Below are 72,089 nucleotides of genomic sequence, written 5' to 3' on the forward strand. Positions count from 1 at the left end.
TGTTACTCCTCCTGGAGTGAGGTTTACCAGCTAATTCGAGTTAAGGGGTTACTTCGAACTCCCGTTTCACTGCTGCGTGTAGACGCGGGCAGTTATTTTGGGCTAGTCAGTTTCCAAAATGGCGACTTCCCAGGAACTGCTATTGAAGCGTAGGATATTTAAATCCCATGCTTCATTTGCAATTTCGGTCGCTCTCATTAGCCTCCCTAATTCGAACTAGGGGGCTAGTGTAGACATACCCTATGATGCCTAAAACAGGGACATAGCCACCAAGTATTTCTGTGCAGTTTGGCCAAAGCAACTTACCTAAATTCACCCAAGAATTCTGTGACAGCCACTTAAACCCAGATTTCCTGAGTCTAATCCCAGTGCTTTAACAACCATCAACGCTGGTCTTTATGGGAATTTTTCTTGAATAAAAGCTGAGTCAGGACCTTAGTATTTTTCCCTATGTAATTAACAGGGCTGACATTTCACCACTGAATCAGGCTATCTGTGAACCATTCATGTTACTAACACAAGATGGACACCCACAAGGCTCTCTGCACAGGCCAGCCTGAAAACAATCTCTGCTCTGAATAGCCCTTTATTCACTTCTTGAAATGTTCCTTCATTGCTTCTTTGTTGGTTTCTGATGTTTTGTGCTGATATGTAACTACTACTAATAAAAAAAATAGTGTTATTCAAGGGCAAAAAGTTGTGTCGGTCACATTAAGACCTAAGCAGTTAGCACTGAGAACTAATACTTCTTTGTCCTTGATGATTACATGCCAAGAGAATGAAGGACTTTGGATGACATATTCGTGGTATTTTTTCCAGCATTGTTCTGCCCAACAGGAATCTGAGGGAAGAATTTGCAAAGGCTCCATTCAACTTTCAAAACTTGTTTTGAATAAATAAGCTTTGAAATCAATCCTGAATACTGTGGGTTGTGAGCCTTGTCTTGCATTTCATACTGAGCTAGTTTAGCAATGTGGGGATTAAACTAAAACAGATTTAGGAAAAATGCAGCATTTGTTCTAACTTCCTAGTCTCTTAATTATCTTGAAATACATTTTAGGATTATTTAATATTCCTGCCTATTCAGCAAGGATCTCTGTTTCTGGGTCTAAGAGCACATTATTGCATTAGAGATGAGGCTTCAGTCTTTCTTTTTATAATTGTTTCAATCAGTTTTCCTTGGCCCCCAAAGCCTGCAAACATGTAGGCATCTGCTTAACTTTGTACAGGAGTAGTTGAATAGTGAGATTATGTTCATACTTGAAGTTAAGCATATACATTAGTGTTTTAAGGATCGAGACCAGCAATTGTAAAATAAAGGAAATAGCTTCTTACATGTTTGCTAGAAAAAGATTTAAGGAAACAAAGCAGCTCTCCCCCAATGGCTTCATTTCCTTCTCTCGGGTGAGAACTGAAGATGAGAGGAGGACATTCAAGGGTTAGGAAAAAACAGTGTCTTTTCATGTGACCTTTCAACAATACTTGGGATTATAACACTCAGGAATATTGCTGCCCAAAAATTAAAAGGGTGGGCCAGATTCTGACCTCCATAATATGAGTGTAAATCTAGTTGAACTGCACTCTGCCTTCTCCAGATTTCCCATGGTGTAAATAGGTCAGGATCGCACACAGAGTGCTTCCTGGTTTCAAGATTAAACTAGATGGGTTTATGAAGGGGATGGTTTGATGAGATAACATGATCTTGGCAACTAATTGTCCATTCATTATCAGTGGGAATAGGTCAATGGAGGGATGATAGGAGTTACTATAGAGAACTTTCTGGGTGTCTGGCTGATGAGTCTTGCCCACATGCTCAGGGTTTAGCTGATCACCATATTTGGGGTCGGGAAGGAATTTTCCTCCAGGGTAGATTGGTAGAGGCCCTGGAGGTTTTTCGCCTTCCTCTGTAGCATGGGGTCCAGATCACAGCTAGAGGATTCTCTGCATCTTGGGGTCTTCAAAGTATTTGAAGGCTTCAATATCTGAGATATAAGTGAGAGGATTATTCTGGGAGGGGTGGGTGAGATTCTGTGGCCTGCACTGTGCAGGGGATCAGACTAGATGATCATAATGGTCCCTTCTGACCTTAAAGTCTATGAGTCTATGATTGAGAGAAAGTGCAACTAGTCTTGGCTTACCCAGATTCGTCCTATGTGTGCTCTGAGCTCTAGAGCTCCCAACATGCTGTAGCTAGACTGCTCTCATTGCAGGAAGCCCATCCATATCCCTCCCATCCTCCTTTCCTGGCCATCTAGCCATTCACATCATGTTCAGCTTAAAATTACATTATTTGCTTTCCAAACACTCCCAGCCTCACCACTTCTTGGACCTTAAGCCTTTTCTTTCCTTGCCCACTCAGGCTCCTCCTCCAGTCTTGGGCCTCGACAAATTGCTATTCAAAATGGCAGGAGATAGCACTGCCACTTGTGTTAACCTCTGCCATTGGACTTCTGTCTTTTCTCTTACTCCCCATTCTTAGGGAAACATTTCCTCTCTGCAAATGTCACTTTAAACTCTTTTTTTCATTTTAATTCACAGAACAACATTGTGTGATACGGTGTCTGAGGAAGAATGCTCTGTGTAAATAAACTGTATTGTCTCTCCGGTTTTTGGTATGCATGTTTGTCCATGGCTTTTCCTGCTACTCCTCGGTCACATTTCATACTATATCATTAGGGGCTATGCGATTCCAGCAGGGACTCCAATTTAATGCCAACCTCACCTTGGACTAAGGAAATTTCATCTCAAGTTCCCTTACAGATGTTTTTAGGTAATAACTGGAGCTGGGAAGAAATCCAGATGCAGTCAAATTATCTGTCATTGTTCCATTTCTGCCTACATGATGTGCTAAAACAAATAGGCAAAGAGGAAGAGAGCAAGACAGGATATAAAATTTAGAAATTCTTGGTTTAAAAGGTACGTAAACATACTATTTTAATTTTAATTTTTGTTCAGGACTCATAAAAATGTCACTCTTATTATCTCAGATTCCAATTTTCTCCAAAACAGTTCCCTGGTGTGTGCTTCGTAGTACTGTCCCATTCTCATACTCTGTTTTCCCCCTGCTCTGTCTAGTGAAAAATGGAAAGGGCCCTTGTTTGTGTATGTGGCTCCTGTTTGTGCTTCAGCAACTTTGCATTTGCAGGGCATTTGGTTTTTTGTTTTTGTTTTTTGTATCTAGACCAGATACAAGCAACAATATACGTCTTTTAACCCCATTTCCATGCGCAAATTAAAGCCAAAATGAGGTTGCTTTGTAGATTTGGTAACAAATTTTCAGCTGTGGCATCTGATTTTGTGAGCCCTGCTTACATGCCAGATTGCACAGAAGTATGTGCATTTTGTCTCAAGCAAAAGTAAGGCTCCGTACTCTAATCGGTTGTATGTAAAGTGTGCATAAAATATAAGAATCTGGTTTGAAAACTTGATGCAAAATCTCGCAGAAGAAAAAACTTATGTTAAGACAGGGCATCAAAACCTGTAAAAATGGGATGCAAAACAAAGTGTTGTGTGTGGAGACCTCAGTGTTCATAACAACTAGTGTGCAGAGCTGGTCAAAAATGGTAATTCGTTTTCATGGGAAATGTTGAATTTTTAAAAAAATTTCTGCAAATATTTTTCAGTTTTTTGGCTAACATGAGTGAAAGAAACGAATTCAATACCAGAACATTTTCCTGATTTGAAAAATATGTTGTTTTCAAATATGAAAATAAATTTAAAAAACTGATTTTTCCAGAAAAGTTTGCTTCATTAAAAAGTTTTTTAAAATGAAAATACAAATTTTTAACTAAAATTACAATTTTAGTTTGCTCAAAAATGTCATTTTTTTTCATTGAGAAAATGTCAGCTCTACTAGTTAGTCATCCAAGCCTACGGGAAGAGGAATTAAAGACAAAGTGGTAAAATGTAAAGGCCAAATTTTACAGTTTTACATTTAACAGGAACAACAGTGGCATGGTCTCCTCCACAGGCATCCAGTACTCCTCCTTTTGTGAAGAATAAAGGAAGCTGATGTGAGCGTTTGCTTCCTTCAGCCTCTTGCCATGTGGCTCAGAGTAAGGTAAGCTGATTCCAGCTACGTATTTTACGTTGTGTATCTTATTTTGCATACTTCCTGGTCTGGTCTAGACCAGGCCTTAGTCTTTAAGGTGCTACAGGACAACTCATTTTTCCAGATGTAGGCTTACACTGTTACCCCTCTGAGACTTGTGAATGTTTCTGAGAGTGAGAACTCTTTAAAACAGGACGATAAAGAAGAAGAAATACTCTCCCCCAAATCCTTACAGGGTCCAATCTAATGATACACCAAGTATCTTGCAGCACCACTTCAGAGGAGCATACCCAGACTACAATTTTATGTTCAGGTCTCTCAATCACTTTAATTCTGACAGACAAGGCAGCCTTAGGCTTGCACATACAGGTAGTAATAATAATAAATAATTGCCCCCAAATGTTCAGAGCGAACATTGTCAAAAGGTTGTTTGGTCATCTCTGCATTGTGAGTCTATCGAGAATATTCAGACTTGCACTGAAGACTGAGCCCAGCAGGCATACAGAGGAGTAAACTAGCCAGCCTGGGCTTGGAGCAGCTGTTGGTTGCCCAGAGGGAACAAGCCTTTGCCACAATTCTATTTAACAGGCCCATAATCTAATGTGTGTTTTTGTATTTTTGGTGGGTTTGTGTGTGTGTGGCGCATTTGAAGTTTGTTTTTAGAGAGACCGAATTACATGAAGTAATTTATTTATGAAGCCCACAAGACTTCCTAGGGACCGAAGCAGCAGGATGATAATGATTAATGAAGGCAGACAGCATGTGGCAACGCATCCCAGCCTCGCTCAGCACAGACGCTGCTCGCTTATGAGGAGTATTCATCAGACTGCCTGAGGGGAGGGGGAGAAGAGGGCAACAAGAAGGATATGCTAAAACATTACATGCTGCATTTGTAAATCATGTCATAGAAGGGAGGTGTGTGCTGTGTGGTGATTTTCTCATGGAGCAAGAGTGACCCATGAAGAAAGTGCAGCTTTCTTTTAGCCAATGCCCTGGCTTCCCTGACGGTGGAAAAATGTCTGTCTTGCAGACAGAGAACAGCACTATTTTCTTAAAGATGCATGAAGCAATGGGCTTAAATTGCAGCAGGGGAGGTTTAAGTTGGACATTAGGAAAATCTTCCCAACTGTCAGGGTGGTTAAGCACTGGGATAAATTGCCTAGGGAGGTTGTGGAATCTCCATCATTGGAGATATTTAAGAGCAGGTTAGACAGACACCTGTCAGGGATGGACTAGATGGTGCTTGGTCCTGCTGTGAGTGCAGAGGACTGGACTTGATGACCTCTTGAAGTCCCTTCCCATTCTAATATTCTCTGATTCTATGTAATTCACCTGTCAGTGTCAGGTCAGTTCTTGGCTCCCGACAAAGGGGAGAGGCGAGGAGGGGCTTGTGTTAGGAAGTGGCCTGAGTTCCTCTATACTGATGACTGTGTGGCTCCAGGAGACACAAATTTTGTCATAGAATCTGCTCCCCCAAGCTGAACTTCTGGCTACAGGCTGGCCCCCATATTTTCATTTGCAAATAGCATTTGCTAACAATGAGAAGACTCTGAACATCCCTTTTAACTGGACTAGAGTGCTTCTTGTGGGGTAACATGGCAGTTCAGAAACATAGCAGTCGCTATGCTACTTATTGTGTGTAATAGAAGTAATGCCACACACAGTAGAAGGGTTGACATCTCCAAAGTGGGTAGGTGCAGAATAAACCCTCTGATTAGGAGGAGTCTACACTGGCCATAACACAATTGGTGTACAAAAGAACCCTCTTTTACCAATGGCCTATCTTACCGCATTGGAGGTTTACACCCCGTCAAATCCAGTAAAGGGGCATGATGGTATAAAGGGGCTATATAAGCCCCAAGTTTGCTTGGTGGAGCATAGACCTGGTTTAGGCACTCAGGAAGTTAAGGACCCCTTTGCAAGGGGTAGAGGATGTGATCAGGGAGGGACTGGGAGCGAGAGGGCCATGCAGAGATTCAGGGCAGTGTTGCCACAGTGGAACCTACAGGTCCCGGCCCCTTTGTGCTAGGTGCTGTACAAACAAATAACACAGAGATGGCCCCTGCTGCAAAGATCTCCCACTCCAAATACAAGGTGAGAAACAACAAGTGACTATAACAACGACATTGGACTCACAAGGTAGCAATGAGATGGCTGTGATAAGCAGTGGTCTTAGCACACACTATGGCCATGTTTTTGTAGGCATCTTGGTGAGCTTTAAGGAGGGGTTGGAAGGAAAACAATGTGGTGGCTTTGCAGATTTTTATGAGTGTCTAAACCCCATGAAACCAAAACCTTTCCAATCTGATTTTGCAAACCAGGACCACTCCCAGGTTTTTTCCTCCTTCAGATTTCTGCTCTCAAGATCCTATTTCTTACGCTGTCAGGAAGGTAGAAGTTAACTGTTAGACCATTGTGCACTTCTAAATGTGTCAATTCTGCTGTATTCAACAGAGTACATTTTGAGTGTAGCATCTGACTAAGATGGAGTACAATTAAAACGAAGGGGGAGGGGGGGAAGAATGGCACAGTGCTTAGTACTGTGCCTGTTAATTGCTCCAGTACTTTCATTTATTGTGACAGCTTTCCATGATGCATTATCACTCTGGTGGTTTTTATCCCCCTTTAACTGCTTTTGCTTAGTTTAATTTCTCCCTGTTGCTGCAGAGCGGTGCACTGAGCACTCAGCACAATATGGGAGTTATAAGACTGGTCCCATCTGAACCTAAGTTCACTACAGCGGAAGTGCCTATTTGATCTTTGTTTTATTGCTTCAGTTCCTTGAAATTGTCATGAACCGACAAAGCTGGTGCCTGTGAAAGCCTCTGTGGGCACGGCCATTGCTAATGTTCTGCTCTCCATCCCCTCTTCTCCCTCTGCTAATAAAGCCCTACAGACAGTTTGTTACTGATGGATTGCCTTGTAACATCACAGCAGGCGAGAGGGCTGGACTGGGTGTCATGGGGGACATAGAGATGAAAGACAAATGGGGAAGCAAGGCTTTTTATAATAGACATGCTGCCTATAGAAAATAAAAGGATTCCGTACTCTTTAGCCAACAGGGTTTATTGAACCTCTGTAATGAATCATGGCTTTGAGCCGGCAGGTAACTGGAGGTGGACTTCAGGGACATACCTATCTATGCTCTAGAAAAGACTAATAAGGCTTTGTCTATACCAACCCGCACCATCGATCTAATCTATGTGACTTCAGCTACACAAATAACATAGCTGAAGTTGATGTACTTATTGCGTCATCTTGTGTGTGGTAAGGTCAGTGGGGGCTGCTCTCTCAGTGATGCTGGCTACTCCCCTCATCCTGCTGGAGTGCCAGCATTGACCGGATGGTGCCCAGAGATCGATTTATCGTGTCTAAACAGACATGATAAATCGATGGTCGGTGGATCGATTGCTGGCATAGTGGAGACAAGCCCTAAGATAGATAGGTAAGGAATGCAAGGCTGTTTTGTTTTATTGCCAGGTATGGACGAGGTATGGACTCAAGTGAGGATGTGCAATACACATATTTTTCAACACTGAAGAGATACAAAATTCAAATCTCTTGTCCCATACCCTGTAGAAGGCAGGAATGGGCCCTAGGCACAGAATGGTGATCCTCAGCATGCTAATGAGGTTCTTAAGTTAATCATTGCTTAGCATGCATTGTGACCTCTTCTGTGCTTGGTCAACAAGGAACTCAGTCTGCTTAATATCCTGTCCTAGGGGGCCTACTGCTAGATTTTTAAAAGTGTCTTGAGCACCTAAAGATGCAGATAGGTGCTTAGTGGCGATATTATAAAGTGCCTTGAAATCAATAGGAATTAGCTGCCTAGATGTCCTAGGCACCTATCTGCATTTTAGGCAGCTAGCTACCTTTTAAAAATCTTAAACCATAGCAGCCCATCCTTTTTGACCAGGAAATTGTGGGTTCTGTTTCTGTTGACAACTGAGATGAGAGATGTGGTGCTTAACCTTCTAAGAGTGCTCTCTTGTGGCCAAGAACTGCCAAAAAAGGAAACATTTTGATAAAATCCCTCTCTCATATTCCTCCTTCCCAATTTTTGATTTTCAGTTTACTAAGAAAAACTGAGGAAAGCAGATGGTTTCTATGACAAATGTTGCTTAGTGTAAAACCCAATTTCCCACCAAATGCCCAATTTTCCACCAATTTTGTTACTTCTGTATTTTTTCCTGTTTGCTTTTTCTTTGTCTCATTTTTTTCCATCATTCCAACCCTTCCTACCTTTCCTCTCGCTTCCCCTTTCTCCCACTGCCCCACTAAAATCAATTACAAAACGTCCACTGCCTTCATTAAGTCCAGAATTTCACTCTGCATATCCCATAGGAAAAGTGGGGAGCTCCAAGAGCCCCCTGCACCTGACAGCAGGATCTTCTAGGGAGACCCTACCACAAGAGATTGCTCCCAGACCATTGCTTTGGCTTGTCTGTACTGACTTCTGCATCTAAAATGCACTCCACATTAATGATTCACTGGGCAAAGCCTTCCTCTCATGTTAATGTCTGAATCAGACAATTATTCCTCCACAGATCACAAATTTAAAATCAGAGAAGCAGACACTCCATCAATGGTTAAATGACTTGACTTGATAGTAGGCTATTCTTTCCAGATTAAAACGATCTGAGAGAAATCAGTGGGTTTAAAGGGAGACAAAGGCTAAATTCTATGCCAAGAACTGGACGTGTCTCTCACACAAATAGGCTACTCTATTAACTAGTTAATAGTTACTCTTAATACTTGGTTGATTGACAGGTCATGAACTTCCAACAGTAAAAAAGCAGAGTGAATGAAACAAAGGAGGATTTTAGAAATGGAAAGCTAGGGCATTTTTCCAGGTTTTTTTTTTAACTTAGACCTATATATCGCTTTGTTTGTGGTTCAGTCTCTTAGGCTTGCCAGATTTCTGAATGAGAACCTTTTGTCCACATCCAGTAAATATCTGGATAATTCAGTAATATGTAAAAGGGACAGAAACAAAAAACACCAACACAATTAGATATTCACTGTGTCCCTCCACTGGAAATGGATGAAGATATGGGATAACACAGAACTATGACAGGACTATTTAAACAGAGATCTCTAGTGTCAAGTAACAAAGGGTATGTCTACACTACAGTGCTAATTCGAACTAACTTAGTTCGAATTAGTTAATTCGAACTAAGCTAATTCAAACTAGTGCATCCAGACTAAAAAACTAGTTCGAATTAGCGTTTTGCTAATTCAAACTAGCATGTCCACATTAAGTGGACCCTGAACCGGGGTTAAGGATGGCCGGAAGCAGTGCCGTCAGGGCATCAGATGAGGACTTAGAGCGTGGAGCTGCTGTCTCAGGCTAGCCGAGGGCTGTGCTTAAAGGGACCCGACCTCCACCCCGGACAGACAGTTCTCAGGGGTGTCCCGCTTGCAAAGCAGTCCTGTCTTGGAGTGCCCTGAATGCCCACACTGGGCACATCACAGCACTCGGCCATCAGATCGGCTGCACTTGCCGCAGGCTGCCATCTGGGGAGAGGGGGCAATTAGGGGGCTGCAGGAGAGCTTCCACCCACAGAAGCCCGCAGAGCCAGCCCAGTCCTCCCCATCGAGGGCTTGTACCCCATTCCTCCCTCACCTCCTTCCTCTTACCCTTCTCTAGCCCCCCTTCCTGATGTACAAAATAAAGAAAACATGTGGTCAAAAATAGAATCTCTCTTTATTGAACAAAACTCGGGGAGACTGGGAAAAGGAGGTGAGAGAGGGGAAGAGAGAGGGTGGGAGAGGGGAGGGCAACTAAAATGATCAGAGGTTTGGAACAGGTCCTATATGAAGAGAGGCTAAAGAGACTGGGACTTTTCAGTTTAGAAAAGAGGAGACATAGGGGGGATAGGATAGAGGTCTCTAAAAGCATGAGTGGGGTAGAGAGGGTGCATAAAGAAAAGTTCTTCATTAGTTCCCATAATAGAAGGACTAGAGGACACAAAAGGAAAGGAATGGGTAGCAGGCTTCAAACTAGTAACAGAAAGTTGTTCTTCACAAAGCAAATAGTCAACCTGTGGAATTCCTTGCTGCAGGAGGCTGTGAAGGCTAGAACTAGAATAGAGTTTAAAGAGAAGTGAGATAAAGTGATGGAGGTTGGGTCCATGGAGTGGTATCAGCCAGGGTGTAGGAGTGGTGTCGCTGCCCAAAGTTTGTGGAAGGCTGGAGAGGGATGGCACGAGACAAATGGCTTGGTCACTGTCTTCGGTCCATCCCCTCCAGGGTCCCTAGGGTCGGCCATTCTCAGCAGACAGGCTACTGGGCTAGATGGACCTTTGGTCTGACCCAGTACGGCCATTGTAAGCTCATGGCTCAGGGTCGGGGGTCTCAGTGGACCACCTTGATTTTCATGCACACCTGCTCCTGGGTGGCCAGGCTGGCAGCTCTCCTGCCCTGGACGGCCACTTTCCTGTGCCTAGTGCGGAGGTCGTGGACGAGGTCCACGATGTCCGCACTAGACAGGGCAGGTGCCCGCCTGTTGCGGTCCCGGGCAAGCTCCCGGGAGCCACCAGCCTGGTCCCGGGAAGAGGGGGAGGGCTGGGGGGCATCGGGTGGCTGGCTCGAGCCGTGCCAGGTGCAGGGTCTGCTAGCTGGGTTCTGGCAGGCTTGCACCTGGCATGGGCACTGTAGCCAGCCCGTGCCCCTTTAAGGGCTCCGGGTCCGGGAGGGGGGGCAGACGAGTTTCCCTGGTGTTGGCCTGAGTGGCCACCAGGGAAAGCTGGGGAGGGCTAGCCTCCCACTAGTTTGAATTAAGGGCCTACACACCCCTTAATTCGAACTAGTAAGTTTGAACTAGGCTTAGTCCTCGTACAATGAGGTTTACCTAGTTCGAACTAAGCGCTCCGCTAGTTCGAATTAAGTTCAAACTAGCGGAGCGCTAGTGTAGCGCCTATGAAAGTTAATTCGAACTAATATCCGTTAGTTCGAATTAACTTTGTAGTGTAGACATACCCAAAGGGATTTTAGTATAATAGTGAAAATTGTTCCATTTCTGTTGTATCTGTTCGATATATATCTATACTGGAAGATTTACTCAATGGTGCTCAGGACTTTAACTCAAATATGTTTTGCTTTTCTTAATTTCAATTATTGCTCTGGGGTGGGGCTCGAGATGAGGGGTACACAGCCAGGTGAGGGGTGCATGTCTCCCAGCTGAGGGACAGATACCCAGACAGACACACAGACAAACTCTCTGAAATAGATAGCTGTTCCTTTCTTCACCCCTGTTCCCTGCTGGCCCAAAGGTTATAGCTGTCCCGGTCCCCATCTCTGGCCCTTGGCTATCCCCCTCTGGCCATTCTACTGCATAACTGTCCTTCCTACAAGCCCCCTCCCTTTCTGTTTTATGAAAAACAATCAAATTCCAGGCACATCCCATTGTCCTGGAAACCCTGATCTTGCTTAAGTTATGATCAGAGGAAGCTGCATGCCAAATTTAGTGGTCCTAGATCTAACTTTTTAGGAGGAGCTCTTGAACAAACAGATTCACAGATGACGGACAGAAAGACAAATGCACATTTCTAAAATATATAGTAAAATCTATAGCTATAGTACTTTAGGAGCCATATTTTCCAAAGACTCATCTCCCCTTTAGAAAGCTAAATGAAGGGCCAGAATTTCAAAGATTTCAACACACTAGGTGTTGAGTTCCCTTGATACACTGCCCATCAGTGTCACAAAGGGAGCTGCTTCCACTGGAGCTCTTTTGGAAATCTGATCCTTCCTTAGGTACCAAAAAGGGAGCTGAGCTCTCTTGAAAACCTCGTTCTAACAGTATATTAGAAAAGGACCAGTATTTTAGATCCAGATTCTTCAGAAATCACAATGTTGGGGTCTGTTGGATTTAGGTTTGGATTCAGGCCCACCTCTATGGTGTTACTAAATTATAAGGCATGTTTAGGCAAATTAAATGTCTGGAATGCAGTGACTTGCATTTTTTGATAGCTCCTTTGGTCTCTGTGTTTACTCATTTTTACTAAACAACAACCTAGGCTTTACAAAAGGTAACCATTTGGTTTTTACTGATTTTTTCCCCCTTTCCACTTGAACTTTGGCCATGGCTTGATAACTGAGGCAGATCCTAGGGGAACCCTCTGGGTTCCTCTTGATCCAACTTAGAAGGAGTTGGCTAGGAAAACCCCAGCATCCATCTAATCTATGTGACTTAAGCTGAAGCGTAGCTGAAGTCGACATACTTACTGTGGTGTCTTGTGTGTAATAAGGTTGGAGGGGCCTGCTCTCCCATTGACTCTGGCAGTTCTTCTCATCCTAGTGGAGTATCAGCATTGACGGGCGAGGGCTTGGAAAGCAATTTATTGCATCTAAGCAGATGCGATAAATCGATGGCCGATGGATCGATTGCTGCAGCATTGATCCTCGACGTGATGGAGACAAGAAGTCAATGGCAAAACTCCCACTGATTTCAACAGAGTCAGGATTTCGCCCCAACTATGGTGAGACTCACAGCAAGATTTGATAAAATGTATTAGCATTTTCTGAATTATGTACTATGCATTAACAAAGAAATAAAACTGCATCTACGGAGAATTAATACATTTAAAATCAGAGCTGCTGGTATGTCAGAAAGCATTTGTATCTGGTATCGGTCTGTTCCTCAGTCCAATAAAGTTCCAGCAGCTTGTAAGAAGAGGGACAAATTATTTCTATGATTCTTGCTATTATAATCACTTTTTTAAAAGTATTATAAATTGGTGCATTCTTTTAATGAGTTATGATGCAGGCCGTTCCTTGCTGGAATACAGGTCTCTTAATAGCAGTGGAAAGATTTATGGATGGGCTATCCTAGAGAACATAATAGAGTTAGATGTCCAAGTCCCACTAAAGCCTAAGGGTATGTCTACACTACCCCGCTAGTTCGAACTAGCGGGGTAATGTAGGCATACCGCACTTGCAAATGAAGCCCGGGATTTGAATTTCCCGGGCTTCATTTGCATAAGCGGGGCTCCGCCATTTTTAAAACCCCGCTCGTTCGAACCCTGTGCCGCGTGGCTACACGGGGCACAAACTAGGTAGTTCGAACTAGGCTTCCTAGTTCGAACTACCGTTACTCCTCATTCCACGAGGAGTAACGGTAGTTCGAACTAGGAAGCCTAGTTCGAACTACCTAGTTCGTGCCCCATGTAGCCGCGCGGCACAGGGTTCGAATGAGTGGGGTTTTAAAAATGGCGGAGCTCCGCTTATGGAAATGAAGCCCGGGAAATTCAAATCCCGGGCTTCATTTGCAAGTGTGGTATGCCTACATTACCCTCCTAGTTCGAACTAGGAGGGTAGTGTAGACATACCCTAAGAGTTGAGAACTCTCTGGAATACTTTTATGAAAATCTTATTGTTTCATTTTTAAAATGGTAATTTGAGAGACTTCTAATGAGCCTGCACTCGATTTGTTGCTAAGCTTAGCGTTTTGCTAATTCGAACTAGCATGTCCACATTGAGTGGACCCTGAACCGAAGTTAAGGCTGGCCGGAAGCAGTGCCGGCAGGGCATCAGGTTAGGACTAGCGGTTTGTATGTGTAGTGCCTATTAAAGTTAATTCGAACTAACGGCTGTTAGTTCAAATTAACTTTGTAGTGTAGACATACCCTAAGTGACTTAGGCACTTTTGCAAATGTTATCCTTAGACTGTCTTTCAAAATCCCCTCCAAAAATGTGTTCAAGGTTGACAGAGAATGTGTTCTAAGGCAAGGAAGAGTTTTGGTCCTGACTGTAGGATTTTGTAGAACTACAGATAATCTCATATAGAATTTAATGAACTTTGGAACAATTTAAAACCATAACTGTGCGGAATTCTAACAGGTGCAGTTAAAGTTTAAGCACTTTACAGATGGCTATTAAACCACTCAGCCAAAGCCACAAACCCCCCAAAACAGCTATAAATACAGAAACTCATTCCAGTACTTTGTCTCTTGGCACTGAGAAAAGATTTCCAAATTCTTCTTATTATGTTGCCGCAGTCTGTTGTTTTTTAATTTCTTTGCAGAGTCCTTCTGAGCAGGTCTGGATTTTTCTAGCATGAGGACATGGGGCTTGGAGCTCAGTTCAGTTTATCTTTGTAAGCCCACACCCTGAGCACAAATTAATGTTGAAGATCACTCCCCTGTTTCATCCTGCCAAACGTTCACATTAGAGATTTGGGGTGTAGATGTTCTTTTGTCCTGTTCAACAGACCACTGACTGTGATAATATCCTCAGGGTTATGGAGTATAAGGCAGCACAGGAACTGTATGCTCTAGTTCACCTGCATGGCTGCGTCTAGACTGGCATGATTTTGCGGAAATACTTTTAACTGAAAAGTTTTTCCGTTAAAAGTATTTCTGCAAAAGCGCATCTAGATTGGCATGGATGCTTTTGTGCAAAAAGTGCTTTTGTGCAAAAGCATCTGTGGCCAATCTAGATGCAATTTTGCGCAAGAAAGCCCCAATCACCATTTTAGCCATTGGGACTTTTTTGCGCAAAACAGTTCTTCCCTGTCTACACTGGCCCTCTTGCGCAAGTATTCTTGCACAAGAGGGCTTTTTCCCGAGCGGGAGTGTGAAAGTATTTGCGCAAGAAGCACTGATTTTGTACATTACAAAGTCAGTGCTCTTGCTCAAATTCAAGTGGCCAGTGTAGACAGCTGGCAAGTTTTTGTGCAAAAGCAGATGCTTTTGCGCAAAATCTTGCCAGTCTAGACGCACCCCATATGTCTTTAATTACTGATTCTCACGAATCTTTTCTTTTCATACCTGTTAAGTTTATATATGGCAAATTCTTCTGGTACAAATGAGTTGAGAAGATCCTGTAGGAAATAAATTAACAGGATTGACTGGTCCAATGATGGGTTTTTTTAATTGTCTGGTTTCTAATGTGACCTGCCAGCTTTGCCTGTGCCAAACATCTTATAGGGTCAAGGCCTCTTTCAGCTTCTGTTAGTTGATGCTTGTCCCTGTAAAGCCTTTTTATCAGCAGCACTAGAGTTCATTCTGCTCCTTAGCAAACCAGGCATGTCCAGTGGTTGAATGTTCATGTTGCATGCCTTGTGCAACCATGTTCCTTAGCATATTATTACACATTGGGAACTTGTAGCCTCATGGTTTATTTAAAGGCATCCTTTATATTTTAAAATAAACAATGATATGAATGCATGCTGCATAACAAACTAGCCAGGATGAATTCTTTACCAGGCAATTTGGTAAAAATTAACCACCCAGCTGGTTAATGTTTAGGAACTTAAAATCTGTGGGTGGATTTTTTTCTCCCCTCAGATGCTCTCATAGATGCGATTTTATTCAGTGAGAATGGCAAACAAGCATCTGAGGGCAGAAATGATCCCTTCTGTAGAAGGCAGAAGTAAATGAAGGACTTAGGCCACATCTTCACTATGGGGAGGATAGACTCTGCTGCTGTTGGTCTTCCGGAGTTTGATTTAGCAGATCTAGTAAAGGACACTAAATTGAACTCAGATGGTGTCCCTGTCAGTGCTGGTACTCCTGCTCCTCTGAGGAGCAAGGGAGTGAGGAATAAGGGAGCGTTTGCTCCTGTCGACCTCCCGCTATGGAGACTGCGCGGAAACTTGAATTAAGGTACATCAACTCCAGATACATAATTAACATAGCTAGAGTTGAGTATCTTAATTTAACCTTCTCCTTTAGTGTAGACCTGACCTAAAACAGAACAAAGTATGCATTGCCAGGCATGTCTCAGGCCAAATTAATCTCTGGAGTAATTTACACCAAGGATTACTTTGATACCAGTAAGATAGTCTGAGGTGTGCAGGATACATTTTTGGCTATTGAAGACAATGGAGGAGCCAAAGTATGTTTTAAAAACTATACAAGACAGTTGTGGATGCTAACAATGCATTAGCTCAAAGGGGAAAATCACCCAATTTTTTAAAATTGAAAAACACTTATTCAGAGAATGAGATTATTTTAAATAAACTGCATGTTATCCAGTTGTTGCCCGATGGATTGAGGCTAAGAGTTTGCAAGGTGATTAATGTTCTGGGTACCTTAATTTTGAGGTGTGCTGGATGGGACAACTTGAGGGGGATTGACCTTTCAAAGATAACATGGTCAGTAATTTCTGAAGATCAAACTCCAAGCACAGAAAAATTAAAGCAGCCAGAATTACTAGTTGCTTTTGAAAATCTTAGACTCATTAAATTGCAGGTGAATTGTTATTTTTTCTTTTTGGAGCAAAGTGGCTATTGCCAAAGATGTTTATGAAGATCAGTTAGGAACTCCATTTTCCTGGAAGTTGCCCTGAGACATAATTATATGTGGTTTGTTTCCATCTCTTTTCAATAATGGCGAGGTTCCATTAATGAACTATGTCTTTGCTATGCCGACTTAGCTGGATAGTCAGAAAACTGGCTAACAACATATGATAGGCACATTCAGCACCAGTTCTCCTTGTCTTTATACCTTTGGTTTTTGAATCACAGAGCAAATTATTTAAAGAGTTTTGTCTGAGGAGGTTAAGCCTTTGCCTCCCATGGAATTGGGCAACTGTCTCCCAGAATCATTTTTAAAAACCCCTAAATTGTTTTTAGAGGACAAATCCAAGCAGTCAAGCACACACAAATAATATAAGCAGGGCCTTCTAGTGATGAATGGCTGGGCTGTTAATTAGGGAAATACTCTATGACTGGAGAGAGCAGGGCTCAATTCCTTGCTTTACCAGTTACTTCCTCTAGGACCTTAGACAAGTTAGTTGGCCTCGCTATACCTCAGTGCCTTATCTGTAAAATGGGGATTTAGCACTGCCCTGCCTCACAGAGGCATTGTGAGGATAAATATATTTAAGGTGCTGTGATAACAGGGACCATAGAAGTACCTAACAGAGACATTATGATAATACTCCTGGTCCCCATGAAACTTTCCTTGCTCTGAGCTGGGTTATAGATCAGTTGCAGCTAGAAGGCAGCCCATGCCTTTTTCGGGGAATGTATTGTATTGGTTCATTGGAATATTCCGCCCGCCTTCATGTCTGGATACCCCTATTGGGTTTAAGAAGAATCCCATTGGATGATCTTCTAGAAGGAACACCTTGCTTCATTTCAAATACCAAAAGAACATAAATCCTTGGAGACTTCTTTTTTAAATCAGATCATTTCTAAAAGATTGTGCTCTATAAGTAATAGCCCTGGTGGGCAGCTCCTTCATCAGCATATTTGGAAAGTAAAGTAAATCCTTGGTGAGAAGAGTTTTTTCCTCACTTCATTGTAAATGCTATTTTCATTTATTACAACACCTAAAAGCCCCAGGTGAGATCAGACCTCGGTTATGCTTGGCATTTTACAGACCATGCCCTGAAGAGTTTATCCTATATCAGTAAACAAGACAGATGTAAGAGGGGAGAAATAAAACATTGTTAGTTCATATTTGCAAACAGGGAACTGAGGGATGAATCCATTTGAAATTGAGTTAAATGCCTAATATTTCTGGGTCAGAGAGAAACTTAAATGTCTTGTTCAAAATCACACAGGAAGTGTGTGGCATAGGTGGGAACTGACCACAAATCTCCTGAGCCATGGACTAGGGGGTTTAATCATATGGCTTTCCTTCTGAGAGTTGTTATATTATGTAACTGGACTATTTGGGAACACCATGAACAACAATGGCTTTCATACAGTGTGATTATCAAAGAAGAGATGAGTGTTGGGGCCAAAGCTTATAGTTGTGTCTTATGGTTGATTGGGCATGGAATTCCCATTGGATCCAGTCTGGGATCTTGTACTAAAAATAAAGGCCATGCACAGCCCTGTGTCGATAGCAATGCATCTGCTGCTTTTAGACATTTAGAGGAATTACATTGTCAATTTTGCAAAAGTATTAATTATCCTTAAATGTATTTCTGGAGTACAGGGTAACGGAACATGAAGGCTTGCAATACACTCTTCAGCCAGGTCGCCTACTGATGCTTAAGAAATAATGCTCTGAAGAAGAATATAAGTGGTGAGGAGTGTAGCAAAGTGAAGGTATAAATTGCCTGCTTGCAGCTTTTTGCATTTGAATGGGTAAATCACCAGTTAGCAATGAAGCTTTGGGTGGTGGGAGAATAGTATTTCTAATTGGCTTGCTTATACTAAAAGGTACCCACTTTTCATTCTATTCTATTCTATTCTATTCTATTCTATTCTATTCTATTCTATTCTATTCTATTCTATTCTATCTTCCTCCTCCCTGTAGTATCTGAACACCCTCCAGTAGTGCACAATAAGAATGCTATAAGAAAGCTAAATGGTGGTGGTAGACAATGTTCCCTCTCATTTTTTACATCCATGAGCAGAATAAACTTTGTTTTGTGCACCAAGGCATGCACGGATATGCACCTGCAGTAGAAACACATGCTGCCATCTGTGGGTGGCTGTGGGTACTTTGCTAATCACTCAAATTGCATATCTTATTTCAATTGTATTTCAAAATAGCTTATTTCGAAATTTGGTGTGTCTACACAGTGCCAAATTTTGAAATAACTTGCTATTTTGACACATCCCTTAATCCTCGTGGAATCAGAGTTACAGGGATGCCAAAATAGTACACCTGTTATTTTGAAAAATATTTCAAAATAATGGATGCATTTAAAAGACATGGGGTAGCTATTTTGGAATATCTCCGATATCTCAAAATAGCCCCGCTGTCTAGACGTACCCTCAGTCTCCTGGGTGACTGTACAAACACTCAGTTTACAGGGAACAGTGGTGTAAGGATGATGATTGTTATGCCTTATGACTCACATCTGTCATGTGAGATTTGTGTATTCTCATTCTTTTGACCAAATTTGCCTACATTTGGTTCTATAAGATTTTAATTCAACTTAGTCCCCATGGTTACAGCTATAAATCTCTAAAATGGTTTGTGTCTTGCTAAACTGTGCCAGTATATTTTGGATTTCCAACCACCCAATAGGTGGATTTGCCTGTCTGCACATACAGCCTAGCCTGTTGCCTGATACATATTATACAAAATGTGCACTCATTAGTATCACTGACTATAACAAAGTCACAATTCTACAGGAAAAACCCCCCAAAGACCTACATGTTGAATCCTAGCAAATATACATCTTTTATACTCATTTAAGAAATTCTTCATCTGCCCTGAACTGGAATATGTAGAATGATACTTCTAAAGTTCGTTGATGCAGAATAAGGACTAAATTAATGCACTCAGATTGGAGAATATCCACTGTGATCAGTCAAACCATCAGACCAGTGTAAAATCTGGCGGTTCTTAGTTGGCAGGATTTACGTGTACATTTTCTTCGTTTTTGATCTGGGTTGTGGTTTGGACTCAATTTAGCTCTGGGCTTGAACCACAATCCTGGACCCAAACATTCCCCAAAGCTGGTCCAGATCTATATTTTTCAGCTTGAGCTCATCTCTGATTCAAATAAACCCCCAAACCCAAGGCCAAATTCTATCCAACTCACCCAATTTCACTGGTTTCAATGCCAAACCACAACTCAACTCAGGTGTGTTTGAAAATGGCCCTAACTTCATTGAGAACTGGTTCCAGATTGTCTTGAACTTGGTCCAAGACTGGCTCACACCATTTACACACTTTAGAAAATCTGGGGTGAGCTGAAATTGAGAGAGAGCTTTGGGAAAGTGAGGTTTTATTGTGGCCATCCCACAACATTCTGCAAACCGCTCGAGCTGCCCTGGTTCAGGGAACTGTTTTGCTTTAGAGCCACTCTAAAAAAGCAGAAAGGCCTCCTGTAAACTTACAAGTTTTCTCTCTGAGGCTTTTTTCCATTTTTAGTGGAGCTGCTAGAGCTCTGCTCTACATTTTGCACAATTAAAATAAAAGCCTTTGAAGTATCTCAAATTTGCATATTTTTTTCAGGAGACTTTGTCATAGTCTCTTATGCAAGTGATAGCATCAAACTGGGGCAGCAGAACAGATTCCAGGGACAGTGTAATCTTCATTAAGCTCGTTTGTTTGCAGGAGCTCCATTAAATTAAAAAATCCTTATCAGGATACCTCTCCGCTGAGCAAAACCAGCCTGATGATTTGAAGGGGAAAAGGCAGAAGGAGTGGGGCTATATCTGTGAACCTTAAGGTACTTGTATCTTAACCATGCCTTTTGTGGGGCTCAATACACAAGTAGTATCCATGATCATAGTAAATCTATTTGTTATATGGCATTTCTCGCTGTTGTAATGAAGGCCTAGATCCCATGCCTTGCTAGCCGAGGGGCCAACAGACTTGCCAGGCCCCTAGGCAATTTTGGGGGGGCAGCTCTGCACTCCCGGAAGAGACAGGGCCTCAGGTGGAAGGGGCGGGCCTGGGGCAGCCAGCCCTTAGTGCTGCCTGGACTGTGTTGTGCCCCACTCCGCTGACTGAGACACCTGGAGACTATGGCATGGAGCTCTGGAGTGTGCAGCCCAGCAATTATCCCCTTTGCCCCACCATCGGCAGGCCTGCTGCTAACCTAACAAATCTTTAGCCTCCAGCTGGGTGACCAAGCTCCCAATGTAATGCCCTAGCAGAGTTAGGCACGCAAGAATGATCATCAGAAGACAGCAAATTGAGCAGGGAGCTGCCTAAGCTAGCCAGGAGTGAAATGTTGAGGGAAGAGGTGGAGGAATGGAGAGGGTTTAGGTCCTGGGTGGGCAATTAACAGCCTGTGGACCAGACGTGATTTGCCAGGGTTAGCCCATGACAGGCTGCCAGTGCTTTATTTACCTGTGAAGCCAGAGGTATTGTCACTCCCCACAGCTCCCATTGACTGGGAATGGCAAGCCATGGGCAATGGGAGCTGCGAGTGGCTGTCCCTGTGGGGCCACGGGTAAACAAAACATCTGGTAACTCGCCAGAGACTAACCCTAGTAAACCATGTCTGGCCCATGGGCCTCTTATTGCCCACTCCTGGTTTCGGAGCATAGGTGAATGAGCTGGTGCCTGGCTAAGGGGTAGAAGGCAGGCACCTCCCTCCGTTCAGGAGCTTCAGCTGTAAACCTTCCCTGGGAGTCAAGCACCTAGGCTTAGGTATTACCTCAGAGTTAGGGGTTGCATCTGGAAAATCCTGGAACCCACAAACGGGGAGAGAGAGGCACCTGAGACTGTATCCACAAAAGCCAGTGTGCAAGGCCGGGAGCCCCCTTGGCTTGTCAATGGGATCTGCCAACATGAGGTGTGTGTCCTCAGCTCTGCCTCCCCCTCCGTTTTGTGAGGAGGCAAGCATCCACCCTGTGGAGGGGGAGGGTCTGGATTGGAGGAGAGGGAGAGAGAGCGGGGGGGGGCTCCTGTCCAGTTGTGGAGCTGGAGGCCTCCTGAAGCCACTGAGGTCCAAAAATCGTGAAGAGTGAGGGACTGGGCAAGCAGAGCTGAATCCCCTTGCAGACCGGTGAGGGATTGTCAGACAGCTACTTTGGCAATGGTGGGAAGGGTGGGAGTTAGGGCAGCAGGTGCTTGGGTGTGGTGCTTGGGAGGATGTAGGAGATCGTGGTGGGTGTTTGTGGGTGGCAGGGGAAGACTGAGTGGGAGGCAATGGGGTTGTGGGTGTATCCAGAAGACAGGGAGTGGAGGGTGGGTGCCTGCAGGAGGCAGAGGCTGGAGGGTGTCCATGGAAGGCAGAGGATGGGGAGTGTCCGGGGCAGCCAAAGATGTAGGTGCTTGTGGAAGGTGGAGAGGCAGGGGCATCCCTGATTCAATATCACCCCCTCCCACAGCTATAATCCCGGTGAGAGTGGTTGCCAACTGCCATGGCCTCTTAGGGAGCCCAACTCAGCAAAACTACTTGCAGCCAGGAGCTTAGGTGGCAGGTATAACAGGCAGGGGAAGGCATTGCCTTCCCAAACTGCCATGCGTGGCCCCTCCTGTACTCTGCACCCTGCTTCAGCTTGGCTCCCAGGCTATTCCTGGGCTTCAGCCATGCTGAGGTTAGGGCCACCCGCCCTCCCCAGGCTCCAGGGCCAAGGAGGCTCATGGCAGGAGCGGAGCCCTGCCCCTGCAGTGGGGGGTGGCTTGTGTGGGGAGAGGGAGCTGGAGCCCTGCCCCTTTGTGTGTGGGGTTGCTCCTGGAAGGAGTGGGGCCTCACGTGGAAGAGGCCCTTGGGTCACCCACGGCCCACGGCCAGGAGGCTCCTTCCTGCTGCTGTAGCCTTCTTCCTCATTGCAACTGTTACCTTCCCCCAGCCAGGTCAAGGCTGGCGCCCCCGCCCGCCCTGTGCCTGCGCTATATGAATTGCCTCACATGCACGTGGGCAGGTTCCCAGAATGTGAGCATGGGGGTGGAAACATAACTGAGCCCCCCACAATATTTCCATCGAGCTGGCAATAATACCCAGTCCTGCTGCCCCCAAGTAGGGGGAATCCTACAGAGCGGCTGAAGGGGCTCCAAGCAGCTCATATAGCTGGGGTGACATCAGGGTTGAGAGGGCTCTGGGAAAACAGACGGGCACCTAGGGGATGCAGGTGATCATGGAGTTAGGTGGCAGCTGAGCAGTAGTTTGGAAAATGGCACTGACACCTCATAGTGGCCGTAGGTGTCTAAAGAGGCGGACGGATGCCTGAATGCCTTTGAGGAGCTGGGCCTGAGTATCCTCCATATTATTGTCTCCACATTGCAGAGGGAGGCACAGACGGACTTGGCAAAGTGTCACACTCAGTTTGTGTCAGAGCTGGGAAGTGAACGCAGATTTCCTCAGTCCCACCCCATTGACTTCACCCCGTACCTCTGAGTCATACAAAAGTACCGAGCGTCATTTCTTCATGGTTCATTGGCTGAGTGATTTGGGTGGGGAAGCCTGCATAGCACCTGGTTTCCATATGCTTTGTTCTGATTGGCGTGCTAACGTTTTCATTTTCTATTGTTACCCAATGTGCAAAATGTGCAGGTGTAAACTGCAGTAGGAAGATATTTAAAAAAAAACAACAACCCCACCCTTGATTTTTTTCTGAACTCAGACAGGTTCCTGGACTCATTTGTGAGCAAAGGCTCATCAATTACTTATTTTATTTAAATTTGTTTCTAGGCACAGCCAAGTGGGCAAAAGGAGCAAAATATGGTCTCATTTATGTCAACAGCAAAACTCTCACTTATTTCAAGAAAGCAGGGATTTCAGTCCATGTATCAATTGTCCAATAAACTATTTTAAATAAATCTATTGGATTATTTAATTTATAATTTATCCAGTAAAAGTGGCGTGGGGTTCTCTGGCAGGCCAGACTTTTCCCATTGTGCTCATGCGGCTAAACAGGACTTAATTCAGGTCTTTGATCATTTAGCTTTCAGCCGACACCTGACACTTGTGTTGAACTCCAATAGGAGCAGTGTACTTCATACATTTATAGGTTTCAGCCTCTAATATTTTGTTGCTGTCAGTCTGACACTGGGCACTAATCTGGAAGGAGGAAGAGAGAGAGAGACCCTTGCATGCCCGGCTATATTTAGTTCTACACTCTTGGTTCCAAAATGGTAATATTACAGCTTGGTTAACAGGTGCTGGTTTTACATTTTTGATAGAGGTCCAAAGTGTACTAAGCCATAATAGAGATGTCTGTCTTCAGCAATCAATATCAAAATAAAATTACATCTCTTGTACACAATCCTTTTAGATACAATGTAGGTAATTTATATTAAGAGGTCCCTTTCCGCCTTAAGTTTCTAAACAGAAGACTTATTTTGTTCATTAAATTTTTATGTTAAGCTTTAGCTAAAACATCCATAAATTGCAAAAAGCTCTAAGAATGAGCCACTTAGGTAAAAGAATGTGTTCTAATGTCAGTTTTTCAACTGTTCTGAAGGTTTCTAATTATGAAACCTTAGCTAATGGTGGTGGTGATCAATGAAACTTCCTAGCCTGGTATTTACCCTGACCTGTTATATACTACCACTTGAAGATCCTTTACAGTCTTGAAAAAGAGGAAAAAATATGCCAGCCTCTGTGAACAGGTAGGCTTGGGCAATGGAACCTTCAGAATCACACTCAGCTAAGAAAGATGTATCAGTTCTCAATGTAGCAAATCACAACCTCTGGATGGCAGAGTTCCAGTGTTAATACCTAGAAAAGGAACTAATAAAGCTGGTGGCCAAACTTAATTTCCCACAACGGTTTTAAATGATGCCAGCAGGTCACTGGTTGGACTTTCATTTTCCTTCGGTTGATTAAGGCAAAAGCAGACATTTGCTCTTCTTCAAAAAGCCAAGGAATTATTTTGACTTAAACTGTGCTGCATCATCATACACATAACCAGAATATTCTGCTCCCAAATGGTAATTGTTGTGAAGACACTTTGTTAGCCAGATACAGGAACTAGATGAAAAGCTAGCCGTGTCCCGGAGCACACAGCTACTGCCCTCCCCCTCCTGAAATGTCACCCTTGTTAAAGGGCTCTTAATTAACCTAGTGACATCTGGTTCCAGTGCAACCATCCTGTGGCAGAACTGAGATATTAGTGAGGTGCTGGGCAGAGATAACCACACATCTGCTCACATTTGCCCTCCTGGCATTACCCATCACGTCAGTGTTTAGGCCTCAAGACAAAAATGCAGGAAGCTGAAAAAGCACAGCACTCCCCTAAGTGAAAATGTATAAGGACTTAATGGAGAAAGATTGAACTCTAAGATACCTGGGTGTTTGTGTTCCAATCACAGAAGCTGATGTGTGTATATCTATAATATCCCTCCTGCAATTGTGGGGTATTTTAAAGCAGACTCAAGAGCAATTTTTGGTGCCAAGCTGTTTGAGAATGAATACATAGAAAACAGTGAAGGAAAGTTAAAGCAATCAGATTTGGTTCACATTTTAGGTTGCCATTCCTGCTGTACACAATGCAGAGTGACTGCAAATGAAGGCTTAGTCAAGTTCGGAATGAAAACTGCAGGCTCTAGAAAAGGGAGGGGTTATCGGCGGCTGCACAAGTTTAAAAACGGTACTGAAACAGCTTCCAAAGGAGCTTATTATAGCTGAATTGTTGAAGGATTTGTAAGGCTTGATTTTTAGCAAGAATTGCCTAAAGCAATATTAATTTGATATGCATCTTCTTTCCAGTAAACACACTGCATGTTTAAAATTGTTGTCATCAGCATGGTAACAAATGAGCAGTGAGGAATATAATTTCTAAGCAGGAAGGACACTATCTAAAAAATGTTCTAAGAAGGATAGAATTTAACCTTTTTTTTTTTTTTTTTTTTTTTTTGTAAATGACTAAACTCATGTGACCACATCAAATGGGCATTGCTTATGTGTAAAATTTGTGGGCTCTGCATTTTGTGTCATAATAAAAGATGTAAGATGAAGGGAACAAATGAAGACACAAGAAAGGAGAAATTTAAGTCCACGGGAGGGCAGTAAGTCCAGGAACTTGATGTGTTATGTGGGAGATGCTTTTGCATTTTCAGCTGTACTTATGTATCTATGCTGCCAGATCCCCTGATCTGAATGCTTAACAGTATGGACACATCCTACTTATTGGAAAATCTAATATCACAGTACGACTCAAAATATCCACTCCCTGAGCACATCATGTAGAGAAACTCAATAGCAGACTAAAACACAACAGAACTGGCAATGTTCTAGCATAGGGCCCGTTTTATAAATTACAATGATTCTAATAAAGAGGCAGCTAACTCATCCCAAGTTTTTCTCTCTTGTTCTTCCTCTGTCTCCAATTTTTCTACTCTGCCTGCCATCATAATATTAACATTCCAGAATCTTTCTACCCTATTAGCAGATGGTTTACAGTCTCAGGAGTTAGTTTGATACCTTGACGGTGTTCTATGTGTTCAAATACAAAAGCAACCAGTATTCAAGAGGAAAAATAAAAACTACTGCTCTTAGCATTCAATCCTCCTCCCCAATTATTTTTTTTTTTATCCAGTACTGTTGGTTAAATTTTGAGCATATTTTAAAGACAGTCTCCAAAAGTGTATCAGCAAGTTTTGCACACACCAATCCTTAACATCCAAGGCTTGCATGTGCTACTGAGAAAGGCAGCCAAAGAAAACATTGCACCTATGTGCTTAAGAGGTCCATGCAGTAAATCATGAAAGAGAGCTTCTTTCTTTATGCTTCTTTTTTAGCTTAGTAGATCATTTTTATTTGTAGTCCCAGCCTTCAATGGCACATGTGTGTGCCTCTGTTCCTAGAACAGAGATGAATTTCGGAGAGCAAGTTCATATTTGCATGAAAGCTGGTAATGCTGGAGTCTGGTAAATATTCATAATGTTACTGAAAACAACTACGCAGCTCAAATGAGGAAAAAAGCCTCACCCTTCAAACTCTATAAATTGTATTAGTATGGCCATTACACACCTGAGGCCTTTTCTCCTTTACAGTAGCCCCCTTTTGTTCTGCTCAGATGGTGTGAAAGCATAAAGAGGGTCTGTGGTTTGATGAGAAGCCAATCCCTACAGTTTAGGTGTATCTGAAACAGGGGCAGGTGACATTTGCATAGAAGAAAAAACAGGCAATTTTTCTTTAATTTTTTTTAAAAATTCTGCTTGAAACAGCATTTTGCCTCCTTTTCATCTCTTAGGAGACACTGGCACACCCATACAAGGAGATAAAAATTGACTTTTGTCTGAATTAATTTAGTGGGAGAAATCTAATTCTTTCAGTGGTGATTTTCATTGGCTGAGACACACTTGAAGCTGAGCAGCCGTCTCACTGTTTGTTGGAGTAGGGTGGGTCAGGCCCTGCTAAATAGATCAGGCAAAGTTTAAGGGCTTTGCAAGTGGAATAGGTGAGAATACAGCTGGTTATTAATGAAGGCCATGCTTCAGCTGGTGATTGGTCACATGGTGAGATGAGCCACATAAGAGGGAGAGCTTTGGAAAGCAAGTGGGTGAAGAGCTGGGTCTTAGCTATATTTTAAGTTTAGGACTGTACAAGAGCTATTTAATTTGGGGGGAGATGCAAATAGATAAAAGTTTTGGGTGGGGTTCCTTGATTGTGCTAATCTATGGGAGTTATTTCTAGAGTCTGTTCCATTGTATTTGTTTAGTTCAGGAAACAGCAGATAGTGGGCTCTTCTTTTTTTGGGGTGAGACAGTGTTCTTATTTGCATTCTAAGCTTAGGATAATTCTTTTTAAGGGTCTGTTCTAAGTGAAAATAAAATAGCTCAGAAGCTGGGGAGTTTTCTTGATATGACTAATCTCAGTAGTGCAGCACCATTTGCAAACTCTTCTGTTGTCTAGATTGTCCGTTATCTCCTGGTGAAGATGGTCCTCTATACTGCTTCACCATCACTGATCATTTAACTTTCTAGTAGGCATCCTGAATCTTTTTTCATCAGGGCTATAATGAGCCACATGAAATACTGTAGCTGAACAAACCACTTTTACAAAGCGTTAGATTTCATGCTCCAGTGATACTTGTAAGGATTTGGTTGAGATTAGGGTCCATGTCCTTGTAATTGTCTGGAAAACATATGATCTATGGGTGAGGAGATGGAGAAATACAAGACTCAACATTTTAGTTGAATGATTGCTATATTGAGTAACCTCATGATAACCAGAATGAATTAAAATGATATATTTCTCCCTTTTCCACCTCCATGCAGATGGGTGTGCTGTAAAAGTTATTTATAGGATTCATTTAAATTCCACAATTTCCCCCAACACATTTTCCACCTTCTTTTAACGGTATGTAAAAAAAAATCAATGCTCTCAAACAGTTTCCTCCCTCTCTGATTTTAAAAACTGCTTAATGTACTTGCATAGAGCCACTTTTTACATACTTCTAGACAAAGAAGCACAACATTTCATTTAAAAAGAGCTTAGTGCCATTACATATGATAGTTGGTTCCTTCCAAATCTTTAAAGTTTTTAAAATAAAAATCGAGTAATTGAAATGTCCTTAGCCTTATTTCACCCTCAAAAAGTCATTATGTGGCTGATATATTTACAGTAAAGGTAAGAGTGCAGAAAAAGTGCTTTAAATTTCATGGCAGAATTTTTCATATTCCCCTAGTTTCGTAACATATCTGTACTCTATGGAGTCTCAATAACCATCAGTATTATCTACTATATATTTAAGAGAGTTTGCCTGTGTCTGTGTCTGTTCAAGAACTGCTCCTAAACAATAACAGCTAGGACCACCGAATTTGGTATGCAGCTTCCTCTTGTCATAACTTAAAACAAGGTCACAGTTTGGTTGTGCCAGGAAAATGGGATGTGCTTGGAATGGGATTGCTTCTCATGAAATCATATAGAAAACAGACAGAAACCGTGAACAAAACAGAAAACAGTGTCACCAGGAAGGTGAAGGGGCTCCTTGAAGATATGCCCTCCCCCTCCCAGTCCGGGACTATTCCAGCCCTAAGCCTCTCAACCCTCAACCCACCCCCTTTGGTTCATACAGTAGCATTGCTGGCTGTTTCCCTTCATCAGGGAGCGAGGGGAAAGTGCACAGCTTCGCTCCATTCCTCACTCCGGGTGGGGAGTGCCGTGGACAGATGAACCTGGACCTGCCCCAGCTGAGGGACATGAAGTCCTCTCTGGCTGGGCCTGCAGGAGCTACAGCAGCCATGGACAGGTGCTTCTCACCTGACCCCAAGCCGCTGCAGTGAGATAGGGCTGGGGTTGTCCTCACTTCATGGGGCAACGACATACTGAGCCCTTCACCCCAGCCCCACCCCAGAGCAATAACTTAAATGAAGCTGTACGTTTTCATGTTATTTTCCAAAAAACAAAAATTAATTGAATTAAGGACCCGAGCAACGCTGGGTAAATCATCTAGGTTATTTGCAATGAAGAAGCTAGGAACGCTTTAATCCAACAGCTCAAAATGTTCAAAAGTGGGTTCTTAAAAATAGGTTTCTCGATCCAAATTTAGGCAGCTGAATACGTGTTCAGATTTTTCAGAAGTGCTGAACATCCAACAGCAGACAGTGCTTTATTCAATTTTATTTCTTTGATTGCTTTCTTGTTGATGTGTTAGCATGACTGAGGCCTTGCATACTTGTCTTTTTATTTTAAATCTAAGCAAATATATATATAGAGAGATTTATACTTAGCTCTGCAGGATGATCCCTGCAGGACAAAAGGTTAATCCTGTGTAACTGTGTATAACATACAATACTATGCAGTTCGGCAAAATGTTACAATAGATCAGTTTCAGAGTCCGTGGGAACTCTAATTTTCCTTTATTGACCTTTTGTATATTTGAAATCTCAATCATCCCAGTCCGAGGCTAATTGTGAGACTGAATAATTTCTCTGAAGCATCTAAACTATTCGGTCTCACAATTAGCCTCGGAAAGACAGAAGTCCTCTTCCAGCCTGCACCAAACAGTGCTCCTCCACAGCCATGTATCACTATCGATGGCACACAACTGAAGGTAGTGGACAGCTTTAAGTACCTGGGCAGCACAATATCAAGTGATGGATCCCTTGACAAAGAGATTACAGCGAGGATCTAGAAAGCCAGTCAGGCACTTGGGAGATTGAGTATTAAAGTTCTTCAGCCTGTCAACTAAACTGAAGGTATATAATGCTGTGGTCCTCACCTCTCTCCTATATGGATGTGAAACATGGACCCTGTACCGTAGGCACATCAAGCGGATGGAGCAGTTCCATATGCGCTCCCTACAATCCATCATGCAAGTACATTGGCAGGACCGAATTACTAACCAAGAAGTGCTTGATAGAACTAGTTCCACAAGCATCGAAGCCAAGATCTTCCAGATCCAGCTTCGATGGTCTGGCCATGTTCTCCGCATGGACGAAAGCAGGATCCTGAGGCAGCTGTTCTACGGGGAGCTGGTATGTGGTAGTCGCAGACAGGGATGCCTGAGGAAGAGGTATAAGGATGACCTGAAGACCAACTTGCAGTGGATAGGCCTTCAACCTCGACAATTTGAACTAGCTGCTGCAGACAGGACTAATTGGCGTTCCCTTACGAGAAAAGCAGTGACAAAGTTTGAGGATGACCGCCGCCAATGCCTCGCTACTGCACATGAAAGACAACATAGAGCTGTGATCTCTCCTGTCCTGACAACCAGCGTCCCATGCCCTATTTGTAGTCGCATATGTGCTTCGACCTTTGGGCTCCAGAGCCACATGCGTCTCCACAAATGAAATGCACAACATGTCTTCCTCGGCTCCCGAGAGACAACCAACAACATCCCATTCCATTTGTGTTGGATATTGTCTTTAATTATAGACTAGCAAGCAAGCTTTACACTGGAGTCTATTTCTTTCTGACTCCACCTAACCTGTTTAAGCTGACACAGATATACTTAAAGATCATGCACCATGAGTCAGCTTCATTATGTCCCTGTTTATAACAGTATGCCAGGAGGATACTAGACACTATTGTGCAGAGCCTGCCATGGTAGGTTTTTGTTATGAAATTTTTAGCCCAGCTTTTGAGAAGAACACTGAATTAACATGATGCAGTTTGGTTTTTATTCAGTAATGCAGTTGCTGTCGTTCTCTGTTTCTTGTGTTTTGCACTTCTATAGCATCTTTTATCTACGGTCACAAAGTGCTTTTTCAAAGATCAGTGAATTAAACTTTACAGCACCTCTGTGATGTAGGTAAACATTCCAAACAGAATGTTAGGAATAATTTAAAAAGAGATAGAGGATAAAACAGAATATCTTGGGCTTAAACTGCAGCAAGGGAGGTTTAGGTTGGACATTAGGAAAAAGTTCCTAACTCTTAGGGTGGCTAAACACTGCAATAAATTGCCTAGGGAGGTTGTGGAATCTCCATCTCTGGAGATATTTAAGAGTAGGTTAGATAAATGTCTATCAGGGATGGTCTAGACCAGTGGTTCCCAAACTTTTTGGCATCATGCCCCCTTTTTAATTTTTGAGAAACCCTCACGCTCCCCTCCCCCCTCCCCCAATAGCAGCAACACTTGTTGAGAGAGAAAAAAAGGAACTGACTGGGTCCGAAAAACAAAAATAGCAGCAAAATTTAGGGGGGCAGATTGACTGGGGAGGGGGGGACAGGCTGGGTGACCTCATGCCCCCCCCAGAATTTCTTCACACACACACCCAGGGGGGCACCCATGGGCTGTGTCTAGACTCACATGATTTTGCGGAAATACTTTTAACTGAAAAGTTTTTCCGTTAAAAGTATTTCTGCAAAAGTGCCTCTAGATTGGCATGGATGCTTTTGCGCAAAAAGTGCTTTTCCACAAAAGCATCCGTGGCCAGTCTAGATGCGATTTTGCGCAAGAAAGCCCCGATTGTCATTTTAGCCATCCGCGCTTTTTTGTGAAAAACAGTTCTTCCCTGTCTACACTGGCCCTCTTGCGCAAGTATTCTTGCACAGGAGGGCTTTTTCCCGAGCGGGAGCATGAAAGTATTTGCGCAAGAAGCACTGATTTTGTACATTACAAAGTCAGTGCTCTTGTGCAAATTCAAGCAGTCAGTGTAGACAGCTGGCAAGTTTTTGCGCAAAAGCACTTGCTTTTGCGCAAAATCTTCCAGTCTAGATGCACTCATGGTGTAGACAGTATTGGGTCCTGCCATGAGGGCAGGGGACTGGACTCGATGACCTCTTGAGGTCCCTTCCAGTCCTAATATTCTATGATTCTATTATTAGAGCCACACTAGTTTTGCCTTAGAGATTGCATAAAACCTCACCCCCAGATCCAAATACCTTAGATCAGATGCTACAGATAAGTAAACTAAGACACAGAGTTTAGAATTTACCCCAATGTCATACAACAAATCAGAGGCTGATCCAGAAAGAAATTGATTCCCCTTATAAAGAACGTAGTGTTTGTGTCATAAGAATGCAAGAATGGCCGTACTAGGTCAGACCAAAGATCCAGCCAGCCCAGGATCCTGTTTGCCAACAGCGGCCAATACCAGGTGCCCCAGAGGGAGTGAACAGAACAGGAAATCATCAACTGATTCCTCTCCTGTCAACCATTTCCAGCCTCTGGCAAACAGAGGCTAGGGACTCCATTCCTACCCATCCTGGCTAATAGCCATTGATGGACCTAACCTCCTTGAATTTATCTAGTTCTTTTTTGAACCCTGTTAAAGTCCTGGTCTTCACAACATCAACATCAGACTATCAGTTCTGTAGGTCTGGTATTCTGCTTTCAGAAGCAGCCAGTTCCTAATGCTTTAGAGAGAGAGGCAAAATTGTTTCATAATGTACCTAGTTAATAATACAGCTTGATCTCTACCAGCCAATACTCTAATAAATAATCTTCCTTTTACATAATTCCAATCCATTACACAAAGGCAGCATGGTACTTTGACCTTCAAGACATCAGTTTTCATGATGAAGCTTGAAATTTGATTACTTTTATATTAATGCCATGAGGAGCTATTGATGATAAAGCAATAAGAGAGCCTTGAATATTATTACCCTCTCTCTCTAATTCAGGGGGCATTGATGTTGTAGCTTGTTTTAGTCTAATGATTATTTAACCACAGCATGCAGGCTGTCAATCTAGAACATGCAGCACCTTGTGTTATCAGGTGTATCTGAATTAAGCAAAGACATTTTTTTTAAATTCAGAACATTTTAGCACAGCCCCACTGTTGATGTTGATGTAGTCCTGCAAATAATAGATTATTTTTTTAAATTAACTGAGGTTTAGGAAAGCAATTTTCAAACACTTCCCCACTGAGATCACAGAGATTCTCTATGAACATTTTGCAGCTAACATTCTGGGAAACAAAAAAGAAGCTCTGAGGACAAAATGTTCAGAAATCCCCTTTTCCGATTAGCCTGAAAATGAAATCTCTTCTCTTCCAGCAAACAGGCTAATAAATAAGCTTGCTTTTACACGACAATTCCAATCCATTACACAAAGGCAGCCAATATTGCAAGGACTAGGAGAGCCTTGCTAGGAGAGGGTTAATTCTGTCAATTGCATGAACGTGTGGCTACAATTTATTCAGCAGCTCATTCACTGTCTGGCAGTCTGTTGGGTTTTTTTAAACAACTTTTCAGATCACTGGTGGGGAAAACAAGCATGTGGAGCCAGATTTTCTGAATCTTCCACTTAGGTACTAGAATAAGTCCCATTAGTGTGACAGTGGCATCTTCTGGTGCAGAACAGGTTTGAAAAATCTGGCCATTATATACCAGTAAGTATCTAAACAGGATCCTAACTCATTAAAAAATCCCCACGTCCAAAAGGATATGAGCAAAAAGTATCTAAATCTGAAAAAAGTCACGAGGTAGATAGAGCATTCATTAATACAACATGAAGATTAATGATGAAGACTAAATGACATTTAGGAGACTCTTTGTGGGGAGAACTAGACTAAAGCCTGTGAGCCAGCTCACCCACGTGTGTAAATCAGTCAGAAGACAGTGGAGCTAGGCAGATTTATACCCATTTGGGATCTGGCCCATTTTGTTCAGCGATGGATATGATTATCTGTAATGTTTTCTGTGCTGGAGATGAGATTGTAAGGTTAAGATTGTCTCAAGCCACAAAACTGACATCCAGATGCAATTTTCATGCAAGCCAAAGTTTGGATTTGGGCATTTGGTTCAGTCCACTGTAAATATGTGGGCCATGTTTAAAGAGATCATCTCTGGATGTGGAAGGGATTCTGAACAATCCTGAGGATCAGAGCTGCTCAGATGTGGTCTTCAAATTGAGGCCGACTCCCCATAGTGAACTAAAACAGAACAGGGAACAAGATTCCCTTTGCAATTTTATCTCTTTCCTTCCCTTTTACCGGAGGGGTCTGGTGAGATTTAGTCTTCCATGCCTGATTTTACTTCAAAACCTTTAATATTTTGTCAGGTTTGAGACTCTATGGGCTTTAAGTGCCACACAATGTCCTCACCCAACAGCCCTTCCAATGAGCCCAGTGGTGGATTTATAAAAAACCTGGGACAACTCAAAGCACAGAGAAATGATACTACTTGGTTGCTGGGATTTTTATTTTATTTATTTATTTAAAGTCATCTTTTATTATTTGCTTCCAGTTCTCATGTTAATTCCTTCATTACCCTGCCAAGGGGATGGAGACCGACAGCCACTGTGGGCCCAGGGGCAAGGTGTGTGTGGCGGGGTAGAGGGTAGCTCCATGCTCCCATAAGGGGCAGGGCTGAAGGCAGAAGGGGGTGGGGCTGAAGGCATTCGGTCCTTAGCACCTCCCTTCCCAGTGCTCAGAGCAATTCAAATGGGTCTGGGACTCTGGACCAGCCAACCCTGCTGCCGCTGTAGCGATGGTGGCAGCTGAGAGCTCTGGGGGGCCCTTTGAAACACCGGGGCCCTATGCAATTGCCCCCTTCGCCCTTCCTGTTGGCAGGCCTGCAGACACACATCATTCACACCCTGCTAGCGGGAAGTAAAAGGTGTCTTCAGCTCCTAGGGTGTGTCTAAACTACATGCCTCCGTCGATGGAGGCATGTAGATTAGACAGATCGGCAGAGGGAAATGAAGCCGCGATTAAAATAATCGCGGCTTCATTTAAATTTAAATGGCTGCCCCGCTCTGCCAATCAGCTGTTTGTCGGCAGATCGGGGCAGTCTGGACGCGACGCGCCGACAAAGAAGCCTTTTTTGATCGGCACAGGTAAACCTGGTTTCACGAGGCATACCTGTGCCGATCAAGAAAGGCTTCTTTGTCGGCGCGGCGCGTCCAGACTGCCCTGATCTGCCGACAAACAGCTGATCGGCAGAGTGGGGCAGCCATTTAAATTTAAATGAAGCCGCGATTATTTTAATCGCGGCTTCATTTCCCTCTGCCGATCTGTCTAATCTACATGCCTCTGTCAACGGAGGCATGTAGTTTAGACACACCCCTACAGTCTACACTGTGCCACCATGTAAACAAGCCCTTTGCAGCTATTTTTGGGAGCATAATTATTTGTGCTCATGATTTTGTATTTCTTATTGCTTGTATTGTATCCTCTGGTTGTATAACTCTGATGTAGAGGGCTTTTAGGCCATGCTCTTACTTATGGTGCAGAAGGGAAAAGAGGATGTAGTGAGACAAAAGGGAGTGAGACTACCACACCCTTGTACTATGCTGATTCTGGGCTGTATTTTCAGTCCCTTGACTTTCTGCAGCCTGGCATAAGTCAAAGCAGCCTTCAGGCAGAGATGATAGCCCTGAACCAAACATGACTAGCATTGGAGGGGCCCAAAGGAGAGCTTTGAGTCCTGTGAGCTGGTCTCTGTGCAGGTCAGCCCAAAGCATTCTGTGATTTGGGGATTTCTATGTACGTGAAATCTATGTATGTGAAACACCCTTCATCACTGAACTGCTTTCATGGATTAAAGGACCTACTGAACAGAAAAATAAAAAAGGGATGTCAAGAGGAAGAGGAAAAAAAAGGGGGAGGAAGAGACGAGTTTCTTTGGGTTGAAATATGCTTGTTGCGTTCTTGGCATCCAAGTAAACAGACACATCTGCTTTACATCTGTGGCAGCACACTGGAACCAAACAAGTATTAATGTCACTATTCAGAACCCACTTGGATTGTTTTGTTTGCTTTGGTATGGATGCATTATCCTTTGTAATTCTTAGCACTATTTTCTAATGCTAGTGCAATAAATAATTTGATTTATAAACATTTTCCTTCAAAGGCGAGGTTTAGAGGGACTTCTAGGGAAGAATTTTGCCACTGGTAAAGATTTTTTCATGTCAGAACTAATGTTTGCTATAGGAGACTGGGTGGCCATAGAATTACATAACTGAAATGTGGCCGCTCATATCATGCACAACACTGATCAACAAATTGCTGTGTTGTAAAATCACATACTGATTATATTTGTATGTGATAAATCTTCCTAAACATTTTGAGGCAGAGTGTTTATGCACAGCATTTAGGCTAGGTCTACACTACCGGAGAAAGTTGACCTAAGGTACACAATCCCACCTATGAGAATAGTGTAGCTGGAGTCAATGTGTTGTAGGTCAAATTTCTGCAATGTCCCCACTACGGGAAGTAGACATGAAAAACTCTCCCATCAACTCCCCTTCCTTCTTGCAAGCCGGGATTGATGGGGGCTGCATCAGCAGTCAATTTAGTAGGTCCTTACTAGACCCGCTTAATTGAACCCTGGGAGATTGATCTGCAGAGCGTTGATCTCGTGGTAAGTGAAGACACACAGGCACCGCTACAGTGCAAAACTATCAGCATGATAATAATATGTAATGTATATACTGTCCCATATATATGAATATCTATTTAAAATATAACAATAAACCCTCAAGTATATCCACTTAAACTAACAACATGAAAACTCAAATCCAAGTTCAAAATCTCTGTTAGTTCTTGCCAGCCTTCAGGAAGATGCCCACAATAAGCTGACTTTTAGCTGAACCCTGCAGTCAAATATTGCCAGCAGGTGGTAATAATTAGTAACAATTATTTAGTAATGATATAGTCCATCTCCCAGAAAAGTCCACCTCCTCATCTTGGAATGCTGGTCATCTTGCCTCCAAAAGAAAACAGTGGGAAAAAGGCAGTGATTTAGTGATAGGAAACAAAAATGTTTCCTTAGGAAAATAGAAACAGCTGAGACATTTGGTTTGTGGAGGAGAAGACAGAGTTGTAAAAACATGATTGGTTCAAAGAAGGACTAGTGGGTGCTCATATTTCCCTTTTCTCTAGTACATGACCTAGGGGAGGGTCAAGGAAACAGAAAGGTAATACATTTTAAAATGAAAGAAACCAACAACCTTATTTTACAAAATGAATAGTTAACCTGAAGGACTCAAATCAGAAGTTAAGGCTACAATTTGCTCCTTAAATCAAAGCACTATGGCCTTGTCTTCACTCCACAGAAGATCAGCGCTGTTGTGATCGATCTTCCGGAGTTTGATTTAGTGAGTTTAGTTAAGACTCACTAAATCTAACAGAGGGCAATCCCATCAGGGGCTGATACTCCTGCTCTTGCGAGGAGTAAGGGAAGATGATGGGAGCATTTGCTTCTGTCAGCCTCCACTGTGGGGACAGCGTGTGTAACAGGAGTAGCATACCATAAGCCAAGCTTCTGAGTCTAGTGTAAACCTCGCCAGAGATGCAACAGTGAATTCTATAAACTTTGAGGTTCATTGAGTGTGTGTGTGTGTCTATGGTTTGTAAGTATTCACACAGCAATAACTGACCCCACGGGAATCCTTCCCACGCAAAATTTGGCAAAGATTCTCTGGGAACAAGCTCTTATTTGTTTCTTCCACAGTTCTGCTCCGGAATCTGAAGAAGATGTTATGAGCTGTTTTGTTCTTTAGCCCAATGCAGTTTGGGGCTCTCCTAATGCAGATTGTTTAACAAATTCCGTCCTGTTTTTCTGGGTGTTCTTTTTTATGATTCTACTACTGAGTGTCCTAGATCCAGAGACTGGGGTGTTTGCTGTGGTCAGGCCCTACAACTTACTCAGCCAATTAGTGAACTTTTCCACTGTGATGTTTTGACTACTCCTTTCCTAGCCATTCCTGTGGTCACATCCATTGACAGTATGTATAATTAGACTAGGGAAGGCTATGCATCCCTAAACAACTCTGGATGGCCTGCTTGTGTTCTGCCCCCAGGTCTCCTCCTGCTTGCCATTTCCCCCTTTGACCCAGCTTTGGACTAATTTTGAGGCTCCCCTGCAGTGTAGACGTGCTATTTTGAAATAAGCTATTTTGCAATAATTATTCCAGGATAGCATATTCTGAAATAACTGTGCAGTGTAGATGTAGCCTGGGAGCTGTGTTGCCCAGCTGGAGATTGGGGGCTGGAAGCTACACACTGCCTGCCTGGCATTCCAGGGCTAGAAGCACTCACGTAGCTCAAGATTGCAAGGGCTGGAAGCCACAGGGGGCAGAAGGGAAAGCGGTGGCTCTGGGCTTCAGCCAGAAAATGGGAGCAAGAAGGTGGGGTCTTGGGCAGAAAAGGCAGGCCAGAGTGAGCTGCAGACTCACCTCCCCAACTCTGTGATTCACCCACTGCCCATGGCCAGATCCACATTGGAAGCTCTGTCCATTGAGCCACATGGCAGCCTGTCTGGATGGAAGACACATGGAGCTATGCTAAGCTGAGCTCAGCTGGCTGTTGCTCTTTAATTAGTTTTTCCAAGGATGGACGTAGAGCTGTGCTCTGAGGGGGAAAAGAATGCTGCTCTCTAGCAACCAGTTGGTGTCGTGTCTTCTTTTCTATGTCCCATTCTCCCTGTGAGCTGTGTTTTGTATTCTGGCTGCACTTCTGGAAGGGGTTCTATTGCCTGACCCCTTTCTTTCATCCTAAGATGTTTTATATCATTGCAGATTATCTTTAGTCTTCTCAATTCTGTGGTAGAAACAAGGTTTAATTCTTTCAGCAGATCCCCCACTCACTTCCTTCTGGTAAGGATACAGGTCCTTTCTTTTTATGGCTTACAATTCAGATCGCCTGAATTACAGATATGGACCTTCCTTCTAGATCAGTGGTTCCCAAACTTTTGTGCATCATGCCCTCCTTTTTGATTTTTGAGAAACCCTCACTCCCACCCAAAAATAGCAAAAAAAAAAAAAAAAAAAAAAAAAACCTGACCATGAAAAACAGTTGCAGCCCCTTTAATTCCCAGAACCAGTGTAAAAAAAAGGTGCTGGTACTCCAGGGGAAAAGTTGTTGACCAAAAAAAATAAAATAAAAAAAGATTGCCCTTTTAAGAGCAGAGCAGGAATTGCCCTTTTAAGGCAGCCATTTTGAAGTCTGCCCAGACAGACTGGGCTCTTTCCTGGAGGAGGAATTGATGCAGGGGGCCTGGGTCACCTCATGCCCCCCCTGGAATTTCTTCTCACCCCCCTCCAGGGGGGGCATGCCCCCCAGTTTGGAAACCTATGTTCCAGATGGATGTGACTGGCTTCCCTAGCAACAGCATTTAACCCAAGAGACAGGCAGCAAATTCACAACGGATAAAAATACAAAGAAAGAAAAGACACATGCTGCTACAATTGGCCGCAAAATCAACCCTCGGGTGGGCATTCTTGATGGAGAGGGTATCAGTATTTGATCCCAGTCTTGTACCCCTTATGCAGGTAGAACTTTCATTGGAATCAGTGTAGGCTATAGATTGGGATTTATAGAGACACAACTGAAAAGTACAGCAGGACCAGCATTACACAGTTTGTAGCCAGAGACAGAGAAGAAAAGGGGGCACTAGTTCTTTTGGATCTGGAGTTAAGTGGAGGCCCATCACTATTAAAATACCTGCTAGTGCTATTTTAATCCCTTCCTGTTAGATGCCCGATTTTATCATTTTTGTAAGACTTCTGCTTTATTCAGCTTCTCATTCCATTAGCAAACATCTATGTAGGAGACTGGAGCTGCATGTATGATAATTAGGCCAGTGTGCAGAAGCATCATGTTCCTCAGTGAAGCTCTGTATTAGGTGTGCGTGTCATATGGCTGTCTACATTGCTTAGGCACAAGCATTGGTGAATGTCTGAGTCTTTCAGACAAGCATATGAAAAACATTTGACATTTCCCAGTGGTCTTAAGAAATAATAAACTGTGTCAGACCATGATGTTAATAGGAAAATGGAGCTTGGGTGTAGTTTTAGGCTATATGTCTCTTACTGCAGTCTTTATTTTGCAAACAGGTAAAGCTGTAAAGAATGATTTTAATTAGGGAAGTGACTATGTAATTGGTGTGTCTCTAAGTACACGTCAGCCCTGTGCCTTGTGCAGTGTCTGGTACAAATGTCTTTTTTTATAATTCCAGTGTCTCAGGGGAAATACTAAGAGGCTGTGGCAAATCCCTCATTCAACAAGATGCTGGCGGAGAGGTTACTGCAGATCAGGCTTCTGGAAAACATTCAATGCTGCTGTCTAGACAGAGGCAAGATGCAAGTACTTCCCTCCCTCCTCATGCCCCTGGAGCCTCATCACAGAGTTGTATATGTCTGCTAATTAAACTGGAGTTTTGCCCTTCACCCTTAGGAGTTTCTTTCTCTGGAAATGTAGGTCATTTGATTGACATGCATTCTTCAACATCTTAACTTCTGGTGCGAAAATTATGAAAAACAAGCTGTGCTACACCCAGGCAAGACTGGAAGCTGAACACAAATTGGATGCTTTATTATATAAAGGATTTAGGAAGCCATTATTGTCTCGATTCCCCTCCCCCCATCCGCAGTAGGATTGTAACTGTCTGGCCAAGAAGCATAGCAAAGCGTATTTGTTCTGTGGCTAGCAGGCATGACTGCATGCCTATCTACTGAAATTACAGATTTCTATTATTGAGATTTCATGACATCAGACAAACAGGAGAAGGAGTAGAAGAATGGTACCTATGTGCAGGAATATGGTGACGGAGATGCAAATTCAGAATTTAAGATGCTTACTAAGGGCTGGATTTCAATCTAGGCAGTGCAGGAAAGTAAGAAGTAACGATCAGGAGTAGGAAGGGATGTTTTCAGACCCCCAAGTAATTCTCTGTAAAAACTGATAAAAATGTGCAGACTAGAGAAATAAGAACTGAAAGGTTGAATCTTAATAATTTTCTTAATGTCCATTCAGGGATGTGACTCTCACTATTTTAGTTCTATGGGGTACTTTGGCTACTGTTGCTTCTATATGTGTCTCAGTGGATAGCTTTCAACATAGATGATAACTTCACAGTGGGTCTACCTTTGGCATGGACACTGATCTCTAGGGCCAGGTTTACACTAAAGGGGAAAGTTGACTTAAGATACACAACTCCAGCTATGTTAATTATGTAGCTGGAGTCGACGTATCTGAAATCACGTTTTTGCATTGTTCACACAGCAGGAAGTTGATGTGAGCAAATGCTCCCATGGGCTTCCCTTACTCCTCGTGAAGAGCAGGACTACCAGTACCAATGGGGGCGCCCTCAGGTCGAATTAGCAGGTCATCACTAGACCCACTAAATCAAACCCTGAAGGTCGACTGCAGCAGCATCGATCTTCTGCGTAGTGTAGACCTGGCATAGGTGAGCTAGGATCAAAGTACATTTCCCTCCACATCAGTAGTAAGTCCCATCTTAGAGTATCATAAATCACTAAAAAAACTTATAGATGGACCATTCAAGAGACAGGCAAATTAATAACTATTAAGACTCTTAAATTCATATGAAATCCCACTATTTCCTCTCTGCATACCGAAGCTTGCTTATATCTTTAAAGCTTAAATGGTTATTTATCATTTGTTGTACATTTACAATTTTTAAATAAGTATTCTATAAAAGGGCCATATCTCACTAACACTTATTTACGTCCTTCAAACATAGCATAAAAGAAAACAATATTGAATGCAGAAGTTATAAAGCAGCATCGCAGAGTCTGCATAAACACATGTGGCGGTAATAAATATATCTTTATGGCGAAGGAGATGCCCTCTTGGACACTCTTGGAGCCTGTCACTAGTTGATAGAAAACAGAGATTTCCAAGGAATTCCCTTAATAGCTTGAATATTTTACTTAACTAAATAAGAGGTCAAAACCATAAACATATGGACTATCATATTCTCCAAGCATCATACAGATGAAAATCATATCTTCTAAATTTGCCAAAGGCAAAGTAAAAATTGCAATAACCAAATTTTTTTAGAATACATAATTTTATTAACAACCATGTGGGGATCAATATTAAGATCCATGGTCTATGAAAACCAAACTTCTAAACTCTAGGACTCACACTTTGGGTCCAAGTACAGAGGGGTAAGTGAGGCTACCATATCTATTTACATCTTCCCTGGAACAGGTGGCTAGGGAATGAGCAGAGAAAAATGGGAAAATAGGAAAAGACTCATGTCCACACCTCTCACTAGCCAGAGTAGCTGAGCATTTGAGATGAGGATGGGAGTGCATAGTATAGCAAAAAATTACTATGCCCTTTCCAGAAGGTAGCAGGAAGCAGGGGTCATTTATTGTGACTTAGGGGACAGCAGCTGCTGCCATTTTTTACATAGGGACTCTGGTTTTGCACCCACAACTATGTTTTTCATGTGTAGCTGACTGTGCCTAGAAAAGTTGATATGCAGCCTTTTCATGCAGAGGTCAGAGAGCTAACTGCTACCGATCAACTGTATAGTCAATTGCTTGACCACAGTTTGGCTCATTATGAAATATAGTCGTGAGACCAAATAAGTAATATAATTCAGGCTTATTGCTCTAAGCCAATAATAATATAGTACAGGAGAAAGGTTCAATATGATGCCAGGCTACATGAAGCTGTCTCAGGCAGCATTGTTGCATTCTTTAATTTGTTATGTTCCTTTCTTTATCATTTATCTTGGATACTAGCATTCCAAGTACTGGTCCGTGAAGGTACCTCCTTACCTTGTACTATAACATAGAATAAATGTATCTTAATTTTGACAAGTTTCCTATCTGCTTATGCCAAATGCAGTGTTGTACTCTTGCAAAATATTGTGGACGTACCTTAGCAAGAGTGATCAGAACTCTGGGAACACATAGACCAGCTCATCCCCAATAACTGCATTCACATAATGTCTTATATCATCTAAATCTATATCTAATCTATATCTGTATCTATCATGTTCACTAACACTGCCCAGCTGCCATTTTTGCACATGCTTCATTTATTTGAAATGGGGATGTATCCTTCTTTTTTGCTGCTAAAAAAATCAACTGACCGTGCAAAAAGGGTCTTTATAAAATCAGGGAACTTGAGAATGGTTTCAAAGCTGGAAAGAACATGGTTTTAATTAAGGTTATTACTTACAATACCCTATTTGCTCTGGAAGAGCTCTATCCTACAATGTTGAAAAACTTAAATTCTCTCACATCTGTGCATCACAAGGACAGGCTGCTTTTTCATGGTTTTTATTGAGAAGAATCCATCCAATTTTGACTTCAGACCAGCAGCGTAAATCTGGGTATATCACTGTGGTATAAACACAGGCCTAATGCAACTACCGTGTATAATCAATGGAATATTTCTCATTGACTTTGTTAGGAGTCAGATCCACCTGATGGGCAGGTCATCTGTTTAAGATGTTTGGAATCTACTGCTGCCTGCAAGGTAATCTTAAGTGTTGAGATAGGAGGGATGTGAGGTCATGTTGCAAAGGTTACAGGAAATGTTTTTGAGTTGTTTGAATTTAGCCAGGAGAGTAATGTCCACCTCCTTTTGGATTAAACTATGCAGAAAACTGAGGATATAAAGGTTCCTGACAGAACTCTAACTAGGAAGCATCCTCATTCATAAGCTGAAGGCAGAACACACTTGTCTTCTCTCTCATTCCTTCCCTAGAAGCTCATTATAAACACACACAATCTTACTTACGCACACACAGTAAATCTGTGCATCCCAGGGGGTTGGGGAAAGTGGAAACTGTAATGTATACTGTTGTTGAGCTGTGACACATCTCTCAGAGAGGGAAATACAATCAGTAGTAAACCAATATTATTCACATTTTTGTCACAGGGGTATTAATTGCCTAGATGCTAAATAAGCAGCGATATATTAAATCAGAGACCCAAAAGACTCATTGAGCTACTTCAATCTTTTCAAGGGTGTTTGAGGAAAGTATCTAGGACAATGCTCAGGGAGTAAAAAATGCAGATCCCATTAGTTCTAGGGAAGTGTTGCAGATATAGTTCAATATATATCATAGGGTAGTTCCTGATTTTGAAAAGTAGGCAAAAATGCTTGTGCATCTTCATGAAAGTTTGAATATGCAGGAAATGCTCATGCAGTTTCACGACTTGTAGTAACATGTGTTGTGCTTAAGCTCATTGGGGCAGAGACCGTGATTTTGTTTTGTGTTTGTACAGTGCCTAGCACAGTGAGGCACAAAGCTATGATAGAATTTAAATGCTACAGCAATACAAATTAGTAATAGTGATACTGGTATAGAGATCTCATTGATGTTAACCTATAAACTAATGAATGTCTCTGTTTTTCACTGTGGTTGCAGAAAACCCCATAAAAGTGAGCAGAGACATCTCATCCAAAGGATAGTTCGGGGCAGCCATCCCAGGTCCCACATTGTGGCTACCTCACGCATCCTATGGGTGGGTCCCAGGGTGGTCTAGGGGATTACCTGGGGGCCTGGTGTGAGGCGGCAACAGGGGTCAGCCCCCTCCCTCCACCCCCATGTTCATTGTGCTGTTGGGAACTGGAGTGGCCCGGCAGCCTGCTCTACTCCATTCAATCTCGCTACCTTCTCCCAGCTTGCTGCACTGGAGGGAAAAGGGGGTGGGCTTGGGGGAATGAGGTGGAGTGGGAGCAAGGCAGGGATGGAGCAGAGATGGGACATGGCTGGGGACCGTGGGCATGGGGGGAGGGAGGGGGTGCTCCAGGCCCTGTGCTCCCCTCCCACCCCGGGAGTCGGGACTGCTCTGAAAGCAAAAATTCACAATTCAATACCCTATTGTAAGGGTTTCCTTGACTACTTCCTACTCTATGACTGGGTGTCAAATGTTCAATACCTAACTGTGAATTCCCATCTTTTGTTGAGTTCATTGCTAGACACAAAATGTGCTGTGAGGTAGATTTTATTCAGAGAATGTATTTTGGTTTCTAAGGTAATAACATTTTACAAGTTACTGCAATTGCTTACAGTGGCTGGCAGACTCTGCAATGGAATTAGCACCAACATTGCATGGTGTGCTTGTTTGGAATTCTAGGGACAGCCACCCTGAAAAAAAACAAAAGATGATGGGGGGTGGGGAAGACCTTTAACATTGCAGGCCTAGAACCACTGGTGTGGAGTAGCAAGCTTACATGGTACAACCCACAAATATGGACATAAGGGGGTCATGATGAGGGATGTCTGTGCACTATGGCACATCTCAGCTATGGATTTTGGATCCTTGTATCTATTGCACAGAAGCCTGGCATACATTTGACAGTCTGCTTTACGTGGCATGGTAGGACTAGTCCCGCTCATTGCAGTATCAGGAGGAGAAGAGTGTTAAGGTGAGTTGGAGCCTTTTTTGCATGTCATCCTCTAGCCTGCATGCTGGGCATTTTGGTTGTCCCTGAGGATCTGGTCCCCAGAATATAATCTAATGAAAAACATCAAAAAGATCTATAGAATCATCTACATCATCTATTCATCATCTATTCCTGCGCATCCAGAAATATAATCTATGCTATCATGTGCCGAAAGTGTCCGTCTGCTATGTACATTGGACAAACATCTCAGACACTTCGCCAAAGGATTAATGCCCACAAAACAGATATCAGACAAGATCACAAAGAGAAAACAGTTTCTTGCCACTTTAACCAGAAAGGACACTCTCTAAATGACTTAGCCACCTGCATTTTGCTACAAAGACCTTTTACATCTGCACTTGAAAGGGAATCCTCTGTACTGTCATTCATGTTAAAATTCGACACTTGTCAACAAGGACTTAACAAGACTTTGAACTTTCTCACCCATTACCAAGACAGTTTTCCCAATTATCACCTGTAATACCATTAACTCACAAACATCCCACTCTCCCTACCTTTAATATCAGCAATTCACAGACACTTACCTTCCTTCCTCCCCCTTCCCACCCCCCCACATCCCCCTTCTGTTCTGCAATGTGATTTGTCCTTTTCATATGTGTTCATTTTTTTTAATTGTATCCTTTGGTATATATGGTTGTGACTACTTTCTTCCACTATTTGATCTGAGGAAGTGGGTCTGGCCCACGAAAGCTCATCATCTAATAAACCATCTTGTTAGTCTTTAAAGTGCTACATTGTCCTGCATTTTGCTTCAACTACATCATCTAGTGAGGTGAGCATCTGATTGGGAGCCAGGAGAAACTTGGCTTTCAGTCTGTACTGGACAAAAGCCTGGAATCAAAAATAAAAGATGGGTGCTAGAATGCCTGAATGTCTGTTCCCGATCAGCAACCTGCTGTGACTTTCAGCAAATTGGTGAAAACTGGTAAAGTTCCTCTCAAACGGAACTTTACTGAATATTGAGTCACTGCACGAAGGGTTATAAAGCTTAGTTAATGCTGCCTTAAGGAATGACCACATACTTTACACCCTTGATTGAAAAATAATTAGTGTAAGAGCAGAGCTACCCAGAGTTAGTTACAGCATCAATATCAGAAAATAAGAAATGACAGCTAACATGGCACAATTAAAAATGGAAAAGAATGTTTTCCTCCATCCAAAAGCAGGACAAAGGTTTATATAAGTAATACAAGACCAAGGGTATGTCTACACTGCACGGCTATTTCAAAATAGGCTATTCCAGAATAGTTATTCTGAAATAGCTTATTTCGAAAAATCACATCTATACTGCAGGGAAGCCTCAAAATTAGTCAGAGGCAGGCTTCCCTACTGTTGACATGCTATCTCGATTTAGAGTCCCAGGAGGAATAAGCCGTTATTTCAAAATAACGGAATGGCTGTGTGGACACTCACATTGTTATTTTGAAATAATGCTAGTTATCTTGAAATAACGGTGCAGTGTAGATGCACCCAAGTCTGAATTTTTGTGAAGATAAATGGATATTTGACTATAAACATGAAGACTTAACATGGGAAGCATGGTGTTATTTTTTTTTTCTTTTCCAAAACTGAAACAACACTTGATAGCTGCTGGAGGCATTTTCTTCTTGGAATAATCCATCCATGTACGCACACATGGATAGATCCAAGCATATGCGCACACTTGGCTATATCTACTTCATTTTTCTGTCTCAGCCCTAAGCCTGAAGCATCCAACAAAGAATGTTAGAAAAGTTCTTCCCACCAGCAACTGAAGATACACTGATTTGCAGCAGCAAAAGGATTAACCCTCTTACTCAAATGTTTTAACAATGCTTTCCCTGGTGGCTTGCAAGTCCTCTTTCTCTAGAACTTTCATTGACTTCAATGGTCATTCTGTGCACAGAAGACTGCCAGGAAATCGATGCTGTTGCAATTCAGAAAACTCCTGCTTTTTGTGAGCAGATGAGTCTCCTTTGCCTATACCTGCCCACATGGGGTGTGTCTAGACTACATGCCTCCGTCGACAGAGGCATGTAGATTAGCCAGATCGGCAGAGGGAAATGAAGCCGCGATTAAAATAATCGCGGCTTCATTTAAATTTAAATAGCTGCCCCGCTCTGCCGATCAGCTGTTTGTCGGCAGATCGGGGCAGTCTGGATGCGCTGCGTCGACAAAGAAGCCTTTCTTCATCGGCACAGGTAAACCTGGTTTCACGAGGCATACCTGTGCCAATCAAGAAAGGCTTTTTTGTCGGCGCGTCGCGTCCAGACTGCCCCGATCTGCCGACAAACAGCTGATCGGCAGAGCGGGGCAGCCATTTAAATTTAAATGAAGCCGCGATTATTTTAATCGCGGCTTCATTTCCCTCTGCCGATCTGGCTAATCTACATGCCTCCGTCGACGGAGGCATGTAGTCTAGACACACCCATGCATACACACAAATATATAGACCGTTCCCTGCTCTAAAACTAGCTGTTATCGGAAAAGACATGCAATAACTTGATCTTCCTAGTGTCTTTGTGAGGATGGACATACATTTGTGATCTAATAATGACAGCATCTTAGCTGATAGAATAGTGTATGAGTTTTGCATGGCAAATCATGAGGGATGGAGGTCTAGTAAGTCATACCATCCAAAAATGCTCCATTCACTGATTTATTACCAGCTGCTACATCTAGCTCATTGTTATAAAAAGTGCTTTTGGAAACCTTGAGTAGGAAATGTGCCCCGAAGAATTGTAATTCCTCCCTGCACCATCAGATGCCCCTAAGGGAGTGACCAAGGCTCTACCATTTCTACCTACCATGTTGTTTGCTGGAATCACTTCCTTGTCTTTCTGTAGTGTTTCTGTAATTGGCCTATCTCTCAAACCCCAACCTGGAAGACCAGTAAACTTATTTTGAACTGATCCCTACTCCTTGACCTATGTGTAATACCAGGTGTTAACTCCCACCAGCATCACTTTCAGACTCATTGGAGACACAAACCTTCCTACCACATTATAGTGCAGTATCTCCAGTGAAGGAGCTAAGATATTAGGAAAGAGAAGTTTCTTGGAGGAGAACCTCACATGTATCATCCTGGGTCAGTCCATGGTTGACTTTTGCAAACCTTATGGAGTCTGGTTCATGTAACCCTTATGAACTGGATTTTCCAGGCTTTGTTCAGCATCAATAATCTGTACCTGGAGTCCAAACTACAGCCACGTAATTTTTTTTGCAACCTAATTTGTACCCACTCCCTCAAAACTGCATCAGATTCTTGCTTCTGCCTATTCCCTCCCCTCTCCATTCATTATGGGATTTTTTTTTTATGGTTTAGCACTAGATCTATAAAAAGCTGATGATCTACCCAGTGTCCATGAATAGTTCTCATGTGTCACTCACTTTTCCTGTCCATCTCTTCTGACATCCCCCGTCACTGCTTCATGAGACTGGCCACAATACAGAACAATTTATGCTTGTCATATGTTATGTATCAGGCTTAATTGTTCATCCTGCCTTTCATCATCTCATCATATTTCACAGGCCATGATTAAATACAGTTCTTGTGAAACACAATTTGCTTTTGCTTGCTACTAAGCCTTGCACATCCATATGGCTCAGCTTGGGTTTCAGAGTTCTCTGTCATGTTGCTACTTTGCGGAACACAACAAGCCCAATGCTATTTGGTAGGGTTTCTTTACTGCAGTATTGAGATTTCTGAGAATGAATAGAAAAGATCAAAATATAGCAGGTAAATCTGGAAGTTTGTGAGAAGCAAGGCTGCAAAAGACTGGCCTGAAAACCCTGAACTTGCAGTTGTTAATGACATTATTAATTAATGATGTTATTCCTGTTTGATGTCTTATCTCTTCTTTTCTCAAACCTCTGCAGTGATGATGCCTTGATCATTTCCCTTGGGGGAATTCTGCTACCCAGTCTCTTGCTCTGCTAAGAATATTTTCTTAATATGAAATGTTCTGCTTTCCTTTTATGCTGTCACTCTTTGTGCTATCTATTGTCTTCTGGGACTATCACTGATTCTTAGGGCTGCATTTTTCTCTCATTGTCAGCTTCATCAAAGCCAATAGAGTCACACCAGTGAGATGGAGAGGAGAATATTGCCTCTTACCTTTAACTTACATTGTTCCTTTGACGGTATTTATAGAATGTGGTCACAACTGTATCTCTAGATTTTCTCTTTTCTCAACTGCATACATTTAGCTGTCTGCATCTCTCTGCACACCTTACATCCTCCAATTCTATGTATCAATTTTATTGCATCCTTTGTATTTTCCTCTATCCTTCCAAAACTATGGAGACTAAAACTGGACACAGCACTCTAGATGCTCTTACTCTAGGTTTTTGCAGAGAGGCACTATTACCTCCTGAATTTTATTGTTGATCCGCCCCCAGGGTACATATTCAGAAGAAGAGACGTTTACATTATTTCTTGCTGTGAGTTCATATTTGACCCTAGTGTGAAAAACATTGACGATGGACAACCCACCAGTGATGACTTTGAATGGGATTAAAGAAATGCTGCGCTGTAACCTTGTTTTGTTTTGGGGGGTGACTGTTTTTGTCATGAGGGATCTGTGAACTGTGACACTTTATATAAGCGGGAGGTGACTTCTTTGTGTCGAGGGCTTCTGACCGCCAAAAAAATCAGTCAGGGGCCACACACAAGTGAGAAGGAATAAAAACCAAACCCTCACTGACATGACCCCCAGCTGAGAAGGAGAAAGACCCTCCCCACATTCCCCTCACACACCAGAGACTAGGGGGCCCCAGCCTAGTAGATTTTGTGTGCTTCAGCTCTGTCGTGGGGTGGGGATGGCCTAGAGCACCAGAATGGGCTCTCCAATGCTGGGGGGGAGGGGGCAAGGGGCAGGCCCTGAGCTTTGGGGGCTGCATCCAGGCAAGCCAAGGGCTGCATGCAGCCCCTAGGCCATACGTTCTCCACCCCTGCTTTATAGGAATAAAAGGGTTTGAAATATTCTGCTGAGAGAGAGCTTTCCTTTGCAAGGGTGGATGAAGAGAAAATGGAGGCAGGTCAACCTCTTATCCCACTGCCTGACACTGGAGGCCACTTGAAGAGAGGCCATATTGTGACACTTTTCTGTTTTCCAGGCAAGATTGTTCCCTGTATTATATTTATAGCAATGTGGCAGCCTGTACCCTTATGTTCACCCTCATGTTTTTCTCCACCCTTTATACCCCTCAAATATTTGTAGATGGTTACATGTTTACCATTCACTTACCCAAGCTAAACATACCTATTTCACAGCTACTATTTTACGTTCTTTTTTGGATTGCCTGACTGGCTCTGCTTTTACTAATTATCCCACCTTTTATTAGAAATGACCTAAATCATCCACCTGAAAAGATTACAAAAATAGGTTTGTGTCACTTATCCATCTGGGTATGTCTACACTGCCCTCCTAGTTCGAACTAGGAGGGTAATGTATGCATACCGCACTTGCTAATGAAGCCCGGGATTTGAATTTCCCGGGCTTCATTAGCATAAGCGGGGAGCCGCCATTTTTAAATCCCCGCTGCTTCGAACCCCGTGCAGCGCGGCTACACGGGGCTCGAACTAGGTAGTTCGGACTAGGGTGCCTATTCCGAACTACCGGTACACCTCGTTTCACGAGGAGTAACGGTAGTTCGGAATAGGAACCTAGTCCGAACTACCTACTTCGAGCCCCGTGTAGCCGCGCTGCACGGGGTTCGAAGCAGCGGGGATTTAAAAATGGCGGCTCCCCGCTTATGCTAATGAAGCCCGGGAAATTCAAATCCCAGGCTTCATTAGCAAGTGCGGTATGCATACATTACCCCGCTAGTTCGAACTAGCGGGGTAGTGTAGACATACCCTCTGTTATCCCCGCAGTGGTATATTGAGAACTGTGTAAAAATTACAAGCTATCACTTTAAATTCTAAGGGTTTCCCAGTCGTCCTAGCAGGGTAGGGCACCGTGTAAGGAAGCATGTGATCAGAATCAGTCTGTAGACAATCAGCATAGAGTGATGTGGATAAGTTATGCCTCTCTATTTTAAGGAGCAGCCTGCTTTTTCTTGTTCTGATTTTGTTTCTTGTGTGCATTCTAGGAAATCCTCCCATCAAGAAAGCTTTGTCCTTATCTAACTTCTCTGTGTGTGTATACTGTCAACATAATATTACGGGATCCAAGATAGAAACAGACCCTATTTTCACTGCTTTTATAAATTATATGGATTTTAAAGTATCTAAAAGGGACTCTTAGAACTAATCCAGTTTGACCTCCTGCATGCTACAGACCTTATAATCTCTTTAGCATCTCTTTTCCAAGTGTGTCTCTATACAGCGGGGCTTAACTCAAAATAAGCTATGCAAACTGAGCTACATTCATTGCATTCAATAGCTTATTTTGAAATGGAGAGCGACTACACAGAACTTATTTTGAAATAGAGCTGTCTTCCTCCGACTTCCCTTACTCCTTGTGCAATGAGGGTTACAGGAGTCAGAATAAGCTTGACAGCATTTCAATATGATTTGGAAATAACTACCTTCTGTGTAGACGCGGACTAAGTTATTTTGAAATAATGCTAGTAATTTTGAAATAATGTTGCTGTGTAGAAACATAGAATCATAGAATACTAGAACTGGAAGGGACCTCGAGAGTTCATTGAGTCCAGTCCCCTGCCCTTACGGTAGGACCAAACACTGTTTAGACCATCCCTGATAGATGTCTATCTAACCTGTTCTTAAATGTCTCCAGAGATGGAGATTCCACAACATCCTTAGGCAATTTATTCCAGTTTTTAACCACCCTGACATTTAAGAAGTTTTTCCTAATGTCCAACCTAAACCTCCCTCGCTGCAGTTTAAGCCCATTGTTTCTTGTCCTATCATCAGAGACCAAGGAGAACAATTTTTTTCCCTCCTCCTTGTGACACCCTTTTAGATACTTAAAAACTGCTATCATGTTTGCTCTCAAACAACAAACCCAATTCTTTCAGTCTTCCTTCATAGCTCATGTTCTCTAGACCTTTAATCATTCTTGTTGCTCTTCTCTGGGCCCTGTCCAATTTCTCCACATCTTTCTTGAAATGTGGTGCCCAGAGCTGGACACAATTCTCCAACTGAGGCCCAATCAGTGCAGAGTAGAGCGGAAGAATGACTTCTCGTGTCTTGCTCACAACACTCCTGTTAATGCATCCCAGAATCATGTTTGCTTTTTTTGCAACAGTGTCACACTGTTGACTCATATTTAGCTTGTGGTCCACTATGACCCCTAAATCTCTTTCTGCAGTTCTCCTTCCCAAACAGTCACTTTCCATTCTGTATGTGTGAAACTGATAGTTCCTTCCTAAGTGGAGTACTTTGCATTTGTCCTTATTAAACTTCATCCTATTTATCTCAGACCATTTCTCTAGTTTGTCCAGACTATTTTGAATTATGACCCTATCTTCCAAAGCAGTTGCAACTGCTCCCAGCTAGGTATTATCTGCAAACTTAATAAGCGTATTCTCTATGCCAATATCTAAATCGTTGATGAAGACATTGAACAGAACCGGTCCCAAAACAGACCTCTGTGGAACCCCACTTTTAGGCCTTTCCAGCAGGATTGTGAACCATTAATAACTACTTTCTGAGAATGGTTATTCAGCCAGTTATGCACCCACCTTATAGTAGCCCCATCTAAGTTGTATTTCCCTTGTTTATTGATAAGAAGATCATGCGAAATCATATCAAATGGCTTACTAAAGTCTAGGTATACCATGTCCACCTCTTCTCTCTTATCCACAGGGCTTGTTATCCTATAAAAGAAAGCTATCAGATTGGTTTGACATGATTTGTTCTTTACAAATCCATGCTGTCTGTTACCTATCACCTTCTTTTCTTCCAGATATTTGCAGATGAATTCCTTAATTACTTGCTCTATTATCTTTCCTAGCACAGAAGTTAAATTGGTCTGTAGTTTTCTGAGTTGTTCTTATTTCTCTTTTTATAGATGGGCATTATATTTGCCCTTTTCCAGTCTTTTGGAATCTCTTCTGTCTTCCATGATATTTCAAAGATGATGGCTAAAGTCTCAGATATCTCCTCTATCAACTTCTTGAGTATTCTATGATGCATTTCATCAGGCCGTGGTGACTTGCAGACATCTAACTTTTCTAAGTAATTTTAACTCGCTCTTTTTAAATTTTATCTTCTAAGCCTACCCCATTTCCACTAGCATTTACTATGTTAGGCATTCCTTCATCATCAGACTTCTTGGTAAAGACCGAAACAAAGAAGTCATCGAGCACCTCTGCCATTTCCAAGTTTCCTGTTATTGTTTCTCCCTCTTCGCTGAGCAATGGGTCTACCCTTTCCTTGGTCTTCCTCTTGCTTCTAATATATTTATAGAATGTCTTCTTGTTACCCTTTATGTCTCTAGCTAGTTTGAGCTAGTTTTGTGCCTTTGCCTTTCTAATCTTGCCCCTGCATACCTGTATTGTTTGCTTATATTCATCCTTTGTAAGTTGACCTAGTTTCTACTTTTTACATGACTCTTTTTAGATTTTTTGATCATGCAAGATCTCCTGATTAAGCCATGGCAGTCTTTTCCCATATTTTCTATCTTTCTTACTCAGCAGAATAGTGTAGACGTACCCCCAAGTGAATTGTCAGCAACACCAGGTGTGGACTCTTAATAAAAATGACATTTAGAAAGGAGCATTAAGATATTTCTGCATCTGAAATACCTTCCTTAGTACATTTGCCTTTTGGGAGGCAGGGTGTGTAAAACTCATGCTACAGGGTGTGAATGCTGTTAGATACAACCCAAGCATCTCAAGTGTGCAAGCCCAGAGGAATACAAAGGACTACAAGGAAAGGAAGATTCCCAGTGTTGGGTTTATGCTGTACATGTGTTTGGTGGCATAGAGTGCAACATCTAGTTCCCAGGCTTAAAGAAGAGGGAGCCCTCCTCAATTTAATTAAATCACCTGATTCCTTTACAGAGATGTTCCTCAAGTCTGGAGCAGGTAACCAGAATGTTCAAGCTAAATACAAGGTAGGACAGATGAATTATAAAGGGTTCACATATGTTGTAGCAGACTGCTTAAATGTGCAATTAAGGGTGAGGAGGTAGTAGATGTAATACGAATTGCTGTAATTAGCCATGAAACCCATGTCTCTGTAAAATTCATGGGGCTTAGTGTCCAGCAGAGTTATTAAATGAAGTTTCCAGACTTGTCTTTTGAAGGCACTATGCAGATTTCCTTTGAGGACAAGGACTGTAAGGTCATATATTGCTTGAGAGCTTTTTGGGAGTGATTTAGTATCTATTGCCTATAGTGCCTACCTGGCTGTTTCGAGATTCTTGAAAAAGCATGTTGCTTGCAAAACATTTGTTTTATTTGGATGTGATATAGCCAGGGGATAAAAGTTCCCAATGACACAGAGGAGAAGAGGCTACAGTGTTTTATTCATTTCACTCATTTGCCAGGGAAATCTGGAAAACAGCTGCCTCCCTTGCTTTGTTCTTCTGTCGCTTTGCTTTTAATGACTTCCACCTTGTGTTAATGGGACATAAACTACCCTTTCACAACTGCACATGATGGACCGATCCTGCGACAGTCATACCCCGGCAAGAGCCATGACATTTGCAGGATTCTGAACTTGGACTTGCATTCTGCCAGATGTCTTCCGTGCAAACCTAGCCCAACTCAGTATTGATTAAAAACAGCGTAAGGAACGAACACAAACAAGGGCACATGAAATGCATTTGTGGAGGTCAAAGTATGGGTTGTTTAATTGCTGTGTGCTCACGCATTCTCATGGAAAGTGGTGGAATTAAGACCCGTTTCTTGTCCAGCGCAGTAGGGTGGAGGAGGATATATGTTTGGTGATCATACCAGTCCCCTTTTTTGAAAGTCAGGCAGCAAGCACTCCTATGAGATCTTTTCTCTTTGTAACATGGAGGTATGCAACATTGCGACAAGTCTGCCCAGGTGTGGGCAGGACCCAGGCTGTAGCAACTGGATGAAAGTATGTTGCTGAGCCAAAAGTGCTATTGATTGGGACTGAAGAAGTCTGCCAAGCTCAGCTGTAGGTCTGTATAGCACATGGGTGGCCTCTAAATCAGGCCAGAGGAAGAGCAACTGAGGGGCAGTGGTGCATACGTCTGTGATTGTGAGGATCCACTGATCAAAACCATGCTTGTAGGGTCCATAGGCACTACAGCAACTCAGCCAAAATGATTCTGTGCCTGTCCCAGGTGCGGAAGGAAATTGTTTGACCATACCTTGCTCAAGCAGTTTACTTTGGGTCTGTGCAGAGGCCAGGAATAGGGAGTGGTATTATTTAGGAAATAGCAGTTTTCTTAACAAATTTTGGTGCAGAAATACATGTATGTACATGACTATGTGCAGAAGAATCATCTCAGAGACTTCAATTATGCCTATACACGGAGATCCTTGGGTGCAGATTTACAACTGGTGTTGTTACCAGAGGCAACCTATTGCTCATCCAACATAAGAATGAATGGAAGTGCATTGCGGCAACGTTGAAATCACTTTTATAAAGACATATGCATCAGACATACAGTTACCACAACTGAGTAGAAACCATGAATGAGGCTAGACGAGTGATTAGAGTAATGTTAACCTGTGTGGAAGCTCATATGTGTCATAGATTGCAGTGGGTTTGAATGAATGTAACTATAAAATATAGGGCCGTCACTCTTTGTCCTGTCTATCGTCTTCTGGGACTATGAATGATTCTCAGCGCTGCATTTTTCTCTCCATTTCAGCTTCATCAAAGCCAAGAGAGCCATACCAGTGAGACAGAAGGGAAAGTGTTGCCTTACACTTACATTGTTGGCTATTTACAATTATTTTTCACTAGGACAGTATATGTTCTCATGCAAGTGACTTAAAACATTTATACAGACACCAAAGATTGCTCAGACTCCCCTCTTAGTCAGAGACCTGGTCTTTTGACCCCATAATGTGTATCCGCATTTTGAGAGGTAAAATGTTGATTTGATTTACAGAACCTTTTTAACAAAAGCAGTAGCATCCAGGAAGGAAGCAGCCGGGTGTGTCGACACTTTTGCCTTAAATTGCTTTTCATTATTTCCTTTCGTTTCTTTTTCTTTTTTACTATAAACTCTGAAAAACAGATACAGCAAACAAGCAATACAGGGTGAGCATTTCAAGGGTGGGAAGGAATGGGGAGGGGAGGAGCACATAATAATGTATGTGCTGAAAGGAAGGGGAGAGTTGTAGAATCATAGACTCCTAGGGCTGGAAGAGACCTCAGGAGGTCATCGAATCCAGCCCCCTGCCCAAAGCAGGAGCAACCCCGACTAAATCATCCCAGCCAGGGTTTTGTCAAGTGGAGACTTTGTCATCTCTCTCAACCTGCTGAGCTCCAAATATGGGATGCAGTGCAAAGCAAGAATCTAGAATGAGGAACAGCAAAATATGATTCATGCCAGAAGAAGACAATGCTATGGCACTCCTTCCTTCAGTGTAAATAATTCTGTCTACGGTGTCATGCTCATCATTCTATATTTCTGACTGTAAATAATTTTTTATAATAAAACTGAGGGGTGGACCAAATTCCTGTGAAACCTAGATACAACTGAGGTTAAAATGAGAGACATGGGATTAGTGGAACATACGCAGCCGAATAGAACTTCCAAAGCTTTATTTCTATGCCCATTTGTGCCTGTCTGATTCAAGTGTGCAAATATTGTAACAGACATGAATAAGATGAGATATGTGTGTGCACATTGCTGTGCATATGCACAAATCCCAGCAGCAGACTCAATCTTGACAGGATATCCTTAGCTGAGAAAAAGGCATAAAGGTACTGTGTGGGAAGACACACAATTCCTTGCTCAAAAGGGCCAAAGGGGAGTGGAAATATTTTCACAGCTGGACAATAGGAAACGCACAACAGAATTTTTAAAAAGACAGAATGATATTAAACTATGTAAGACAGGACAAAAGAAGAAAATGGGAGAATATTAACAGTCAGACTCCTATGGAAAGGAGATGCACAAGAAGACCCAAAGTGATCAGAATTTTAAATCCATCAACTTCTGCATGGTTTCTCAGGAGCTTTACTGCTCCTGTAGCCCATCCCCTCCGAGGCTCGGTCTACACTACAGCAGAAGGTCGAAATAAGATACACAACTGCAGCTACATTCATTACATAGCTGGAGTTGTCCTACCTTAAATTGAGTTTCCACGTCATCCACACAGCAGGAGGCTAATGGGAGCCAACGTACCCATCGGCTTCCCTTACTCCTCAGAAAAGGAGGAGTCCTAGGCACCAGCCAGAGCTGCCCTCAGCATTTGATATATGGGTCCATACTTGATCCACTAAATCGAATGCCAGAAGACTAGCCTCTGTCGCATCAGTCTTCTGTGTAGTGTAGATGTGCCCTGAATGGCATATAGACTTGACTACAAGTGAACCAAAACAAAAAACCTACTTATGCCATTGCAAACAATTTCTTGACAAATTTCTCTTAAAAACTGAGTGTTTCTAGAAATGGGGATCTGAATTTTAGTAGAATTTCTCACTGATAAGTCTCAACAGATGTTCCAGTTACAGATGAACAGAGTTAAGTATCTGAAATGGGACTGTCTCCAAAATCCAAAATGTACGTTTCCATCCACATCTCCATGGAATATAATTTTTCTTGAATCATCTCTTCCTATGCATCTAGCATTGATTTAATTGTATTTTTTGGCACAGCTTTAAAGCTTAAAGTGCTTTTAATTGATAAAATGTGTTGTCTGTTATTTGTCAGCATTCTACAGGGAATCTTATTGTTCTGAATGTGTTCTTAGACACTCATCAATACACAAACCCCTGCAGACATCAGTTCGAGTACTGGACCCAGGGAACAATGACTAACAGGCTTACTAAAATGAAGGACTCAATTTAAGGTCCAGAACTGGGTTGCAAAAACTATTCTTTGTAGATTTCCTTTAACAAATGCACTGTTTGTAATTTGTAAACATCTAATTATACTCATATTTACATGGGTCAGGCCAAACATCCCCAAGACCACAAAGTAGAGAAGAATGGAAAGGAAGATGAAAAACATACAGCATAATCAGAACATAATCTGATCTGAATTTTTAAAATCTTATGTTTGCATGGCATGAAAAACGATGTTAAAAAGCTAGTTTGAGTAGCTTAGATCTTTGTCATGTGTTTTACATGAGAACATTTTTGGAGTTGCTAGAGATTTTGCTTGAAGGCTAAACATTGCAATGGGCAGTATTTGAGAAATATTTCAAATTTCTAATTTAGACTGTTGCTTTTGGGTATTATTCATGACTGATTCATGAAAAGCCATGGCTATTTTTAATTTAAGAAAACATTTAGAAGACCAAAGAAAAGTGCCATTTGTTTTTATCATAATTTTATTTTCCTTGTTCACCCCCATTCCTCTTAATCCTCTTTCATTAAAAATTAATCTAGATGTCAAATTATGTTTTGCTTTAATACCCCTCTCCCCCGTTTCATGCCAGATATCTTGTCCGGACGAGGCATGGCTGAAGTTTCTTTCTATTTCACTGGAAAATCATTACTATTCCATTTCCATTTTAGTATCAGATGAATAATTCCTGTATCATTCCTTTTTAACATGATCAGAACATCTCTATAGGGCATATACTTCCTGTCAGTCTCCAGTCGCCTTTGTTTTTTAGTCAGTCTTTGCAAACTCACAGATGGCCCCATCAGAATGGCATTAGAGAAGAGACCTGAGAGGACTAGTGACAGCATGCAGCCTTGTTTTATCCTATTAGATATGGGGAATAGTTTAGAGAGGATGTCCTTGAAAGGTCTTTGACCAGTCACATTTCTTGGAAATGCTATGTAATATTAACACGATTTGGGGACATGACCAACCTCTTTTAGAATTTTCCAGTGGTTATTTCTGGCCAGCGAGTTGAATGCTTCCTTCAGATCACTGAAGACAGTATCCAGTTCCAAGTTTTGCAATGTATTTGCAAAAGTCATGTTGTGATGCTCTGACTTGATCTAAATATACATTGGGCATTGGGCCTCTGGTAGAGGCTTCTCTGACCATTTAAATAAGCTGCTTGAGGAAAATACCAGGTAGCAGGAAATACCCCAGTAAATGCCAGTGTCAGTTTTGTGGTCTTTATTTCTGTATAGCGTATAATTGCATCTTTGATATCATGAGGCTTTTTTTCTGTTTCCCAGTTAGTTTTAGTATTTTTTCTAGAAGACTGACAGTTTTGAGGACTGCAAATGCATAGGCTTCAGCAGGTTTTCTGTTTTTGCCTGGTTGTTTTCCTGACTTAGTTTATTTGATAGCTTTCTGCATTTCATCAACAGTGGATAACTAGATGATTTCTCCATGAATGGGGTGCTATGCTAGTTCTTCTAATATCTGTGCATTGAGAGCAGAAGGACTGTTTCAGCAAAGAGCTCAGTGAAGTGCTGCACCCATCTTTCAGAGACCGCTCACTTCTCCCTGATGAGGGTAGATCCATCTGCACTCTTTACTGGAGCTAATCACAGTTTCAGTGGGCCATAAAAGGGTGTCACAAGGAGGAAGGAGAAAATTTGTTCCTCTTGGTTTCTGAGGACAGGACAAGGAGTAATGGGCTTAAAGTGCAGCAGGGGAGGTTTAGATTGGACATTAGGAAAAAATTCCTAACTGTCAGGGTGGTCAAATATTGGAATAAATTGCCAAGGGAGGTGGTGGAATCTCCCTCTCTGGAGATATTTAAGAACAGGTTAGATAGACATCTGTCAGGGATGGAATAGACAGAGCTTGGTCCTGCCTTGAGGGTGGGGGGCTGGACTCGATGACCTCTTGAGGTCCCTTCCAGTCCTATGATTCTATGATAAATGCCCTTTGGGGAGTCATAAACCAGCTTTGTGTTGTTAGCATTAGCATACAGCTATACTGATTCTGCTTATTTCTCCCTCAGTTGTCCTGGGAACTGCAAAGCCATCTTTGAGCCTTAGATTTCAGGTATAGGTTGAAAACCTCTGTGGTCCAGGACTCTCTGGTTCAGCAACACCCATGGTCTGGCAGGACTACAGATGTTGCTGGATTAGAGAGCACCAGCGGCAGTGGTTGCCAGTGGCTCAGATTGGCTTCGGCTGGTGGAGCAATGGAACCTGCTAGGACACCAAAGTCCACATCTGGTAGAGAAGGGAAACTAGCAGGGGAGGGGCTTGAGCTCACGGGGATGTGGGGCCACTGGAGCTAGGGCAGAGCTGTTGCAGTTCATGAGGTTGGGGAAAGGAGGCTGTGGAGAAGAGCCCAGGTGGAGGGTAGATAAGAGTAGCCCAGCAGGGAGGCTGGCACCCCTGCTCCCAGACCTTTTCTGGTCTAGCAAATTCCCTTGTCTGGGAACAATCAGGTGGGGAAGTTGGTGCCCAGGATCCTGATGTCCTTTTGCTAGACAGTGACCACTCAGGCAGGTGTCAGTGCTTTGGTCTTGGATGCACCCACCAAGTTTTATATTTGTAAGCTTGTCTGAAAACTCCGCTGGTAATAGAGAGCTCTTGCTTTGCATACTTGCTGAGTAGGAGTAGATCATTGCTGTTGATTTTTCCAGCTCTATTGTTCTTTCTCACACCACTCCATGCTTCATTATCATTTCCAACTCTTGAAATAAAGTCTCCCAGAAGAATAAGTGTATCTTCACTGGGAATAGAGTTGATTATGTCATCCAAATCAGAACGGACTTGTTCTTTTTTTTGTTCTATATTGTTCACAGTTGGTGCATAATCTCTAATAAGAGCCGCAAAATGTGAATTTCCAGCAGGAAGCTATAGAGTCATTAAGTGTTCATTTTTTGCCAATAGGCAAGGCTCTGTGAATTGAGAGAGCTACTTTTTATTGCAAAACCAATGTAATGAAACTCACTTCCTTGCTTTTTTCCAAAAGAAGTTGTAGTCACCTTCCTCCAAAAAATATTTTAAATGACTGTAGATGCAAACAACCATTTAGATGTTTAACTCAGCAGTTCTATGCAAAAATGTCTCACTTGTGCAAACAACTGCATTAATGAAACCATGGTGTGGAGGATATGGGGGAAAGAGAGTTGTGTACAAACATCCCCACTCGTTTGCCTCTCAAAATAGGGCAATGAATAGTGCAATGGCTTTTCTCTGTCACTGACAAGTGAGGTGAAGGCTTCAAAGCTTTTCATAGAGTTGCCTCCGTATGTGGGAGTCACATTCAGCTAAAATGAAATACCAGCAGAACAACTTTAATTTAAAACAGATCATAGTTGTACTGCTGGGAAAGAGGATTGTATGAGACCAACATTTCTCTTTCCCCAGTTATTCACTGCACACCTTCCAACTTCTGCCACAAAGGAGGCAGGGATCTTACAGGCTACAGCCTTCTTTCATTATATAATCCTGGTTCATTCCCAAAGCAGGTCCAACTTGTGCACTGAACAAGGCAGGGGTCCTGTGGAAAAACAATGTGTGATTATGTAATTAAAGATTATATTTTGTAGGCACAGTAACGGCATTTCCCAACTTTTGAGTGCTTAACTGTGCAACCTTAATGTTCTTTTAAGGTAGCTTTTTATATGCAATATATATTTAGAAACCAATCTACAGGGGTGTGTGTGTGTGTGTGTGTGTATGTGCGCCCATGTGATATCCAGTATGGATAAGAGCAGGATTACTCAGAACAGAACGACACTGCGGTCACAATGACCCTTATGCAGCGAGAGGCTTAAATTACCCAAAGCAAGGCCTCTCGCTTGTTAGATCAGGAATCCTGACAACCGCTCCTTCGTGCTTAGGGATCATTTTACTTTGAGCCACACACAACAGATACTTGCGGGGAAAGGCAGCCATAATATAATATACTAAGTTATAATATACTAAAGAACATATACACAGAGATGGAGATAAGAAGAAAGCAGTCTGGGCAATCTGAATTCTTGTCCCTCAAGTCAGTGCTCTCGTGCTGCCCATCTCCCACCACACTGCATTACTGTGAGGAGAATCCTTTCTCTTTTCTGTTTCTTTTTCTTTTCTATGCTGTATTTCACTTTTCTTCTTCTTGGCATATTGTTTTAACAAGGCCTTTTGGAAGAAACTGACCACTTTGATGTGGTTGCTGTTTGTCTGTTAATGTTATGCTAATGAAAAGTGCGGGCTGGACAGCCTATGAAACCAACATCATCAGTTTTTCACAGACTGCAGATGGCAGAGGCAGCAGGTCATTTGTTTTCCCCTATATTGTCCCAGCTGCGTAGCTTGGCTCTGATCTGGGGGTGTAGATTCTGATCTCAGTTACAGCGCTTAAAGCTAGAATGACTCCATTCACTTTTTACATTAGACCCTAACACAACATCACTCAGCTCAAACCTTTGCGTAGGCCACTCAATGCTCAAGCTATTAAAGGTGAGCCCGACTCTAGGGAATGTTGGATCCAAATCCACTCTCAGTAGCTGGCTGGCCCCACTCTCTGCAAAATACATTGATGGGTTCCAACGCAAGAACACTGATGGACCAAAATCTGAGAAGTGAAAACTCCCTGAACTTCAAGGAAGTTGAGCACTAGACAAAGATCAGGAACTGAACTGGACAGTACCAGCCCATCTTTCCCATACTATACAGGGGTATGCAAAGCTTAATGCCTTATAATAATGCATCCCCATGATAGGATCCCAGTGCTGTCACCTTGAGTGTTTATTTGAGTGTTTATTTCTCCAATCACAGCATCACTACTGGTTGACGCGCATTATAGTTTTTACAAAATGCTCCATTTAGAAGCACACACTTTTCACAGCCTGACTTGGGAACTGGGCGCTGAAGTGAGATGTGTAAAATTCACCAACTTCTGTTCCCATGGCGTTCATATGCTCCACTGGAACTACTCTACTTCACCAGGATTTCCAGAGCAGTATGCACTCTGGCCTTACCCCCATCCAAATCACCTATCTCTTTCATTCATATCAAATCTTGAGGCTTTTGTTACCGCAAAAAATTCCCACTGGAGACCAGCCAAGGTTACACTAGCATTGGTTTATTGTTTGAGGAATTAGCACTCCACGGTATTCACTAAAAAAATAGAGTAGCCACCAAAGGTTCTAACTATAGAGGGAACCAGCTTTCTCTCTCTCTCTCACACACACACACACAAACACCTCCATCCCCCACTCCATTAATTCACTCATTCACACACATTCATTCCTGCCCTCAGGCACTCAGGCTGTGTCCAGACTCAGGGGTTTTTTCGGGAAAAGTAGCCTTTTTCCGAAAAAACTTCCCCTGCATCCAGACTCAAGCCGCGTTCTTTCGAAATTAAATCGAAAGAAAGCAGCTTTTCTTTCGATGGCGGTAAACCTCATTTCACGAGGAAGAACGCCTTCTTTCAAAAGTTCCTCTTTCGAAAGAAGGCGTTCTTCAATGTAAATAGGGCTTCTTCGAAAGAGAGCATCCAGACTCACTGGATGCTTTCTTTCAAAAAAGCAAGCCGCTTTTTCAAAAGTTCAACGTGCAGTCTAGACACTCTCTTTCGAAAGAGGCTCTTTCGAAAGTATCTTTCGAAAGAGCCTCTTTCGAAAGAGGCTTGCAGTCTAGACATAGCCTCACACACTTACACAGGCATATGGGTTGCAGAAGGAACCAATGCATGTTGGTTCTGGAGGATCTGTCTGCTGATCATGGCTGGGAAGCTGGTCAGGAAAGACACTTGCTGTAGTGAAGAGTTTCTCAGGAGCAGGGGAAGAAAGAGACTCTCATGAGTCTCCCTCTCCTTTACATTGTGTCTGAATGGCCCCTCTGACTCAACCACCTCGTCACCAGGGAGCATGCCCAGACTTCCCTTTATCCAGGAAAGCAGCAGTCTGATGACTCATCACCATGTGCTCCAGCCTTGCACCTCCTAACACTCTCTCTCTCTCTTTCTCCATCAGTCAGGGGAGAATGTTACAAAGTGGTGCTGAGTTACAAAGATTACAAAGTTGCAGTTTACAGTAAATTTCTGAGGATTACAAAGTTTTACAAAGATTACAGCAAGTTGCAAGGTTTGACAAAGGTTACAATGAGTTGAAGTTTAAAACCTTAGACTTTACAGTTAGGCTGTGTCTACACTGGCATGAATTTCCGGAACTACTTAAAACGGAATAATATTCTGTTTTCAGTTTTTCCGGAAAAGGAGCATGTACATTGGCAGGCTGCTTTTCCGGAAAAGCCCTTTTTCCGGAAAAGCGTCTGTGGCCAATGTAGACGTGCTTTTCCGGAAAAGAGCCCCGATCGCCATTTTCGCGATCGGGGCTTTTGTCCGGAAAAGACTACTGGACTGTCTACACTGGCCCTTTTCCAGAGCAGTGTTCTGGAATAAGGACTTATGCCTGAGCAGGAGCAGAATAGTTTTTTCCGGAATAGCGGCGGATTTTGTACAGTAGAGCGTCGTTGCTTTTCCGGAAATTCAAGGGCCAGTGTAGACAGCTCGCAGCTTATTCCGGAAAAGCGGCTGATTTTCTGGAATAAGTGGCCCAGTGTTGACACAGCCTTAGTGTATTTTCAGAAAATGCACGTGTAAAATCAAGTAAGCTCAGGTGGAGGCTTTTTTTATGTAACAGATTTTTCCTCAGGTCACCTTGACTTGCTCTGACAGGGAACAAAAATTTGCAGTGGCCAAGGATCTGGCTATAGAGGTTCATGATGCACTAAGGGTACATCTACACTACAGCGCTAATTCGAACTAACTTAGCTAATTCGAACTAACGCATCTAGACTAAAAAACTAGTTCGAATTAGCGTTTTGCTAATTCGAACTAGCATGTCCACATTAAGTGGACCCTGAACCGGGCTTAAGGATGGCCGGAAGCAGTGCCGGCAGGGCATCAGATTAGGACTTAGAGTATGGAGCTGCTGTCTAAAGCTAGCCGAGGGCTGTGCTTAAAGGGACCTAACCCCCACCCCGGACAGACAGTTCTCAGGGTTCCCCGCTTGCAAAGCAGTCCTGTCTTGGAGTGCCCTGAATGCCCACGCTGGGCACATCACAGCACTCGGCCATCAGACCGGCTGCACTTGCCGCAGGCTGCCATCCGGGGGTGGGGGGGTGTCAATCGGGGGGCTGCAGGAGAGCTTCCACCCCGAGGAGCCCGCAGGGCCACCCCAGTCCTCCCCATCGGGGGCCTCGTACCCCATTCCTCCCTCACCTCCTTCCACTTACCCCTCCCTAGCCCCCCTTCCTGATGTACAAAATAAAGGACACGTGTGTTCAAAAATAGAAACTCTTTTTATTGAAAAGAACTCGGGGAGACTGGGAAAAGGAGGTGGGAGAGGGGAAGAGAGAAGGTGGGAGAGGGGAGGGGGAAAACTGGGAGGAGGGAGCTGGAAGGGGGAAGCCAGGGAAAGGAGGGGGTGGGGAAACTCAAGGATCAGGGGTGGGGGTCTCGCCAGGCCAACCGCCTCCCAGCATGGCGAGGGAGGGGGCCTTGGCATCCCTGGGGGGATGAGGTGGAGGGTGCGGAGGTTGAGGTGGGGGGTGTGGACGTTGAGGAAGAGGGTGTGGGGGTTGAGGAGGAAGAGGTGGGAGGGGGGGCAGGAGTGGGAGGAGGGACAGCAGTTGGGGGGCAGCAGGCGCAGGACCAGCATGGGGCACCATGCTCTGCAGCAGGACCTGCAGGTTTGTGCTCAGCCCTCGGATGTCAGCCAGCAGCTCATGGCGGAGCTGGAGGTCTGCCCGCATCCAGGCCTCCAGTGTGCGGTGCACGGCTCGCAGGGCCCCCAGGTGCTGGTCCCAATACTCCTGCTCCGTGCTGGCGGTCCGGAGCAGGCTGCGGGTGCGGGAGCATGTCCCGGGCGGGGTGGTGCGCCCTGCACGAGCAGCTGGTGCAGCTGTAGAGAAAGAAGAGAAGTGGTCAGTTCTCCCTGGGGACGCAGAGGATGATGCCCAGCCCTCTCCCCCATCCCGCAACATGAGGGTGACCATGTCCTGCACCCTCAGAGCTGCTGTGCTTGTACAGAGGCCATGGTCAGGATGTCTGGCTCTCCCCCGGACTGGGAGCTGCCCCAAGACCGCACCCATGTCCCTGTGCCATGTATAATGTGGCCGGGGCAGCGGGGGGGGGGGGGAAGGGAGAGATGTCCCCTGCCTCCGTGTAGAGGGGACATGTGAAGGGAAAGCACCCTGCTGGGTCCCGCCCCGGGGTCAGGAGCGTGTCAGGTCTCTTCGCACAAGCATGTGCCTATTGGGCCATGGCCCCTGGGTGTGTCACAGCTGGAGCCACCTGCCCAAGGGTGGCATGGCACGTGCTCGCACGTGCACAGGTGTCTGCATGATCCGTGGAAGGCATGGCCCACACGCGTGGTCTCTGGTCTCCCTCCCGCCTCCCTCCCCCCCCGAACTACGTAATTAGAACTACTTACCCGGTACGGTCTCCCTGGATGCTGGGACATCCTGCGGTGGTCCCTCTGGTGTGCCCGGGTCAGGGCCCTCCGGTCCTGGCTCGCTGTCCCCCGGGTTGGCACGGACCGCCCCGCCCCCCAAGAGTCTGTCGAGGGCAGGGAAGTAGGGGCAGGTGGCAGCCCCTGCTGCGGTGCCGCCCCTGATGGGCCTGGCGTACGCCTGCCTCAGTTCTTTATTTTCAGGCGCACCTGCTCCTGGGTGTGCCTGTGGCCTTTTCGGGCCATGGTGGCTGCTATGCGGCCATAGACGGCCACGTTCCTCCTCCTAGTGCGGAGATCATGGAGGTTGGGTGCCTGCCCCCAAACCTCAATGAGGTCCATATCCTCCGCACTAGTCCAGGAGGCCACGCGCCGTCTACGGTCCCTGGATGGCCCCTGGGTGCTGGGGGACTGAGCAGGGGATGGCTCGCTGCCACTGGCTGCCTGGCTCATCATGCAGCCACTGGGTCAGGGGCAGAGACTGCTGGCAGGGCCGGCTGTCTCAAGTGCCGTCTGGCCACAGTCTACCCCTTTAAGGGCCCGGGGCTGGGGGAGAGGAGAGGAGTTTTCCTGATTGTGCCCAGAGAGGCCACCAGGGGGAACCTGGGAAGGGCTAGCCTCCCACCTGTTCGAATTAAGGGTCTACACAGCCCTTAATTCAAACTAGTAAGTTCGAACTAGGCTTAGTCCTTGTGCAATGAGATTTACCTAGTTCGAACTAAGCGCTCCGCTAGTTCGAATTAAGTTCGAACTAACGGAGCGCTAGTGTAGCCCCTATCAAAGTTAATTGGAACTAACGTCCGTTAGTTCGAATTAACTTTGTAATGTAGACATACCCTAAGTGGCCAGTGAGAAAGGAGAATGTTGCTCTTGGACTTCAGCTGACCGGACAACTTGGCAAGAAATTATCATAAAATCATTAGCAGAATAACAAGCTGAGGTTCATTTTGGGCCAGATTCTCAACTGGCACCATTTAAGGCTTGTCTTCCATAAACAGTGGATTGATGCTGCAGCGATTGATCCACTGGCGGTCTTTTTATCGCACCTGCTTAGATGTGATAAATGGATCTTCCATTGACTCCGGTACTCACCAGGGTGAGAAGAGTAGTTGAAGTCAACAGGAGAGCAGCCCCTACTGGCCTTACCACACACAAGACGCCACAGTAGGTACGTTGACTTCAGCTATTTTATTTGTGTAGTTGAAGTTGTATGGATTAGATCGACAGGGAGGGAGGGAGGGAGGTAGTGTGCACAAGGCCTCAGTTAACTGGAGGTACATCACTTGCTCGGGGGGAGAAGGAGGGGAGGCTGGCCCTCTAAATGCGTTTGGGGACAGTTTCTGCATCCTCTGCTGACAAAGTCAATAGACATTTTACCTCAGCACAGGCAGGTTTCTTTTTCTGTTGTTACTGGGTTTTCCATCATTGCTTTTTTCCCACTGATCTTATATCCATTTAAGTTTGTTCCTGAATTTTAGAGCTTCCTCTTATCCCTTTACTCTCCCAGTCCATTTTCAGACTTTATTATTCCAGCTCTTCATAATTCTCCATGTTCTGACCTTTCTCCTCTCCTTGTGTCACCTCTTTCTGCTTTGGGTCTGTTTTGCACCGCTCTTCCTTCAGTTGCTTTTGCTTTTCCGCCTGCCCCCTCCTCTCTGCAACAACTGTTTTCCTACAACACCAAAGCTGCGCAGCATACAACAGGAAAGAACCCTTCCCCTAACATCCACCCCAGAAGGTGACAATGAGCAAGGTTGTTTTGATCATGCAGGTGCACAAAACTGGAGTCTGCAGAAACACTTAGCAAGTCAAAGGATCTGAGTCTCACTTATACTAAAGCCTCCACAGGGGTGCCAACAACCTCCTTGAGCCCCAGGGCAAGGTGTGTGGGGGGGGGGGGGAGGAGTGGGAGTGGTGGTGATGGCTCAGCACTTCTGCAGCAGCGAGAACTCCAGGGCCCTTTTGAATCACCAGCCCCCTTTGTCCCTTTCCCATTGGTGGGCCTAGGGCTCCATTAGACTATTCAGGGGGGAATGGTGTAAAGGAGCTTGGCTGATACAGACTACTGTTAGCCCCTGAGGTGAAAGGCTGGGCTGCAGTTGGCTGCTAAGGCAAGTGGTGGGACTAAGGACTGCCAGTCTCCCAGGAGGAGGGAGATAGCGGAGAGGGACAGAGCTGGAGGGCTGTGCCCAGAAGAGGACACTGCGGTCTGGGGTTCTACGTGATCCCAGAGTGGTGGAGACAGGGGAAGTGACCATGGGCAAGACACCGCCTGGCAAGGGTGCGCTGTTAGAATGAGCTAATTCCTAGGACAGCCAGTAGGAGGTGCCGCAGTGGTGAGCACAACCTGTTACAAATCCCAACAGGAGTAAGGATGACAAACTTACCACAGAAATGAGTGGATCTGTTGCTCTCTCAATATTACTTTTGGTGGCTAAAAAAACTGCAGCTGCTGCTTATTTCCTTTGAATAAGCAGAATGGCATCTGCTGTTACTGTGAGTTTAAATTGCCCTATATGGAAAATAAATTAGTGCTGATAATGCCTTGTTTGGCAGGTGATCATGCATTTTGGACTAGGATATTTTTTGCTGATGAGAGGCTCATTAATCTGACTTGATAGAAGATACTACCTTCTACCATCTTGTTTCTGTGGGACTTGTAAAAGGATGGTCTGCTTCTTACCCATTATAGACTCCTTACTTCGAAGGGTGGCAAGAGAAACCAGAAAGAAAAATAATGTATTTTAAAATCCACTCCCTATGTTCATAGTGCATTTCTGATGCATTTTGATTTTGTGCATTTTATTTTTGTCATGTGGGAACTGACCATGTAAGGATGAATCTGGATTGAAACGAATTGTAAAAAAGGGAAACTGAGGCACATGGTCATCCAATTTAGGCTTGATCAATTTTTCACCTTTATAATTTTTCAGTCAGAATCATTGGCATTTATAGTTTCTGATCATATATATATGCCAGGCAATAAAGGGTACGTCTAGACTACAGGCTTTTGTCGACAGAGGCTTTGTCGACAAAGAGCATCTGGACTCCAGCCAGTTCTGTAGACAAAGCAAGCCGCTTTTTCAACAGAGAGTTTATATGCTCTCTTTTGAAAAAGCACAGTGTGGATGCAATAGCGCCTTTTATCGACATAACTGTCGAAAAAAAGGCATTATTCCTCATAGAATGAGGTTTACTGCCTTCAACAAAACTGCTTCATTCTGTCAACTTACTGTCGACAGAACTTGATGGTAGTGTAGATGCAGGTATAGTTTTGTCAACAAAAGTCCACTTTTGTCAACAAAACCCTGTAGTCTAGATACACCCTAAGGGTACGTCTAGACTACATGCCTCTGTTGCCAGAGGCATGTAGATTAGGCTACCAGACATAGGAAAATGAAGCGGCGATTTAAATAATCGCCGCTTCATTTAAATTTACATGGCTGCCGCGCTGAGCCGACAAACAGCTGATCAGCTGTTTGTCGGCTCAGCGCGATAGTCTGGACGTGCGGGTGTCGACATCAAAGGTATTTGTCGACCACCCAGGTATTCCTCATTCCAGGATAAACTGGAACAGATTACTAAATTCCAGGGTACCAGTAGGTTCTCCACGTCGTGGTACTCACTTCAGTCTCTGGATTGGTGTTTTCTAGTTTGGCCCCTTTGCCACCTGATTTTTATACACTGAATTGCTCTCTACATCAGCTGTCATTCCACATACCCAGTTACACATTTACTCAAGCTGTTTTTTTATTCTGCATTCTATATTATAAATCATCAACATTCCATTAACCCAGCTCCATTCTCCTTTTACCATTCTACACACATTGTCAAAAACTATTTTCGTTAAACAAACAAGACCTAGCCTATATTTTTCCCATTCAGCTATTTTCCCTCTTTTAGCATCATAGTTCAATACATGTCAATCATCCCAAATTATTCATTGACATAATCTTATTTTCTCTTATTTGAGTAGGAAAGTTAGGGGAAACACCATTGCCTAACACCAGCATATTCTTACATTTCCCAAACATGGGTTTTCAACGGACTTTTGCCATGAAATTAGCATGTTTCTAGATTATTAGAAAGCTGTATTAGCAATTTTGCCTGCAGTATTTTATGGGTGCTTATTCAGTTAGGGTCTAGATTTTATAGCTTTCCTCCACCAGAATGCTGTCTGTGGAATACACTTCCTTCACTTCAGACTCACGCCTGAGCTTTGGGGAAGTTCAGATCTGGACCCTAAGTCACGTAATGGAAGCACTAGACCTGAGATCAAACTTTGGGAAAATTTAGCCCTGAATCTTCCACAAAGTAATTTGGTGAATTTGCTCAACTTGCAACCACGCATCCCTCAGTGCAAAGGGAAACTATGGAGACTAGATCTGGAGAGGCAGACCAAAGTCCAAATTTCATGACTTTAGTCCATGTCTATGAAAGTGTTCCTTGTTAGAACTATCATAATATGCAAACATGCTAAGAAAGGAGTCTTTAAGGCCTTTACCAGAGGGGTAGCCGTGATAGTCTGTATCTGCAAAAACAATGAGGAGTCTTGTGGCATCTTAAAGTCTAACATTTATTTGGGCATCAGCTTTCATGGGCAAAGACCATTAGACCCATTGTAGCAGAAATTGGAGGCAGATATAAATATATTAGTGTATGAAAAGAAATTAGTTACCCTATAAAGCTTTTTAAAAATAGAGGCTAGGATAAAATGCGTAAGTGCAGTGCATGATTCACTATGTCCAACCATGGCTGGAATGCAATGAAGATTTGGTTGAGGAGAGCAACAGAACCTGGAATTTTACCCTGACCTCAGGAAAACCCCACAAGATTCACTGAAATTCAGAATATTGAACTTCATAGATAACTACCATCAAGTGTGCTATGCTGGTAGCACAAGCTGGAGACAGTATAGGGCAAACAGAGATCTTCACAGAAGGGAAGGCTCAATGTTTTAGCAAGGAGAGGACTCAAAGCATTTCTGTGACTCTGGCTGTGCCTTTTCCATATTGTTTCTTCTGCTGCTTTGTTTTGGTTATGGGAAGGGCACAGGAAAGGAGTAGTGAGAAAGACCCAGCATTGTTATTTCAGCTGTAGGGGAACATACCTAATAAAAATGATTTGGAAAGAATAGTCCTGAGAACTCACATGGCAATCATTTTAAGTATGTGAAATATTTTTACTAGAATGAGTTTGTTTTTATTTCATGCTTCAGATGTTTAGATTTGGAGGAGCATTGTTGAACCTATGACAATCGATAGTGGCTGAGAATTTAAATACTACCAGATAGTAGTATGGTACTCTTTTTACTCTTAAAAAGCGACGAGGAGTCCTGTGGCACCTTATAGACTAACTGAAGTGTAGGAGCATAAGCTTTCGTGGGCAAAGACCCACTTCGTCTTTGCATGCATCTGACGAAGTGGGTCTTTGCCCACGAAAGCTTATGCTCCTACACTTCAGTTAGTCTATAAGGTGCCACAGGACTCCTCGTCGCTTTTGCAGATTCAGACTAACACGGCTACCCCTCTGATACTTTTTACTCTTAAAAGATTGAGAGAGAGAGGGACGTTGAGGGGCTGAATGGCTCTATTTCAAACCCTCTTGGGTTGGAAGTGATCAGAAGTTACCACCTATTATTATTAATAGTATTGCGGTAGTGCCTAGAAGCTCCATTCATAGATCCAGGACTTCACTGTGCTTAGCACTGTACAGACATAAAACCAAAATATAGACCCTGTCTTCTAGTGCATGTTTGATGAATTGTAGTTTTGTTCAGTTTCTGATGGGCCACATGATAAACCACAGTTGCCATTTCTG

At 43.3% G+C, this 72,089-nt stretch overlaps 1 long non-coding RNA gene across 1 annotated transcript; it reads left to right on the top strand.

Moving 5' to 3' along the window:
• Positions 1–740: 740 nt before the first annotated feature.
• LOC112546166 (uncharacterized) lies at positions 741–18,060 on the top strand. Its single transcript, XR_012896439.1, has 4 exons — positions 741–2,916; positions 3,971–4,060; positions 12,354–12,534; positions 17,947–18,060. It is a non-coding gene; the product is annotated as an uncharacterized LOC112546166 (long non-coding RNA).
• The last annotated feature ends 54,029 nt before the right edge of the window (positions 18,061–72,089 follow it).

This window comes from Pelodiscus sinensis, chromosome 18 (assembly GCF_049634645.1).
Source record: "Pelodiscus sinensis isolate JC-2024 chromosome 18, ASM4963464v1, whole genome shotgun sequence".
In the NCBI taxonomy this organism is placed as follows: domain Eukaryota; kingdom Metazoa; phylum Chordata; order Testudines; family Trionychidae; genus Pelodiscus; species Pelodiscus sinensis.